The sequence below is a fragment of the Lactuca sativa genome, chromosome 5, assembly GCF_002870075.4.
Source record: "Lactuca sativa cultivar Salinas chromosome 5, Lsat_Salinas_v11, whole genome shotgun sequence".
NCBI lineage: Eukaryota > Viridiplantae > Streptophyta > Magnoliopsida > Asterales > Asteraceae > Lactuca > Lactuca sativa.
The window spans coordinates 4667412-4739500 of NC_056627.2; the positions used below are offsets into that span (position 1 = coordinate 4667412).

The 72089-nt window shown below is 40.3% G+C and overlaps 1 protein-coding gene across 1 annotated transcript; it reads left to right on the forward strand.

The window, feature by feature from the left end:
• Positions 1 to 25769: 25769 nt before the first annotated feature.
• LOC128126361 (uncharacterized) lies at positions 25770 to 35031 on the forward strand. Its single transcript, XM_052764108.1, has 6 exons — positions 25770 to 25910; positions 26245 to 26389; positions 27188 to 27404; positions 29498 to 29930; positions 33941 to 34312; positions 34396 to 35031. The coding sequence occupies exons 1-6, from the start codon at positions 25770 to 25772 to the stop codon at positions 35029 to 35031; spliced, it is 1944 nt and encodes a 647-aa protein (XP_052620068.1).
• The last annotated feature ends 37058 nt before the right edge of the window (positions 35032 to 72089 follow it).

The window sequence follows — 72089 nt, forward strand, 5'->3', positions numbered from 1 at the left end:
GCCGGGTCGGGTCAAGTACATACCAAATATAGTTATGGACTTAGACATTAATCCAACAGAAAGGAGTGATCCGGTTTAGAAAGAGGGGCAATCTGGGACCCCGGTATATTGCTCTTTTTAGGGTGACCGCCAGGGTGGGCAGGGTAGCGTACCGTTTGGAGCTACGTGCGGAGTTAACTCAGATTCATGGTACCTTTCATGTTTCCTAGCTGAGGAAGTGTATTGCCGACGAGTCGGCAGTGGTACCATTAGAGGATATTCAGGTGGATGCGATCTTGAACTATGTTGAGAGACCGGTGGTGATTATGGATCGGAAGATCAAGGTTCTGAGGAGCAAGGAAGTGCCCCTGGTGCAGGTCCAGTGGCAACTTCGGAAAGGGTCTGAGCTGACTTGGGAGCCGGAGCGAGAGATGCCTGAGCAGTATCCAGAGCTGTTTTAAGAGTAAGACTTCGAGGACGAAGTCTAATTCTAGTGGAGGAAAATTGTAACATCCGGATTCCCAAGTACATTATTTATTCTTTATTTTGGAGGTTTTGGAGGGACTCGGTGAGTTGATGCTTAGACTCTCCGAGTAGAGTCGTGAATTCCATCCGGTTTAATGACCAGACTCGGCGAGTCGAGTAGTGGACTTGACGAGTCCACGCTGTTTAATGAAGCCCTAATTCCTGGGGATTGAGACCTGTTTAAAGGGGCTTATAGCCACCAATTGCGGCTACCAGACCCCTGAGTGAAACCCTAAGCGATCTAGAGCGTTTGTGAGGAAGAAGAGGCCATTTTTTATCCTTGTGTGGGTATTTTTGCAAGAAGAAGGTGACCAAGGCAAGAGGGAACTGAAGAGGGTGCTATTCTGTGGATTTCAGAGCCTAAGGACTTCATATTGAGGTATATATATTCGATCCTTCTTCTGTTTTGGGTGTTAATCCTTAAGAGTTAGGGTTTCTAGCCCATTTAGAGTGTGAATGATGGTGCAATTGGTCCCTTCTTGTGTTGAGGCTTCGGATCTGGATCCAAAGAGGTCCAGAGACCTTAACTCCTTGATCATTATGGGGTAACATTGGGTAATATGAGCTTAGGTGACATATTGAGGACATTTCTTCAAATAGAGCCATTAGGTCTTTGCATGGGCATCAAGATCCATATTTTACGTGTTTATATCGCTTAAGGAGGCCAGATCTATGGGTTAGAGGAACGGATCTGACCTCAGGAGGTCATTTGAGCTTGAGCATGGCATGAACTCGCCGAGTCCCAAGAACAGACTCGACGAGTAGGGCTAGGGTTTTCCCATAGTTCACTCAGTGAGTAACTTGCCAAGTTGGGGGAATGACTTAGTGAGTCAGAGGGAAATAGAGGATTGGAGTTCAAGGCGGAACTTGTCGAGTTCATTATGGGACTCGGCGAGTTGAGTCAGGGTGGCCCTGCGATTCATGCCAGGTGTAACCCAACAAGCAGGGGAAAGACTCGACGGGTCATGTGAGTCTAAAGGGATAGTGGACAAGCGTAGACTCGCTGAAACGCCCAAGTGCACTCGGCGAGTCGGGTCAAAGTTTGACCGTTGACTTTGAGGGTTTGGTCAACATTGGGGTCTTTGTGTCAAGAGAGGGGTAAAATGGTCTTTTACCCTTCTAAGGGTGCCAAGAGAGGGTTGAGTCTAGTCTCGAGAGTTATATTTATGAGAGTATTTACTTTATGTGATTAGGCGGAGGCTAGACCATATTTCTACCAAGTCAGAGATTTACTGAGACATCTGAGGTGAGTCTTCTCACTATACTTTACATAGAGTGGTAACAGAGTTATGTGCTAGTGTACTGTTGAGTTATGTGCTAGTGTATTTATATGCTATTTATGTGTTATTGTGATATGTGATATGCATGATTCAGTGTTTCTAGAGATAGGACCAGTGGGTCCCTAGAGTTAGGGCTAGAGGGCCCACAGAGAGTTGGGACCAGAGGGTCCCACTGAGACACACTGACCCGAGGGTCAGCAGAGTTATAGCCTTGAGTGGCTAATATGTGTTAGAGTGACATTTTGGGGAACTCACTAAGCTTTTATGCTTACAGTGTTATGTGTTATGTGTTTCAGGTACCAATGATGATCGCGGGAAGGCGCCGACATGATTCGTACACACATGGAGTTTTATGTATGTCGATTTTGGGAAATGTTTTATGGAACAGAGATATGATACAATGAGATTTTATTAATAATTGTGAATGAAAAATGTGTTTGAAAATGTGAAAAATTGTTTTAATTTTTACGGCGTTACAATTACGACCCCTCGGGTCTCTAACACTAGCCATGGCGATGTCCAACTGATCAGACCATCGATCCAGACCATGAGTCCGATTCCTCTTCCCTAGTTGCCTATCTGAACCAATCTTCTGTTTCTAGGTTACCCGGACCATCCCATCATCCGTTTGAACAACCAACGTTGTACCCGAACCCAACAACCAATATATCTGTGACACTCCTAATGAGGTCAAGTAACTCGTCACGTAAGGCTCGCAAAACCTTTGCGGCAATCTAATCATGGGATCTATCCACCTACAAACATAGTGCATAACCCACCTCTGATCCCTTATAACAAGAACTAGCAGTAGGATCCTCCTTAATGAAGGATTCTAGGGTTCCACAAGCTTTGGGCTCCAGATGAGCCCACAACTGCCCCGCTACAATCTTGGCCTGAAAAGCATTGAGACGACCATCCAAGAGCTCCAAAATTCCATCCTTAACCTAAACAAAGATCACAGGAGTCCATTCTAAAATACCATGGGTAATCTCCAGTGAGATAAACTCCTACATGTGCTCATTGATTGGCTCAGCACCTGTACTTGAGCCCAAAGCCGAACCCGAACCTCTTTCCCAAGTGCTCATCACCCAACTTAAAAACAACATGAAAATGATCAGAACATACCAAAGAATCCTCATCATTCAGGCTTCGTAGATTCTTCGAAACTTTCCTCGATTCGAGTATGGATCATGTGCTTTCAGTAGTACGGGCCCAATACTACATTGCAAAACTATCCATACTTTCCTCAAGAATCATCCCAATTCCTCTAAGTCACCTTCTCAAACTGATACTCCACACGATCACCAAACAGCGCAACCAAACCCGATGAAGCACCTTCCTAGGCTTTCCTAGGTTCCCGACCTCACCCTGCTATTTGCTGTTGAAGAACTCCGCATAATGTCAGTTACCCACCTCATGAATACAATCACATGCAACAAATCTTAGATAATCCTTCGAGTCACAGAATCAACCCTACAATAGTTAGACTCAAACGAGAGCTACACAATAGGGTTAAATCCATCACTCTAAGATTATTCAACCTTTGTCACATGTGGCTTAACATATTCACTTAGTAGCTAACTCCCATCACCTAAGAGTTCCATACAGCACAAAGCAAGCAATATTCGTGTAGTAACATTCCAATCTGTAGAATAACCAAGAACATACAATCTCATACTACAACTCACGCTAGGAACTTCCACTCTTGCTGTCGATTGCCTTACATATATTTGATTTTCTTTTATTTATTTATTTATTTTTCATATAAACACTATAAATACCTACATATATATCACAATTTATTCACGCAAACTTATATTTACCTTCTCTTTTTAAAAAAAGTCCCTAACAAAAAATGGAAAATCCATTAGACAATTGTAAGTTGTATCTAACCGTTAGTCAGACTGTTGTTAAATCGTGGGAAACAATTATAGAAACGCTGCAAGAAGAAGAAGAAGAAGAAGAAGAAGAAGAAATCGAATCTAGACCACCTAAAACGCGATGCTTCTTAGAAATCGTTGGGATGCAAACACCCGACTAATGCATCATTACTTCAACGAATATTCTGTTTATGGAGAATACTTGTTTCGACATCGATTTTGAATAGCGAAACATTTATTTCTCCGTATAGTTGTTGAAGTTACTAACATCTCTGAATATATCACCCAATGACGGGATGCAAGGGGTGCAGATGGGTTTTCAGAAATACAAAAATGCGTAGTTGCAGTTCGACAATTAGCTTATGGTTCTGTTTCTGATGCGTGGGACGAATATTTTCAAATGTCTGAGCAGGTAGCTAGGGACAATTGGATGAGTTTTACAGATGCGTTGTAACTATTTACGACCCAAGGTGTTTGCGTAAACCAACTTTCACTGACATTCAATCTTCATATGCTCATCATGCTAGTGTTGATGAACTTCTTGGGATGCTTGGGAGTCTGGATTGTCTTCATTGGGCATGGAGTAGTTGTCCTAATGCATGGCAAGGACAGTTTACACGGGGTGATAAAGGCCACCCCATAGTCATACTTGAAGTGGTTGCATCACAGGATCTTTGGATTTGACATGCTTTCTTTGGTGCTCCCGGTTCAAACAATGACATTAATGTTTTAGACATGTCGTCCATATTCAAGGGTTTGTGATGGTCTACGTCTAATTTTCCATTTCAAGTGGATGGAACAACATACGATTATAGGTATTATCTTGCGGATGGTATATACCCATAATTTATTGTGATTGTGAAAAGCCTAACATATCTAGATGATCCGAAATCCATAAAGTACAAAACATTCCAAGAGAAGGCTAGGAAGGATGTTGAACGGGCATTTGGAGTCCTAAAGAAGCGTTCGCGCATACTACAACATCTGACACGTCCTCGATCAACGGAGAAGCTCGGTCGTATTATGTATGCTTGTATCTTTTTACATGATATGATTTTAGAAAACGAGCATAAAATAATTTGTCAGTATCAACCAAATGTCGATGCATCCTCTAGTGCAACAATACCACCCGGTTCCATCCTATGGCGTGCAAGAAGACGGACGATACATGACAATCAAAAACATCATGAGCTGCACAACGATTTGGCGGATCATGTATATCAGGTTAATGAAATTGATTTAAATGAGCTAATTGACAATGACATCGGTGAATATTCAGACTGGAAGTTTGTATTAAGTTAATTAATATAATTTTCGTTTTGTATGATTGTTAAATCAAATGTAATGTTTTTAATTTATGAAATGTTATTTTAGTTTAATTAATATTTAATTTTATGTTTCATGTAATTATTTATATTTTTGAATTAAAAAGAAAAAGTTCATAGGCAACATACCTTACCTCGTAGGTAAAAATTATAAAATCATATGTGGCGCTTAGAGGACAGCCATTTACCATTGGTAAAATATGCATCACACTCCTTAGCCTAAAATACCATTTCAACAATCCGTGGGATGATATCTATACGCTCGTGCACACGAGAGATGTCTTATCTTCCTTGAAATGATTGTACTCCGCCATACCACGACTACGGAGGTCCATAAAAAGATATTCACATGTGGTGAAGATGCCAAATCATCTTTACGAAGAATCCATAAAATATATACATGATGAGAACACGGTACAAAAGTTATCCAATTTAAATTAATAATAATAATAATAATAATAATAATAATAATAATAACTTTTAAAAACGTTTTTATAATCACATTTATAAAAAAAAAGGTAAAGAAAAATCGGTAGAATCTAATTTTTTTGGGTGTTGATAAAATACGCAATTATTACTAAATTAACTTTTTTTTTTTGAACCGGCAAATCTAATCTATTCCTAAACTAACAACACCTATTCTACCTATGTCCACGACCAGGGCCGGTCTAGACGGTGGGCGACCCGGGCGACCGCCTAAGGCCCATGCCTCTAAGGGGCCCAAAATTGCTAGGCTATATAGTATATATGTATATGTTTTTTGGGGACCAAGTTAGTCCAACCTAAAATTAGCCCAACAAATTAGACAAACCGGCTTGCCATAATCACGTGTGTCGTCTGAACTCTGAAGTGAGATTGAAGAAAATGCAAATTAGGGCGTTGAACTGATAATCAAATCGACATCCTCGATAACTGAATCGTCATCTACATCATGCGGGAATCGATGAATTATTTAAGGATAATATTGTTCACGATTCATCTCATACCGTTCCATTATCGATTCAAGACTTGTCATCATCATTCTTATTTAGCCGTTTCTTTCTTGCTCATCAGAAGGCAAATACCATTCCTAAAGACCTAAACAAATCAGAAGACTAATCTCGCCTTCCCAATGATTTCCGAACTGAATTGCATTCTCATATTCCTATTAGGTATTCTCTATTTCTCACATTAGACCTTCTCTGTTTCTCACATTAGACGTTCACTGCTTCTTGCTTCTAGAATCTTGCAATCTCTCCATCCCATGTGCTTCTTATTAAACTAGACCAGTTAAGAGATATCATAATTCGGGTACGATATGAGATTCTGAATTGTATATCTAATTTGTGTTCCTGGTTTTTGAATGGATTGCTAACATCTGAGTCAATTCAAATCTTGACATACACCTAACTTTTATTACTGGTTGTTGTATATCAGATTCTTGTTTTTGGCTTTCGTTTTTCAAAGCTTTCAATTTATATTTCTAATTTTTGCTTATATATCAAATTTCTGAAGTCATTTTCATCTTGAAATAGTGAAACTCATTGCTCTATGTTTCTGATTCTTCAGTCAATTAGGTAATGTGTTTGTATTTTATTATTATTATTATTATTATTATTATTATTATTATTATTATTATTATTATTATTATTATTTGTAATTGTATAATCGTAAGTTTTACTATTCCGAATTTTCTGATGTCTATTGCTAACTTGATTCTTCAAGTTTGAGCTTCAAAGTATCATTATGACTTGATCGGAATTTTTGGTTATCATATATTTTTCTTTTTATTTTACTTATTCCATTTATAACTTTTTTTACTGATTTTTTGCAGCTTTCCTTGATATTAGGCTACCAAAAATTTTAGGGAGAAACCAATTGTATTCATACAATATTTTGTAAAAGCATTGCTTATTTGTTGACGGTTTCGCAAATCTAATGTATAGAGAAATGTATGTTACATAAATTTGATCTTGACATCGATGTATCTAAAAAATCCAGAATAAGTATTTTACTTTGAAATAGTTGTACTTGTTAAATGTTGTGGGTATATTTGTGTTTTTTATAAAATGATTTTTGTAATGGCATGTATGCTTTTGACTTTTTGTGATATTTATAATGTGAGGGCCTTTTGTTTATTTTCGCCCTGGGCCAAAACTATGCTTGGACCGGCCCTGTGCACGACGGGACTTAAACCCTCGACCTCAAAGAAGGAGGGCACCACCTGATACCGCGGGGCTACAAGCCCTTTGGTAAATTAACTTATTTTATTAAATAACCATTTCTTTGTCCTTTTTTAATGCTCCTCGTCATCCTTTTGGAAGAGGAGAAGATAATGCAAAGAAAGTCGATTAATGTATGACTCACGATACTTGAGTCCTCGTCACCAGTGATGGAATTTTGCATTGTGTTTTAATAGTATTTTTTTTTCTTTCGCTTTATGATTTTATCTTCGCGTGTTCAAGATTGTTTAAAATTGTTTTTGTTTATTTGTAAAAATATTAGTATTTATTTGGTGTTAAAATAAAATTCGATTAAATAAATAAATTAGTTTATTCAGTATCAAAAAGTAATATGATGATAGCTTATTTTTGTTTTTGAGATTTATGTTTATAAATATAAATTGACTAAAAATGGTGATAACCTACAATAAACTAATATACATCGTAAAGAAACAATCCCAAAACATCCTTATGTTAGACAGACATGTCTAATCTTTTTATTTTATGTATATATGATTTTTAGAAAAATGTTATGTCATAATTTTTATAATTCAAATATTTTGTCCTTTTAATTTTTGGATTTGTTTGTGAAGTCTACTTTAATAAAATAAAATTATAGATTGTGACGATTTTAAAGAGCAAAAAATCTTAGCCATGTACAATGTTATAAATTTTTGATAAAGAAAAAGATTTTTAAATAACTTTTCTAACATGAATCACTTCAAAATTTTCGAACATGCATAAAATTTTCGAAGTTATTAAGATGAAAAATCATTTTTAAAATATGTATATCTATTTTGTATTTTCAAACATATTCGTTTCATTTGGCAAAATACAATGTTTTAGATAACACAATCTTTGGAACCTAAAAAAACAATAATGGATCTCGCACACCAAATATTTAGATGTATTATGTATATGGGAGGAACATGCCAATTAAGGAACATGGTGTTGATGATTTTGTATCATCAATGTGTATTTAAGTGTAATGGATTGACTTGTTGACCAAAAATCAATCTTGATGAATATTAAAAAAAGTAAGGAAGGTGTGGAGTGTACACTTGTTTGAGTTTATTCAAGATTCAAAGTAGACTGTCATTTAGGGGCGAAGCCCCTAAACAAACGGGGGTCCGGGGCAGCGCCCCTGGGAGCGGGGTCCAAGGGGCGGCAGGCCCTGGCGGGGTCCAAGGGGCAGAGCCCCTGGCTGGGATCCAACTGAATTTTCTATAAATGAACCCGGTTTTTTGACTTCGTTTTAACTCTTTTTAATGATCCGGTTTTAGTGATAGTTTGTGACTATTATAAACCGTTTTGACAGCTGGAATAGTTTTTGGAAAAAGAAAACTGCCTTGACAGTTTTCAGACAAATGATATACATAATCATTCTTTGGTCATTATTTTCTTGGTACAAGAACAATCACGAAATCATAACTTCATATTCTCTATTCTAGAAACTGTTCTGAGTCTTATCCAATTAAAGATTGGGAGTACCACCCAAATACTTTAATCTGAAAGTGTTTAACACGATTCTCAGGATTTCCAAGTCTTTCCATACCCCAATTTTCTAACAAAGATTAAAGTATTTTTGTGATCATGGCAAGTGGCGATTCTGTGAAGGATATGACAAGCAAGTTTGACAAATTGAACAAGTTTGAAGGGCAAGATTTTCGTAGATGGCAGAAGAAGCTGCACTTTCTCCTTACCACTCTGAAAGTGGTATATGTTCTGAGTACACCCATGCCAGTCTTGCCAGAATCTTTTGAAGATGAACCTTTGGAGGCAACCAGAAGGAGATCAAAGTGGGAAAATGATGATTACATATGTCGTGGTCATATTCTCAATGGTATGTCTGACTCTCTTTTTGATATCTATCAAAATTCCGAATCTGCAAAAGAACTGTGGGATTCTCTTGAATCCAAATACATGGCTGAAGATGCTTCTAGCAAAAAGTTTCTTGTCAGTAACTTTATGGGTTACAAGATGATTGACTCCAGGCCTGTTAAGGAATAATACCATGAAATGTTAAGGATCCTGGGACAGTTTGCTCAACACAATCTGAAAATGGATGAAGCCATTGTTGTAGCTGTGATTATTGACAACCTGCCCCCTTCCTGGAAGGATTTTAAACACAATCTGAAACATAACAAAGAGGAACTAACTTTGACTCAACTTGGAAGCCATTTACGGATTGAAGAGTCCTTAAGGACTCAAGAACTTGATAACAATCCCAAAGGCAAGAACCAAGTTGGTTCCTCTTCTATGAACATGGTGGATGGAGAAGGATCAAAGAATCAAAAGAAGTCTAATGGAAAAAGGAACTTTAAAGGAAAGGATGACAAGTCTTCCAACAAGAAGGCTAAAGTAGTGTGTTGGAATTGTAACAAACCGGGTCACTTCAAGAAAGATTGTCGTTTGCGTAAAATGAACAAGGATGGTTCAGGGCCAAGTGGATCCAAGGATCCTAAAAAGCAACAAGGTCAGAATTTTGTTTTCATGCAGAAGTCTAACTATATTCAGAATTATATTTCTGTGATTTCTGAAGCATTTTATGTGCTGGATGATAATGTTGCATGGTGGGTTCATTCGGGAGCAACAAGTCATGTTTGCAAAGAGCAATATTGGTTCAAGGACTATTAACCAATTAATGATGGATCTGTTGTGAAGATGGGAAATGTTGCAACTGAACCAATCAAGGGCATAGGATCTGTTTTACTTACTTTTACTTCTGGGAAATGTTTGTGTTTGAACAATGTTTTATATGTTCCAGGGATTCGTAAGAATCTCGTGTCTGAAATTGTATTAAATAATTGTGGTTACAAACAAGTATTAGAAAGTGATAAGTATATCTTGTCAAGACAAGGTTCTTTTATGGGATTTGGATATGTATGTAATGGAATGATTAGGCTAAATATTAATTATCCTTTTATTGATAATTCTATTTGCATGGCTTCTACTAGTACTAGCAATAATTTTAATAAATATGAATTATGGCATGCTAGACTAGGACAAATTCATTACAAAAGATTAAAAGATGTGTCTAAAATGTGTTTAATTCCTGCTTTTGATATGCAAAATAATGAAAGATGTAAAACATGCATGCTAACTAAAATCACTAGACAAGCTTTCAAAGATGTTGTTAGGGAAAGCAAGGTGTTGGATCTTATACATAGTGATTTATGTGATTTCCATGCAACACCTTCCCTTGGAAACAAGAAGTATGTTATTACTTTTATTGATGATGCATCTAGATATTGTTATATCTATTTGCTACATTCTAAGGATGAAGCACTTGATGAATTTAAAATTTATAAACAACAAGTTGAGCTTCATAAAAATGAATTAATAAAAGTATTGCATACTGATAGAGGTGGTGAGTATTATGATCCATTTTATTTTGAATCAACTGGAATAATACATCAAACCACAACTCCATATACACCACAACAAAATGGTGTAGCTAAAAGGAAGAATAGGACTTTGAAAGAAATGGTTAATTCCATGTTGTCATATTCTGGATTAAGTGAAGGGTTTTGGGGTGACGCAATGTTAACTACATGTTACATCTTAAATAGAACTCCAAATAAAAGGAGTAAGAATACTCCTTATGAACTTTGGTGTAAAAAGGTACCAAATTTGAGTTATCTCAAAGTTTGGGGTTGTAGAGCAGTTGTAAGGCTCACTGAACCCAAAAGGAAAACATTGGGTGAGAGAGGTATATATTGTATCTTTATTAGATATGTTGAGCATTCCAAAGCATATAGATTCTATGTTTTAGAATCTAATGACTCTGTGTCTGTAAACACAGTGATAGAGTCAATAGATGCTATCTTTGATGAAGAAAGATTTACATCTATACCTAGACCAAGGGACATGGTTCATAAATCTTCTAGGAAGAGTACTACTCAAGTTGAAGATGTTTCTGTTGGTGTAAGTTTTGAACCTAGGAAAAGCACCAGAGCTAGAAAAGCTAAGTCTTTTGGATCTGATTTTCAACTATATTTAGTTGAAGGAACAAGGAATGAAACTATTTCTCAACATCAATATTGTTTTAATATTGAAGATGATCCAAAGACTTTCAGTGAAGCTATGGCTTCTAGGGATATTCATTTCTAGAAAGAGGCAATTCATGATGAGATTCATTCTATCATGCATAACAATACTTGGGTATTGGCTGATTGACCTCCTGGTTGCAAGGCATTAGGATGTAAATGGATCCTCAAAAGAAAAATGAAGGTGGATGGCACTATTGATAAGTATAAAGCCATATTGGTTATCCAAGGCTTTAGACAAAAGGAAGGCATTGATTTCATTGATACTTATGCTCCTATTTCCAGAATTTATACTATTAGATTATTATTAGCTCTTGCAGCTATACATAATCTTGTGATTCACCAAAACCATTAGAAAAGACAACATCATCAAACTTTTGATGCCATACCCCAATTTTCTAACACATGGCAAATAAAAAACGATTATCAGGATTTCCAAGTCTTTCCATACCCCAATTTTCTAACACATGGCAAATAAAAATGACTGTTATAAAATATGTAACATCTGAATGAAATGAATATGATATAGATTTGCCAGTACAAATGAATTATGTTTGATTTTGTTCAAGTGGTGATTAGCAAAGATAATGTTACATATACAAACCTCCTAGTATGTATAGTGTCACCGATATAGTTGACAGCATCAGCGTGAGACACCTTGTTGGTGTTGTTCATTATTTATTTTCAACGATAAGACAATTTTATTTTGTTGTTATTGATGTTGAAAATAATTTACGTATTGCAAATAGATTGCCTAGTGGGATTGTAGCTGGTGGTAATTGTTATGTGTGGGTGTAGGGGGGGGGGGGGAGGCGGGAATATAGTAACACCATAGATGTTGAAATAGGTCTAGTGCGAAAAGTAATCAATTAGATAATATACTAACTCCAGAGATCGGACACATGAATCACATGTATAAAAAGTGAGTTCTTCTTTATGATGATGTAGGGCGTAGTCATTATGTTTCATCAATGTACCAAACAATAGGGATTCTGTCATTATGTTCCTCCAATGCACCAATCAGTTGGGCAATAGTCGGTGTGTTTCCTCCAATTTATCAAACATAACCATTTACTGTAAATCCCAGTGTTGTGTGTGAAATAGTCTTACATGGGGAAGCTTGCTAGTTCTTATCTTAAGAGTATGGGACAAAAAGAGAAGTGATATGGCCTTATTTAACTATATATTTTAGGCCATTATCTTAATCTATTTGATTAAAATGTTATATTTTTAGATACATGATACTTAATATGCTTGAAAACGTTCATTTAGAGTTAAAATGGGAGCTGGGATGCAAAATGAGGAGAACGGAGCTGAAAAAGACACAAAAAAGGATGTTGTTGGAAGCTTGACCCCTCGTCAAAGTTTTAGCCATATCTCATGGCTCGTAACTCCGATTGATGAGATTCAAAATGATTTGAAAAGCAGACAAAATTTCAAACGACTTTCGTGTGTTGAGAAAATGTTGATTCCCAACGACAACGATGTTGTGAATTGAATCTTTTTTATTCTTGTTGTTGACTAAGATTAATACCTCTAACCAATAAGTGTTGAAGTTAAGTTCCCTTCCTTAAGCATTTTTTTAAGGATTTTTAGTTTTTAGTGAAAAAGTTAGAAAAAGAAAAAAAAATAGAAATAAAAAAGCTGCAAATGTTTGAGAGAATAAGAGTCTACAAAGTTATGAAGATCAAGAAATATGAAGAAAAATTCAAAATTGAAGACTTAAGAATAAGACAATGTGTCAAGTTATTATTTATTGTAATTTTTCTTTCTAGGTTATTTTTCCATATGTATATTTGGGGGCTTAACCAAAAATTACCTTAAGGTTAAGAAAGATTTTTGAGGAAATATTCGGACGGATGCATAAAATAAATGTTGTTCAAAAGAAGCGACGAAGTGTTTATGAAGATTGTGAGCATTTAGGATTGGGGAAGTTCTTAGGAAAATGTAAACACAAATACATGCATTGCGGTGTTGATGTAATGGAGAGGCTCAAAATGAATAGTTTTGTTTGATGTTGGTAGCTAGGGTTTTTGTAGCACCTGGTTTTTGGTATGTGTTATGTTATTAAATCTTCATTATTTTTGCACTTTTGGCCTTGGACTCGGCGAGTCGAAGGACTGACTCGTCGAGTATAAGCGGGATGAGGCGTGAGTTTTAAGTCGCGGACTCGGCGAGTTGAGTCCTGGACTCGGCGAGTAGCCGTTGTTTGGGCAAAAACCCTAATCCAGGGGTTTGCACCCTATTTAAACGACCTTATGCAGCCTCCTTTCCCCCTTTATGCTCCCAAACACTCCTCATAGCAACCCTATCCGTTTTTGTGAAGATCTAAGGCTTTTTGAGTGATTCTTGTGGGTTTTGGTCTCAAGGAAGAAGGAAGAGCATAGAAGGATCAAGAGGGGACTGAAGGATTCGAGTTTGGTTCATCATTTGCAGTCCTTGGAAGGTATAAAGTCTGAACCTTGCTCATTCGTTTGTTAGATCCCTCTTTGGGGTGATTTAGGGCTTTTATAAGCCATTTTCGGTGGCCAACCATGTTTGCAAACATGGTTGGGGGTTTGGGCTTCTGTATGATGTCATTTTATGAGCCACAAGTCAAATCTAGGTTGCTTTTTGAACCAAGGAAGGCCCCATGCAACAAAAGAACCATTCTAGAGCCTTTTTAGATCTAATCTCCCATACATGCACGTAAAGTTTGTAACTTTACGTGCTAATCGAGTTTAGGGGCCTGGATCTATCATTTGGCTAAGTGTTGTACATCAGAAATCGAAGTTCCTTGTAAGGAATGTGATAGACTCGGCGAGTCCATTCCAGGACTCGGCGAGTCCAAGGGTTTTGGTCTCATATCAGTGAGGGTCGTAAGGACCAGTTGAGTGTGGAAGGGTTTTTAGGAGTCCCGGGGAGTGACCCAACGTTCTGGACTAAGCAAAGGGTTCTGGGAATTCATGGTACTCGGCAAGTGCATGAACGGACTCGGCGAGTCCAAGACAATCTTCATGGAACTCGGTGAGTTGTTCATCAACTCAGCGAGTCGAGGACAGAACGTGTTCATAGGATGAAGAGTGACTCGACGAGTTGTTCATACAACTCGACGAGTCAGGTCAGGACATGAGTATCAGTTGATGATGAACTCGACGAGTTGTTCATACAACTCGGCGAGTCAGATGTGGATTCAGTCGGTGTTCATTTAGAAGGAAAACTCATCGAGTCATCGCCTAACTCGACGAGTAGAGTCGGGTATGAGGTCTGATGGAAGGATAGGGACTCGGCGAGTCAGGTCATTTGGAAGTTGACTTTGACGTTGACATTGACTTGGTCAAGGGGTAAAATGGTCATTTTTACCCTAAGGGTAGATGTCAGTTTCTGACTAAGTGTTTTATGGGAATTTTTAGCCGGGGGACTTCCGGAGCAGCCGCGGCAGCAGTCTGAGGATTTCCGTGCAGTTCAGCAGATACGAGGTGAGTTGCCTTCCAGTAGGGGTGAGTCTAAGGCCACAATGCCGACCCACCATTGAGGAGTATTTTTGAAGATAATTGTCTTTGTGATAGTTTATCTTGGTCTTGTTTGCGTTTGGTTATGTGTTATATTTGTAAGATATGTTGCATGGTAGGGATAGTTCCCTGATAGTGGTCCGTAGGACCAAGGGGTAGGTCAGTACCCGGATATGTCTGAATGTGTGCTTATATCTGCTATTGTATGCTAGTGGTAGGGGGTGGAATAGTCCCCATTTACCAGTTGAAAGATACCGATGACGATTACCGGTTGAAAGATACCGATGATGATTACCGGTTGAAAGATACCGATGACGATTACCGGTTAAAAGATACCGATGGGATTTTATGGTATGTGGTATGATGGGGGGAACTCACTAAGCTTTGTGCTTACGGTTTCATTTTTGGTTTCAGGTACCTCTTCATCTAAGGGGAAGGAGCCGGCGGCGTAGCATGGCATCACACATACTCACATATGATTTCTACACGGTGTTTTTCTGGGATTGTACTCTGATGTGATATTTGTTCATGGTTGTGGGTTTTTAACATGATACTTGGTTTTGAGATGACATGTTTATACAATATTTCCTAATGAATGTTTATGAATTAATTAATCAAAAATGAAAATTTTGGGCTTGAATTTTGGGATGTTATAGTTTTGATGTGATAATAATAAAATCAATTTTGCCTGAGGCAAGCAAAAGATAAGTGTGGGGTATTTTTACTATGACCCTATTTAACTATATATTTTAGGTCATTATCTTAATACATTTGATTAAAATGTTAGATTTTTAGATATATAATACTTAATATGGTTGAAAATGCTCAATTACAGTTAAAATGGGAGTTGGGATGTAAAAAGAGGAGAACGGAGCCTGAAAAGACACAAAAAAGGATGTTGCTGGCAGCTTGACCCCTCGTCATTGTTTTGGCCATATCTCATGACTCAAAACTCCGATTGAAGAGATTCAAAATCATTTGAAAACTAGACAAAATTTTGGGTGACTTTTGTGTTTTGAGAAAATGTTGATTCCCAACGACCATAATGTGGTGATCACCACCACGACGTGGTGAATGAAATCTTCGCGATGCTAACTTGGAGAATACGAGATAAACACGAGGACCACGACGTGGTGGCCAAAAATTGGCAGGTATATATGTTGCGGAAATTAGGTCGATTCCATAAGGTAGAGGTCTTAGGGCTACCATGACTGATGAAGAAAAACCCTTCCAATAACCCTTTAGTGCCGATTTTGACGTTAGAAAGCTAATTGGAGCACTGATTTGAAGATTCAAGTGCTATGTATCAATATTTCACTTCAGGTTTGGTTGATGATCGTGTCTCGCAATCATTTGGTAATGTTTTTTGTTTTATTTTACTGAATATGGTGTAAAAACCTTTACTCTCACTAGATATTGATGAACCATCGTTGATATGCTTTGATTTTGTTAGTAGGATTAATTGAATTTGCTTTTTTACTTGTGTTCGATAGAGTGCTTTACCTATCATGTTAAATTTATGATTTTTATTATTTATTGCTGAGTATTATTAGTGTTGGGATTATAGTATTGCGTCTTTGGGCCTTCTTGATTTAGTTTATTTTGTAAACGAGTTGGGCATGTCCACTCGTATTTATTTCTAGGGTTTGAGTATTTAAGATGCATGCATGCATTGTATTTTTGTTAACTCTGATTTTATTCTGTAAACCCTAATGATGCCTCTACAGTTTTAATTCTTCATCGAGTTCTTCTGAGGCGTGACACTTAATCATTCAGCAATATTTGAATCATCATTGTGTTCTTGCTTTTACTTGTTTTGAATCTAAACGATCTTTAAGGTTTTTAATCCTATCAATTGGTATCAGATCCTCAGACTATGTAATCTATACGTATCTCTTATGTTTATTGAGTTTTTAGGGTGTCCGTTAATATATGATCTGGTTTAGTTATCCCCATAGTCTTCTTGACGACATAAAGTGATCTTGATATTGCCCTATATATTGTCTTTGTTTACATGTTTGATTCTTTACAGGTATCAAAGAAAATATCATCATGCAACACGATGACTCTCACATCAACTGCATATATATTTCAAGCATCATTGGATCAACAACAAGGATCTTGATTCTCTTTCCTCATGAATATGAAGTATGGGCGCTTCATTTTGAAGATTATGTTCTCGGTTCAGAGGATAATGGGTATTTAATATGGGAATCCATTACTCTAGGTCCATTTGCTCACATAGAAACCAAAAGAGTTATCAAAACTCAAGAAGAATACAATCAGCTGCTCCTTGATGCAAAGGAGGTTCCTCAGGACGAGAAAGAGAAACTAAGCAACGTCAATGTAACGCCCTGATTCTCAAAATATTGATTTATGGTTAATTTTCATGATTTCAAGGTCTACTCGACGAGTTGGGTGCCCTGACTCGCCGAGTAGCAGCGAGTTGGTCCTTGTGTTTAAGTGACCTACTCGCCGAGTCCAAGAAAGGACTCAACAAGTAGGAGTTGGAGGATGAAACCCTAATTTACAGGGTTTTGCACCCTATTTAAGGGATCATTAGCCTCCTTTGGCCTCCTTGCAGTCCTTTGAGAGCTCAGCAAACCCTAATACGTGTGTGAGTTCTCCATTTGTGTGTTTTAAGCTTTGGAAGAGGATTCTTGGTGGGAAGAGCTTGAAAAACAAGTGACTAGAAGCAAGGAACATGTTAGAATCAGAAATCTACCTCAGTTAGCATCAATTGAAGGTATCAAGTCGTTATCTTGACCTCATTTCCTTTTAGATCTCATTTGGGTGAAGATTAGGGTTTTTTTTAGCATATTATGAAGCTACTCTTGGGTATGAGCTCAGATATGAATTTGTAACTTCAAATATGAACTCTCTTTGGTCTCTAAGTCCACAAAGCTCTCTGCTTTGGCAAGTATGAACCCATCCTTAAGTGTAAAACTCCATTTCAAGCTAGGATTTCTCATTTAGAGTCTTTAGAGCCTTGTACGCATGTAAAGTTTGCAAATTTACGTGATGAACATGCCTTGGGGAATTGGATCTACAATATGGGACCTTATCATGGCTTAAAAAGCATTTGGATGGATGAAGGACTGAAGGGACTCGACGAGTTGTGTGGTTAACTCGGCGAGTCCGATGAAGATTGTCGTGAATTCAGCGAGTCAGTAGGGTGACTCAACGAGTCAGTTAAGGTTTTCCCGACTTTTGGTACGCATGAACTCGACGATTTGTAGGGAAACTCGAAGAGTTGGCCAAGGAGTTTACGGCTGCAATGTCACACCCCCGGACCAGATGACGGAAACGTCCGGAGGCAGGTGACTTCATTGTGCAGTATCATAACAATTGAATATAAATGAAACATAGCAAATCTAAACATCATTCATCAATATAACAAACTTACATTGTTTTACATCATGTTTATGTCTTTGAATTACACAAAAGAAACAATGGTTAGTAAGTTCCAAAATACATCAAAATAATTTAGCATCCGCGGCTAACAAACCTGCTCACTGATTTCTTGAAATTACAAGTCGTTTGAAAAGTGTCAACATAAAATATGTTGGTGGGTTCATAAGGATTTTGTATAAAAATCTATGTTAGTTGGAAATACTAGAAAATCCAATATTTTGTTATCAAAATAGTTGTAAGTCTCATTTTAAATCAAGTATAGTTGCTTGGGTGTGTTCATTTATCGGTTTAGACTTTGTATATATTTGTTTTCCCCAGAAAATCCTATATTTTCTGAATGTCTAAATAGTAGTATTAAAACCCTAATACTTGTGTGATAAAAGTTTCGTTTAATGTATCTAAACAGTCGTTATTATAGTCAAAAGGTGTAACATATGTTTATTTCTAAACAATTCACTGTTATATTCTAAGTGACTCGTTATAACTATACTACTATAACAGAGGTCTGTCTTGGCGTTTCTCAGGCGCCCACGTTTGTTAAAAAACATTTGTCACCCTATACTGGTTGGTCTAGCTGTAGCGAACATCGAAAGTGTGGGGGTGTCAACCCCGTATAGATCTATACACAAATTCCCGCTCTCACTCCAGAAGATTTTGGTTATAACTCTTTACAAGACTTTAGGAGTACACTAATATTTAGGTGCCATGGAGATTCGTCTGACTAGAATACTAACAGGTTTTTGAGCAAATCGTGAAAATCTATTATGTATTAAATAAATAACAATTGTTATACTAGTTGACTAGATCTATCATTTTCGTTTATTGAGGATAATCCACTTGGAATCATATTTATCGAAAAAAATGACCCAATATTATCGGTATTGGCAAAAATGGCCCTTCTTTTTATAAAGTATAAAATAAGACCCATATTTGCCAAAAGGTGTCGTAAGTAGCCAAAGCTTGGTGAAATGTGTGAAAATGGCCCATTTCTTCTAAAATGTTCTTTTTAGACTTACATTTGAGAAAATATTCAAAAAGGCCCTTGTTTATCAAAAAATATCATTTTTGGTCCTTTAAAAATTTAGGTGTCCAATGATTTCCCCAAATTTATCCCATAATCCAAAATAATCCTTGTAAATTTATATGGCCAAAAATGGTCCCCCAAAAATATCATTATTTCCATTTTCTAACCATTTCCAAATATTTTGTCCAACAATTTGTTTTAAGCACATTTTTATAAAATCCTTAGAGTTTTGTTTTAGAAACTTCTAACTCAAATATTGTGACATGCGTTTTCTTGTTTCTACACATCATTTGTAGATTATGGTTTTAACACTTAAATCTTACTCAAATTTCGAACTCTAGAACTATTTCCTATGGAGTTTTCAAAGATATAACACATATATTGTAACATCCAGAATTTCGGGTATGATAGTTCGTGTTCCAATTTTGAGGATTTAGGAGGGACTCGACGAGTCGTAGGTCTGACTCTCTGAGTCACGTCGAATTGATCACATGGATTTACTGAGCGGACTCGATGAGTCCAAGTATGGACTCGTCGAGTAGGTACTGGGTAGAGAAAACCCTAAGTTCCGGGGTTGGAGCCTATTTGTAACACCCGGATTCCTAGGTATATTAATTGTTCGTTTTATTTTTGGAGGTTGAGAGGGGACTCGGCGAGTTGGTGTTTAGACTCGCCAAGTACGGTCGCGGATTCGTATCCGGGTTCACAGATGGACTTGATGAGTTCATGAGTGGACTCGGCGAGTCCACGTTGTTTAATGAAACCCTAATTTCCTGGGTTTAGGACCTATTTAAAGGTCCTTAGGGCCGTCATTTGCGGCTACCAAACCCCAGAGAGAAACCTTAAGAGATCTAGAGCGTTTGTGAGGAAGGAGAGGCCATTCTTGATCATTATGTTGGTGTAATTGCAAGAAGGAGGTGACCAAGGCAAGAGAAAGCTAAAGGAGGTGCGATTCTGGTGATTTCAGAGTTCAGAGACTTCATCTTGAGGTATTTATTCGGACCTTCTTTAGATTTGGTGTTGATTCTTAGAGTTAGGGTTTTCTAACCCCTTTAGAGGATGGACATGTGGAGCAATTGGTCCCTTCTCGAGTTTATGCTTTGGATCTGGACTTAAAGAAGTTCAGAGACCTTAACCCTTGGAGCTTTATGAGTTATTTTGGGAGCCATGAACTTAGGATGTTATTTTTGGGGCAAAATCACCAAGTTAGACCATCTAGATGTTATATGAGTGTCAAGGTCTGAACTTTACGTGATTATCATGCTTGGGAAGGTCAGATCTATGGATTTAAGGAACAGATTTGTCCTCAGGAGGTCTATAGAGTTTGTGCAAGGCATGCACTCGCCGAGTCCAAAGATCAGACTTGGCGAGTAGGATTTGGGTTCCCCGTAAATCACTCAGTGAGTAGACTTGCCGAGTTGGGGGAAATAACTCAGGGAGTCAGAGGGGGATTAGGGGACTGGAGTTTAAGGCGGAACTCGCCGAGTTGCTCTTGAGACTCGGCGAGTTGAGTCAGGGTGGCCCCACGATTCATGCCAGGTGTGACTCATCTAGCAAGGGGAGGAACTCGACGTGTTAAGCGGGACTAAAGAGTTAGTGGACACGTGTAGACTCTCTGAGTCGCCCAAGTGTACTCGCCGAGTCGGGTCAAAGTTTTACCATTGACTTTTGTTGACTTTTAGGTTTGTTCAATAATGTGGCCTTTGAGCTAAAAGAGGGGTAAAATGGTCTTTTTCCTGCTGAGGGTGCCTAGAGAGGGTTGAGTCTATTCCCGAGAGTTATATTTATGAGAATATATACTTTATGTGATTAGGCGGAGGCTAGATCATATTTCTACTGAGTCAGAGATTTACCGAGACATATGAGGTGAGTCTTCTCACTATAGTTTACGTAGTATGGTAACAGAGTTATGTGACAGAGTATTCTAGAGTTATATGCCAGTGTATTTGCATGTTATTATGTGTTGTGATTTTTGTGATATGAGATATGCATGATTCAGAGTTTGCAGAGTTAGGACCAGTGGGTCCACAAAGTTATGGGACCAAGAGGGTCCCACGGAGATATTCGACCAGAGGGTCAACAAAGTTACATCCTTGAGTGGCTGATATGTGTTTATGTGGTATTTTGGGGAAACTCACTAAGCAAATATGCTTACAGTGTTATGTGTGGTGTTTCAGTACCAGCGATGATCGCGGGAAGGCGTCGGCATGACTCGTACACACGCACACTGGAGTTTATATATTTTGATCCTCGGGTTTTGTATTAAGATAATGATGATACAATGTTTTAAAATGTGGATGTCAATGAAATTATATGGTTTTTAAAACACGAAAAAATTGTTAAATTTTTACGGTGTTACAAGTTGGTATCAGAGCCTTAGTTTGAGGGATTTGGATGCATCTTCGGGCGTATCTGAACTCAATCTGAGGATTTGAGGAAAATTTTGATAATAAAGTAAAATTTTTGAAAAGATTAAAAAGAGTTTTGAGACAAACCGAGCAGAGCCGTGTGTACGATCAGCCAACGCCCGAACGGTGATTTGCCAAAATACCCTTACAATAAGTGCTATCAGATATGCTATGTTATGCTATATGACGAATTATGATATGCATGCTAGAGTAGACTAGGTTATTAGGACTGGAGTGGCCTGATATATGATGCCTTAGTCTAGGGGCTTTTGCTGCTAGAAATGTTTGAGAGTGTTTAGATAGCAGCAAGGTGCTTATGAGATATCTGCTTTGTGGGTAGCACATGATTAAGAAAGTAGAGTGCTTGTAAATTTGGGACTCTGGGAGGAGGACTTGGAATGAATGTTGAGTCGGTGTGGTCGGTAGTATTGGGCACGTACTACCGAAGGCACCGGTTTAGTGCGTAACCCAAGTAAGAATCCTTAGGGTACCAGGAACCAAGTAGGATTGGGGGTATCAAGTGTGTGCACTCTCGAGCGAGTCTTTGATATCTTGTGTTGTATTTCAGAGAGGTATCATGGTGGGAACGCGCCACAGACCAGGGACTAGTGGAGGGGGTGCGAGCGACGAGGAGCTCCACTAGATGATTCATGATGAGGTGGCTGCTGCCATCCGCGCTGAGATTCCAGAGATGTTCGGGTCTATCAAGACCACCCTGATAGAGACATTTCACGAGAGATACGCTGCTCTTTCTAATGCTGTTGTTGCTACGGCCACTACAGCTGTAGCTACGGCTAGACCGTAGGGTGGTGATGCATTGCTGTTCCAGGAGTTCAGCAACACAAAACCACCGGAGTTTGATGGGACATGAGACTCGATTGCAGCGATGAGGTGGATTTCAGGCATTGAGGGGTGTTTCTTTACTTGCTCATCTCCTGATCATTTGAGAGTCTGGTTTGCGCTGAACTAGCTTCGCTTGGGAGTGAAGGACTGGTGGAAGTCTGTGACGGCACACTATACGCCTGTTGAGCTTGCTGTAGTGACCTGGGAGAGGTTCACTGCTATGTTTCGAGACGAATACGTTCCCCAGGTGGAGAGGGAGCGTTTCGCCCATGAGTTTTTGACCCTCAAGCAGGGTACTGAGTCTGTCACAGTGATTACGAGGATGTTCCATGAGCAGGCGATGTTCGGCCTAGAGCACGTGTCCTCCGAGCAGGCACGTATGAGCTAATATCTGAGCATTTTGAGGAGGGATATACGGGAGTTCGTGGCGAACTCAACGTACCGAACATTTGTTGAGCTTCAAGAAAATGCCCGGAAGTGGGAGATAGAGCTGGAGACTCAGGCTAGGGAGGAGGCTGAGTCTCAGGGGAGGGATCGGCGACCGGCGCAGTCTCAGCCGACAGCCAAGTGGGCCAAGCTTGCTGATTCGAGATCTGGGAGTCAGAAGGGCCGCACTTGTGGTAAGTGCAGCAAGAGCCACGATGGAGTGTGCAGAGCGGGATCTTGCTACAAATGTGGCAAGGAGGGGCATATGGCCAAGGATTGCCCCAAGGGGTTTGAAGTATGTTGCCACTGCAACCAGACCGGACACCACAAGGCAGAGTGTCCATAGTTGCGAGGGACAGCCCAGGGAGCACCTCAGGGATCTGCCCCTGCTGCTATCAGAGCTGCTGAGAGCCGGCCAGTAAAGGCTGAGGTACCGAAGGCACGAGGGAGAGCCTTTTAGGTGACTGCAGAGGAGGTCCACGCTGCGCCCGACGTCGTAGCTGGTATGTATCCTTTCTTGTATTTATTTTGATGTTGGGATATAGTGTTTATTTTATGTTATACGTAGGTACTTTTCTTCTGAATTCTGTACCTGCCTTGGTGTTATTTGACTCGGGTGCGAGTTGGTCTTTTGTATCTTTGGCTTTTAGTCAAAACATCAGTATTAGTCGAGAGGCATTGAGTCGACCTCTGAGAGTTTCCATAGCTGACGAGAGGACGGTGTATGCTGCCGAAGTGATCTGAGGATATGTACTCGAAATTTTCAGCGTTGAGTTTCGATTGATTTGGTTCCTATTGCGATGGGGGATGTCTGTGTCATCGTGGGCATGGACTGGTTGAGCAAAGTGGGAGTGGTTATCGACTGCGAGAGACAACTGGTGACCATACGAGACCCCAGTGGGGGAGTTCTTACGGTGTATGGCGAGGGTACACGTTTTGGGTCGGCATTTTGTTTGGCCGCCAGAGCGAGACAGAGTCTACAGCAGGGATGTAGGAGATTTCTAGCATATGTGATGGATGCGAGGGTTGATTCAGAGAGACCGAGGTCAGTTGATGAGGTCCCGATAGTGCATGAGTTTCCGGATGTATTTCCAGAGGAGTTGTCGGGTGTGCCTCCGGAGAGGCAGGTAGAGTTCAATATCGATTTGGTTCCGGTGGCTGCGCCTATCACCAAGGCGCCTTATCGCCTTGCGCCTCAAGAGATGCAGGAGTTATCCTCACAGCTCCAGGAGCTGTTGGGGAAGGGGTTTATTCGGCCGAGCAGTTCGCCATGTGGAGCGCCTATCCTTTTTGTCAAGAAGAAGGATGGTTCACACCGGATGTGCATTGATTACCGGGAGTTGAACATGCTAACGGTCAAGAACCGTTACCCGTTGCCGAGGATGACGATTTGTTCGATCAGTTGCAGGGAGCATCTTGGTTCTCCAAGATCGATTTGAGTTTTGGATATCATTAGGTGAGGGTCCGAGATGAGGACATCCCGAAGACAGCATTCATGACTCGTTATGGGCATTACTAGTTCGTGGTGATGCCTTTCAGACTCACCAACGCACCGGCGGTGTTCATGGATCTCATGAACAGAGTGTGTAGACCGATGTTGGATCACTCGGTGATCGTGTTCATCGACGACATATTGGTGTATTCGAGATCCAGAGAGCAGCATGAGGAGCATTTGATGGAAATCCTCGTGTTGAGTCTAGTGGATTGCGTCATGGGCTCGGTCCATAGCCTAGATTAAACGCCGGTATTGGGCCTGTCCAGCCGTGCATTATTTTATATTAGGGTTTAGTATATAAGTTGCATGCATGCAGACTTAGAAAAGAGCACTTTTATTGTTTTCGTTTTCATAGCTGGTAAACCCTAGCTCGCCTCTACAGCGGAAGTTCTTCATCGAGCTCTGCTGAGGCGTGACTCAGTTTTGAATCATAAGCTAATATTTGATTCTGTTCTGTGTTCGTTCTTAATTTGTTCTTAAACTGTTTGAATTCTTTTATCGTTCTTGTGAAAAATCTAAACGATCTAATAGTTTTGAACTCATCAATTGGTATCAGAGCAGGAGACTGTGTAATCTATACACACCTTTTCTGTCAAAGAAGTTCATAGGGTTTTTATTCCGCATTGATTGATATTTATTGAGCCATCATTCCTTATTGGCATATCTCATTAATTGTTAATCTAAACCTAATCGAAAAATTACAAGTCTGATCTTTTATAGGTTTTCGATCAAAAGTATTCACAATGTCTATGGACGATTCTCAAACCAATCCGATAAATATCTCAAACAGCATAGGGTCTACAACAAGAATACCGATCTTGTATACGCAAGACTATGAAGTCTGGACGCATCACTTTGAAGATTATGTGATTGGATCAGAGGATAATGGGTATCTAATTTGTGAAGCAATCACTTCAGGCCCATTTGCTCATACTAGCACGTCAAAGATTGTTAAAACGCAGAAAGAATACAATCAGCTTGTTAATGATGTCAAAGACATTCCTTAGGATGAAAAAGAGAAGTTTCAGTGCAACATCAAAGCTCTAAGGATGATAAGGTTTGTGCTGCAATCAGATACATTTCGTTTGGTAAGTTCGTGTGCTACGGCCAAGGAGATCTGATAGATTGAAGGAATTATATTCCACAGATGAAGATCTGGAACACTCTATTCAAACCCTCCTGTTATCAGAGTTTGGTGAGTTTAAGCAAAAGCCTGAAGAAAAGCTTATCCAAACTTTTGATCGTTTCAATCATCTTTTGAGCAAGATGATAAAACATGGGATTGAAAGAAAGGTGATTGAACAAAAGGTCACTTTCATGAATGGTCTCAGACGTCAATGGATGGTCGTTGTGTCAATTGTCAAAGCTCATGAACAGTTCAAGTCATACTCTTTGGCAATACTTGTGGGTATTTTAAAATCCCATGAGAATGCCTTATCAAAGGAAAAATGTAGTTTCGGGTCTTGGTTCTCTAGCTCTTGTCTCCAAAGGAAAAAGTTCGATTAAAGAAGAAGAGGAATTAGATCTTGCTGATTTTGATCTAACCGGCGAAGAATATGCAAATGATGGTGTTAAACCCCAGAAAATTCATCAAGAAGAAATTCCTAGCCAACAAAAACCGAAATTGGCAGGGAAGTTATAGCGCCGAGCGGATTAAGGAGGAACCGAAGGCGGGATCAAAATCCGAAGAGTCAAAGAAGGAAGCTAAAATTGGAGGCGACTCAAGATTTTACTGTCATTACTGTGGAGGCAAAAATCATTTTGCCAAAGACTGCATGCTGAGAAAGAAAGAAGAGAAGACAGGCGAAGATGATGAGGAAGCGAGCCTCCTGAGAAGATTGGAGGAGATAAAGAAAAGAAAGTTTGTTGGTAATAACTCTACTATGAATGCTTTAATTGCCCAGGGTTCAATCAACAGTGATGAGTTTGGAGGTATGGAAGTCTGGTCTACGTATTCGGAGGATGATGAAGTTAGGAAGCCAACTCATGGAAAAGCAATGATGGCAAAAGCAGAGCACTCAATGGGAAGATGCTTTGCAGTGACCAAAGGTGTGTCACAAATAAGAGGATACACAACTGATGGGGGAGTTGAAGAAGAAAGAGAGCGAGAGGACAGATGTTTCGCTGCCAAGCCTGTCAGTGCTCAGATCAATGAATGTGATGAGTTGATCAAAAAGGTACAAGATATTCTTACTTCTCTAAAAATACCTGCTAATAATTATGAAAAGGAATTAAATAATTTGAAGTCAAAATTCTCTAGCATAAGTAGCAGTCTCACCCAAACCCGTGTCACGAATTCTAACCTAACTGATCAAATCAACAGCATTTCATCAAAGAGTGAGGAACGAAGAATGTGGATCGAGCAAAAGGAAAAGGAATTAATTAGATCTAAAGATGATTATATTTATTTGCATAGAGACAATCTTAAACTTCTCAAGCAGAGAAATGTTTTTTGTTTAATTGCTAAGAGGCTTTATTTTAACATTACTTAGTTGCATCTTGATTGTGAAATAGGGAAGAAAATTCATCGTATGATTTTACCTTTCCTTGAATTAAAGGAGGATGAAATCGATGCAGAAGCATACAACTGTGAAAGTGTTGTGTCCTCTGACGAAGTGTCTCCAGCATATAAGATAGGTCTGTACAAAATTGAATCTTACAAAAAGTCCAAGGACCACAAGGACATGCTCAAAAATCTACTAGATAAAAATGATAGATGGAAACTGAGAGCCGAAACTATACAAAAATTTGACTCATTGAATGCCAACTTAAGTTCAGAAAACAAAATTGATGTTGAAAATACATCTGAACTTAATGAGGATGATGATATGAGTGAAATTTCTATAGAAGATTTTGTAGACTGTTCTGAATTAGCCAAAAATGAACCCAAGTCCAATAAGAACCTTATTTTTGAAAACTCCGTTGAGTTTGCTCATTCCTCTACCGACAAGTCCAAAGTTTTCAAAGCTAAAGCTATTGTGTACCAAAAGGTTCAGACTACCCCAAATCAACAACGCAGACGAGACGAAGAGTCTTTCTCAAAAAACCTCATGGAGAGTGAAAGGTAGATATATACCTGATCCACTAAATGAGCCTACAAAGTACGATGTTCCGAGCACAAGTGGAACTAAACCATCTGTGGATGAACCGATGCAAACCACGAGTGATACTTCTTCAACAAAGAGTGAATGTTGTGCTCATGCTTCTAAAAGAAAGGCCAACATTCATAGAAATCCAAAACAGGTCGCTGATCGAAAGCATCAACGAAAAGTAAGATACAAGAAGAATCTCTCCGAAAGAAAGCAATTCTGGAACTCTCAGAATCCTGATTTTGTAAGGATTGAAAGGAAGTCTAAATTGGAAGAAAACTAAAGGAACCAGAAGCACAGTTACGATAGGAACCGACAAAAGAGTTTCGGTCCTACATCCTTGAACAACTGAAAGGAGAGTTTCGGTCCCTCTTCCAACTACAACCGAAAGGAGAGTTTCGGTCCCTCTTCCAACTACAACCGAAAGAGAAGTCTCAGTCCCTCATCCAACTCCAACCGAAAGAGAAGTTTCGGTCCCTCATCCAACTCCAACCGAAAGAAAAGTTTCAGTCCTCTAGCTTACAAGACTAATCACAAAAACCAAGAACCTAAAGTCTCTCCTAATTCCAAATCCCTAAATTCCAGTCCCTCTGTCAAAAGCACTAGTACTCCTAAGTCAACAAAAATTAAAGTTTTCACCATCAAAAGAAAAGATGAAACCACTTTAATTAAACGCACATATATGGTTGATATTTCTCTTACTATACCATGTCCTGTAAAAGGCTCACAAGGACCCAAGAAACTTTGGGTTCCTAAATCTGCTTAACTTTTTGTAGGTTATACGTGACGAGCAGTTTGACGAAGAATGGTACATTGACAGTGGTTGCTCGCATCACATGACAGGAAGGAAGGAGGAACTAAGGGAGTTTCGCTCTCTCAAAGATGGCGGCATTGTAAAGTATGGCAATAACTCGTTTGGAACTATTAAAGGCTACAGAATGATCACTAATGGCGAATTCTCCATAAGGAAGGTAGCATACGTTGAAGGGCTCCAACACAATCTCATTGGTGTATCACAACTGGTGGTTGGTACCGGGTTGAAAGTATCTTTCGACGATGAAGGCTCAGAAATTGTCGAGAAGAAGTCAAGCAACGTTCTATTAAGATCCAAGCGAAAAGGAGAAATGCATCCACTGAACCTCAATCCGATAAGAGGTAAACCAGCCATCTGCTTACTCTCAAAGGCTCACTCTGAAGAAAGTTGGTTATCGCACAGAAGACTCTCACACCTGAACTTCAAGGACATCAACAAATTAGTTTTAGATGATCATGTTCGAGCGCTGCTAGTTCTGAAATTTGATAAAGAAAATCTCTGTTCAACATGTGAAATGGGAAAGCAGAGTCGGCAGAGCCATCCTTCAATAATCAACACTAAGGTAATAGAACCATTGGATTTACTGCATATTGATCTATGTGGTCCATCGTCCATCGAAAGTATTGGAGGAAACAAATATATTTTGGTTATAGTAGACGATTTCTAAAGGTTCACATGGACCTTCTTTCTCAAGCAAAATTCTGAAGCTGTAACAAAGCTCAAGCTCTTCATTAAACATATAGAAACACAACTCAGAAAGATTGTCCGTAATATAAGGAGCGACAATGGCCTGGAATTCAAAAACAAAGATTTTGAAAGTTTTCTTGCTGAAAAGGGGACAACTCACAATTTCTCAGCCCCCTATACTCCACAACAAAACGACATTGTTGAAAGTAGAAATCGATCCTTGTGTGAAGCTGCTCGCACCATGTTATGCTTCGCATCCTTGCCATTATACTTCTGGGCTGATGCAATTGCGGTTGCATGTTATACTCAGAATCGATCTTACCTGAATAAACGGTTCTCCATTACTCCTTTCGAGATCCTGAACAATCGAAAACCAAATGTGAAATTCTTTCATGTGTTCGATTCTAGATGTTTCCTTTTCAACTCCAAGGAGAATCAAAACAAGTTCGATGCCAAGGCGGACGAAGGAATTTTCTTAGGCTACTCCTTGAACTCCAAGGCATATAGAGTTCTCAATAAATGCTCGAAGAAAGTTGAAGAAACATACTATGTCACTTTTGACGATAGTTATGTTAAGAAGTTAAGAGCAACCAAAGATGCATCACAAGACATATTTCCACAGAATGGTAAGGTTACCATCTCTATCTCAAATCTCTTTGACCAATTCATGCTCTTGTTTGATGAGCCTCAGAAAGCAATTGACTCAGAATCAATTGCAAAAGACAACAAAGTTGACAATATAAAACAAGTTATAGATGATGCTGCTAGAAAAATGGCTGATGATCAATCCAAAGGAACCGAAAGAGCAGACCGAAGCGGACCTTCTAGTGACCATCCTACTGTCGAGGGGGAGGGTTCTTCTCCTCATTATGATCAAGGTTCTTCTTTCCAGGGGGAGGACTCATCAACAAATACATCCACCTCCACTGATATTCCAACAAATGAACGAGGTACAAATGCTGGTCCTAAACAGGAATCATTCTTCGATAGGGAGAAAACAGTTAGTGAAGATGACAATTTGTCTGAACTCGAAGAAGAAATCAATGCTGAATTGGATCCCATCTATGATCCAAAGTTTCCTCCATTTGTGAAATGGACCAAAGATCATCCCTAGACTTAAACTATTAGGGAATCTTCTGAAAAGGTGTTGACACGATCACAAATCAAAACTAAACAGGCTGCTCTATTTTCAAAAGTCGAGTTTTGTATGTTCAATTCATTTGTGTCCAAAATCGAGCCAAATACTGTTAATTCGGCTGTTGATCATTCAGACTGGGTTCAAGCCATGCAGGATGAGCTAAATGAGTTTGAACGAAACAAGGTATGGCTTCTTAGTCGAACACCAAAGTATGCTTCGGTTGTCGGTCTCAAATGAGTGTTCAGAAACAAGATGGACAAAGAAGGAAATGTTATTCGTAATAAAGCTAGGTTGGTGGTCAAATGATATTGTCAGGAAGAGGGAATTGATTATGAAGAAACCTTCGCTCCAGTGGCTAGATTGGAATTTGTTCGTATCTTTCTAGCTTACGCTGCTCACAAGAACTTTGAAGTTTATCAGATGGACGTCAAATATGCCTTCCTCAACGGTGAACTTGAAGAAACCGTATATGTTGAGCAACCGCCAGGATTTGTGAACGAGAAGTATCCTGATCACTGCTATATCCTCGACAAAGTTGTTTATGGCCTGAAACAAGCTCCCAGAGCATGGTATGAAACTCTTACTCGTTTCTTAAAAATGTCTAAATTTAAACAAGGTTTGGTTGTCCAACCTTCTTTCGTAAGCGAGAAGGTAACCACCTTATGATAGTCCAAATTTATGTTGATGACATCATCTTTTGCTCCACGAATCCTAGCTTAACAGCTGAATTCTGAAAGTTGATGGAAACTAAATTTGAGATGAGCTCAATGGGTCCAATTAATTTCTTTCTTGGATTGAACATTAGACAGGGACCCGAAGGCATTTTTGTTAATCAGGAAGCATATACCAAGACTTTGCTCACCAAGTTTGGAATGACGGGAGACTCCAAGGTAAAAGTGCCGATGGCTTTTGGAACGAAACTCACACCATCATTAGAGAAACCAGCAGCTGATACAACGCTTTATCAACAGATGATCGGGTCTTTGATATATCTCACAGCCAGTAGACCTGATATCATGTTCTCTGTCTGTTATTATGCTCGATTTCAGGCCAACCCACAAGAACCTCATCTTCAAGCAGTGAAGAACATCTTTCGCTATCTAAAGCGAACTTCCTCTCTAGGTCTATGGTATCTAGCCAACTCCGGATTCTTCGTGCAAGCATTTTTAGATGCCGATCTAGGTGGCTGTGGATTGGATCGAAAAAGCAACAAAGGAGGATGTCAATTTTTGGATGGAAAAATAGTCAGTTGGCAATCAAAGAAACAAACTTGTGTTTCGTTATCCACTGCAGAAGCCGAATACATTGCTGCAGCATCTTGTACATCTCAAGTCGTATGGATACAAATTCAACTTCGGGATTATGGCTTAAACATGAAGAAAATCCCCCTATACTGTGACTCTGAAAGCGCAATCATAATTTGTCACAACCCAGTGCAACACTCGAAGACTAAGCAGATCGCACTGAGGTACCATTTCATCAAGGATCACGTCGAAGATGGCAACGTCGAAATTCACTTCATAAGAACGACTGATCAACTGGCAGACATATTCACAAAGGCTTTACCTGAAGCAAGCTTTAATAAGATCTTACAAGGCCTAGGAATGATGCAAGCTGAGTCTGTACCGAAATCGCCTTCGCTCTCATAAAGGTAACAAGCGAAATAGAGCAAACCTATATGAACTGAAATGAACCGAGCGTTCGGTCTATTTCGGGTTCGGTCCTTTTCGGGTTCGGTCTATTTCGGGTGAAGTAGGTCCATGAACCGAAATGAACCGAGCGTTCGGTCTATTTCGGGTTCGGTCCTTCTGAACTTGCTATTTTTTAAAAGGCGTTTCAAGTGTATTCGTTTGTATATATTTCTTTTCTACTAATAAAATCCCAAAAATATTTTTTTCTTTTCAATTATTCAATTCTCACAAATTCCAAAAATATTTTCTTTGTTTTTTTCCCTATTTCTAACGTTTTTATGTTTGTCTAAGTGTGATTCTCGATGACACATCTACGACAGGTAATTTGTTTTCGTTAGTTAGGTGTCCCTAGAAGCATGTTGTTGTATGTAGATTCAAGCCTCAACTGATTCTGAGTGAAGCCTTAATAACATGATCAACACCAATCATGTTTTCCCAATCCAGGCTGTCAAGTTCACTCTAATCATGAGCTACCTTACTCTACTCAAACTGAGTTTAGAGTTGTCTGCTTGGACCCTCTTTTCTTTAATAAGCAGAGGTACATTCGTTTCTTACACCATCTCCATCCTCTTTCTCCATTATATTTCGCTTCATCAATATAACCCCTAAGACTCTCAATTTTAACCACTGAGGTTTATGGTTATACAAAATCTGCGTTCATGATCTTAGTTTCATGCCACTATATACTAAGTGAAACCCAAAATTCAACACCACTAATGAATTGACGGTGAATTCAACAATTCAAGATATTACTTGTTACCCAATGAAATCTCTTTTTCTTTTTGAGTAATCTTTATGAGATTGCCTTTCACTAAGGTGTCTCTGACCCTAAAAGATTCAGTTTATTTTTTTTGAGATTTCTTAACCTCTCTTGTCACTATAAATTATTTCTCACCTACTTGTTCAACAAATCATAATGATCTCACAAGTACTTCATTCTATTTTTATCTTATGTTAAGTATCGAAATTATGAATTAAAGCGAATGCCACCCACTTTATCCTTTAAAAGATGCCTTTTAAAACTTCTGAACAAGTTATTGATCGTTATTTCATGGGAAACCAAGCAAGCACTTTAATGTCTCTCTTGACTTTGAAGGAAGTGATTTTTGCCAAGAATTAATTGTTTCATGTCTAACTACGACATCATAGATAATCCCAAAATACTAGTTTTATTTCTTTATCTTTTACACCCTTTGCACGAAATTTTTTAATTTTCCAAAACTCTAAGTTTTACACAGATTAGCAAGGCACAAACACTCAAGTGTCATCAGGTGAAACGATTGGGATGAAAAGGTCACTGACTTAGCATAAATTCAAATGGTTTGGCGATTTGAAAAATGTGACTTTTATCAAAAGGCGTGAAAAAGGGGAAAGGTTTTTATCTTTCCCGCGTCATCTTCGGCACGCCAACTGTTCCCACATCAATTCAGGCGTGATTTTAGAGATAATCCATGATTTCATCCGGATTCTTCTCTCTCTTCCTTGTACGTATAAAAGGAATTGGAACGGTACTCTCTCAACCTTTATCACTTCCAAAAAGCTCTCAAAGAAACCCGCCTATTTTCTGCAACTGTTCATCAACATTCTCAAGCTCCTACAATGGCAGAATCTTCATCTGTTCATGATACCTCAGTTCGTCAACCCCTACTTACAATAAAACCCCAACAAAACCTAATCATCGATCTCACTCCCTTCGTTTATGAGTCGTATATGCTATATGTGGTTGAGTGTCTCAAATACTCACCACTTGTCGATGCACTGACAAAGGTTAAAATTGTGCCTATGTCGTTCTTGTCCCATGTCTACTCTACAGCGTTCTACGACAAGGCCAATGAACGTATCCACTTCGAGCTTCACGATGAGAAGATCTCTATCTCCAAGAGCCGATTCTGTGCCCTAATCGATCTCTCACAGGATCCGTCTCTGGTAAACCCTGACTCCATTACAACTGGCCAACTGTTTACCATGTTTTATCAGATGGGGTATACTGAAACCCTAACAACCGTTACCAAGTTCAAGAAGTCCTGCCTTCCTCCTCAATGGAATGGCCTATTCACACTTTTATTCAAGGGTTTGTCTTAGCGAAGTGCTGGTTCTGACGGTGCTAGCAAGGCTTTCATGACGGTGCTGTATGGGTTGTACAATGGACTCAACCATGACTATGGGTCTATTATTTGGCAGCAGCTGGTTCAAAGTATACTCTCTTTGTCAAAGCACTCGGAAATTTCATGTGGGCGTTTCTGGACCATTATCACCAAGTGGGCAATGGATCGCAATGGTGTCCCAATTATGGCGGATTCCTTGCTTTCTTCCATCGCCACCTTTCATACGACGAAGATCATCGTCACTGATCCTACCAAATTCTCGTACATTGGCTTTATTCCTAAGACCATGCTTGGTTCCATCTCAGCATCAAGCAATCTTCTTCAGCAGTACAGGAAACGCAAGTCCGTTGGTCCACGTGAGCTTACTCCTACAATGCTTCGTTCCATTGAAGAAGCTGACAAACCAGCCAAAAAGGGCAAGAAACCTGAATCGCAGAAGGAGGGACCGGTAACAAAACCATCCAAGGGCAGACTCCCAAGAAGAGGAAAACTGATAAAGCTGCTCCTTCTCAACCACAACCCAAAAAGCAGAAGAAGCCTGCTAGGAGACTTATCCTTCAATCCTCAAGCGAGTGGGATTCAGAATACGTTCCTCCTAAGCAGAAGAACGCTCCATCTTCAGACTCTGAGAACAAAAGTTCTGATGAAGAGGCTTTGGGCCGAGGGGATACTCCACCTCGCTCCCCAACTCCAGAAATTCAGGTTCGTTCTTTGCCTCCTTCACCTCCACCTGTTACAATTCCTACTTCTATCCCTCCTATCTCTCAAACAACCACCTCTCAACCCTTGACTTCAATACCTATTCCCACTCCCATTTTCACAGATACAACCTCTACCACCACTACAAAACCTACCTTCATTATTCCCAAACCACCTGTAACCGAACCTACTTTTACAACCGAACCTCATCTTACAACCGAAGCTCCCACTTCTTCAAAACCCTTATCTCCAACACCTTCTACAGAAACAACCCTGATTTTGGGCGGTGAGGACTTGGAGTTTGACTCCATATACTTCAGTCCTTATCAAGTACAGAGTGAGGATGATGACGATGAGCCTATCACCAAACGTCATCTCAAAGCGGTAAACGACAAGCTGGATCAACTACTTTCCTCCTCTTCCTTAGGAGCTTATTCAGATGCTGCATTAAACGCCTTGTTCTCTTAAGTTGTTGCTGAACATTCAGCCTCCTTAACTGCTGCAGCCAAGGCTATAGAAGCCTCCACTTCTCAATGTCAACAGGCCTCTCATGCTGTTGATGCCTCTACAAAGGAGTGCAAGGATACGACTGCAAAAGTCGATAAACTAGTTTCCCAGGCTCATATATTTTTAGATTCTTTGCAGGCTGCTGCTACCAGGAATGCTGCTACAGTTACTTCTTCTGTAGAAACTCTTCAACAGACTCTTCAGTCTGAGTGCTCCAAGGTTGAAGCAGCACACCTTGCTATTGAACAGGAAAATGATGCGTTCCATGCTAATGTCAATGAACGCTTATATCAACTACAAGCGGACTTAGCTATGGAAAATGGGATTATGGATGAGCTTGCTAGACGCACAAATCAACTTAATATGCAAACACACAAGCTGCGAACTGCTCATGTTGAGATTGATGACCTCAAGTCAGAGAGGGAGGTTATAAGGAGTTTTGCTGCAGACGTTCACTCCATCCTTCTTCATCTTATTGAAGGTCATGATCCACTTGTCACTATCACCATCAGAAGGCTTTTGGCAGACAAGCTCAGACCGACACTAGACGTCCTCAACCATATTGAGGGTGTTCCGGTGACTGGTGTCCAACCGCAACAAGGGGGAGAGAAAGAGTTCAAGCAAGAGAAGCAAGAGATGAATCAACCTCCTCCATCTAGCTCCAAGCCAGCTGCTAAACTGAAGTGTAATGAAGCTTCGGTCAGTAACAAGGATAAGAAAAAGAAGAAAATTGGTGAAGATGATACAGACAACGAAGATGATGTCTACGTTGATATTCCCAGGAAGCCTGTCCCAAAGGTTGATTCTTTTGAAAAACAAACTGAAGAAATTTCTTTGAAGGAGTGAGCTGATCTAGAATAGAAGCGAAAGGAGATGGAGCTCCTTGAAAAGAAAAAGGCCATGTTCCCTGAATGGACTAAAGATTCGCTTCAGAGGTGTGCGATTGACGAGCCAGCTGTTCTATGGCTTGAGTTGATAATGTCATCCAGCCTTGACAACTCCAAGGATGCGCAGTTCGATATGCCAATCACTCGAAAGGCATTCATCTTCCACTGTTTCAACTCAACTGCTGCCATTCCATCTCCAGACCCGAAGGTAGATAGGGATCTGTTAGAGTTTTACTTGGAGTTTGCTCAACCTCAGTACCAGACATGGAGTTCAAAGAAGATAACCACTGTCAAGGTGATGAAGCCCTATTCAGCAAGGAAATTCATCAATGTCAAGTTCAGGGTGACTAGAGGAACCGAAGGCTCTGTTCACCACTTTTCCATTGCTGATCTACCGAACCTCAACCCCCATGACTGGATACTCCTCAAAAAATTCTTCTGTCAAATCCTCAGGAGTATCAACCAATTATTGATCATGTCAAGCGTATGCTTGTTTGCTACATTCATGAGGTAGCAAAGACGGACCAGGAAATTGCATCTGCCATACACAAGCGACCAACGATCAAACCAATGGGCAGAGCTGGAAATGTTAATTCCATGATCAAGGGGAAGGTTGATTCCAAGTATCACACCGTAATGTTTCTCAGGGGCGAAGGTCAAAATTGTATGTTCTCTCTTGTTGACAAACACCTTTTATCGACAACTTGTCTCGAGCATATCTTGGAAATTATACAAAGGTGCGACTAGAACAGTGCTGCTGATAAAAAGTTGTTCGTCGACATGCTGAGGTGGTACATTCTATTATGACAGACTCTACTTGCCATTATTCCTAAACTATTTAAAGTTATAAAGACGGTGAGATCTGCTCAGAAGAAATAATCTCTCGCCTCATTTGACGCAAAGGGGGAGATTGTTGAGTCTAGTGGATTGCATCATGGGCTCGGTCCATAGCCTAGATTAAACGCCGGTATTGGGCCTGTCCAGCCGTGCATTATTTTATATTAGGGTTTAGTATATAAGCTGCATGCATGCAGACATAGAAAAGAGCGCTTTTATTGTTTTCGTTTTCATAGCTTGTAAACCCTAGCTCGCCTCTACAGCGGAAGTTCTTCATCAAGCTCTACTGAGGCGTGACTCAGTTTTGAATCATAAGCTAATATTTGATTCTGTTCTGTGTTTGTTCTTAATTTGTTCTTAAACTGTTTGAATTCTTTTATCGTTCTTGTGAAAGATCTAAACGATCTAAGAGTTTTGAACTCATCACCTCAGAGTTCTGAGATCGAAGAGGCTTTATGAAAAATTCTCCAAGTGTGATTTTTGGTTGCGGGAGGTCCAGTTCCTAGGGCAGCTCGTTAACCAGAAAGGGATATTGATTGACCCGGCCAAGATTGAGGCAGTGATGAGTTGGGAGGTGCCGAGGTCACCTACTGAGATCAGGAGTTTCCTAGGGTTGGCTGGTTATTATCGGAGATTTATCAGGGATTTCTCGAAGATCGCCGTGCCACTCACCAAGTTGACCCAGAAGGGTGTTGCTTTTTCATGGGTTCCAGAGCAGTAGGCCTCCTTTGAGACACTTCGGCAGAGATTATGCGAAGCTCCGGTGTTAGCCCTTCCAGAGGGGATGGAGGACTTCACAGTGTATTGTGACGCGTCGATATCTGGGCTGGGAGCGATGCTTATGCAGAGGGGTCATGTGATAGCATACGCATCGAGGCAGCTGAAGCCTCATGGATTGAGGTATCCCACCCACAATCTGTAGTTGGAGGCGGTGGTGTTCACCCTCAAGATTTGGCGTCACTATCTGTATGGGGTTCGGTGTACCATATACACGGTCCACAAGAGCCTGAAGTATCTAATGGATCAGCCCAACCTGAATATGCGCCAGAGGGGATGGTTGGATGTGGTGAAGGATTACGATTATGAGATCCTGTGCCACCCGGACAAGGCTAATGTTGTAGCCGATGCACTGAGCCGTAGCGTGGAGGGCGTCCCGATGTGAGATATTTGTTTGAGATTGACAGTGATGACTCCGGTGTTGGACACTATTCGTGGGGCCCAGGATGAGGCCGTGGGGCCAGAAAGCCAAAAGAGAGAGCAAGTTGTCGGGCTGGTATCAGAATTCGTTACCGATAGCCGGGGGCTTATGATATTTCAGGGTCATATATGGGTACCATTTGTGGGCGGGACGCGTACCATTTTGATGGAAGAGGCTCATCGATCGAAGTTCTCGATCCATCCTGGGGCCACCAAGATGTATTTGGACCTAAAGAGAGAGTATTGGTGGCCCAGTATGAAGAGGGATGTCGCATGTTTTGTAGAGAGATGCTTGACCTGTCGCAGGGTTAAGGCCGAGCACCAGCGTCTACATCGTAAGCTGCAGCCGTTAGAGATTCCTGAGTGGAAATGGGAACAGATTACCATGGATTTCATCACCAAATTGCCAAGGACTGCGAGAGGTGTCGATGAAATTTGGGTGATTGTGGACAGGTTGACGAAGAGTGCTCATTTCCTTACTATTAGTGAGAGCTCTTCCGCGGAGAGGCTGACAGAGATGTACATGAGAGAGGTGGTATCGCGGCATGGAGTGCTGATCTCGATTGTCTCAGATCGAGATGTACGTTTCACTTCAAGATTCTGGAAGAAGTTTCATGGGGAATTGGGTACGAGACTGCATTTCAGTACCGCGTACAACCCACAGACTGATGGGCAGAGTGAGCGGACGATTTAGACGCTCGAGGGCATGCTCCGAGCATGTGTGTTGAATTTCGGCGGGAGTTAGGACAGATACTTGCCCTTGGCAGAGTTTTCCTACAACAACAACCATCATTCGAGCATTGGTATGCCACCCTTTGAGATATTGTATGGGAGGAGGTGTCGGACCCCCATTTGCTGGGGAGAGGTAGGGCAGCGTGTGATGGATAGTACTGAGATCATGCTTCAGATGACAGAGCAGATTTAGCAGGTCAGACAGAGGTTGTTGACCGCTCAGAGTCGTCAGAAGAGTTATGTGGACAGACGCCGGTCTGAGCTTGAGTTTCAGGTCGGCGACTTCGTGCTCCTGAGGGTCTCTCCTTGGAAAGAAGTGATTTGATTCAGGAAGAGGTGCAAGTTGGGGCCCCGATATATTGGTCCTTTCAGGGTGATCGCGAGGGTAGGCAGGGTAGCCTACCATTTGGAGTTACCTGAGGAGTTGGGTCAGATCCATGACACTTTCCACGTGTCGCAGCTAAGAAAGTGTATAGCCGATGAGTCGGTAGTGGTGCCATTAGAAGATATTCAGGTGGATGCGAGCCTAAACTATATTGGGAGACCGGTGGCGATTAGTGATTGGAAGATCAAGGTTTTGAGGAACAAAGAGGTGCCTCTGGTGCAGGTCCAGTGGCAACATCGGAAAGGGTCAGAGCTGACTTGGGAGCCGGAGCGTGAGATGCGGGAGCAGCATCCAGAGTTATTTGCAGAGTGAGACTTCGAGGGCAAAGTCTAATTCTAGTGGGGGAGAATTGTAACACCCGGATTCCCAGGTATATTAATTGTTCCTTTTATTTTTGGAGGTTGAGAGGGGACTCGGCGAGTTGGTGTTTAGACTCGCCGAGTATGGTCGTGGATTTGTATCCGGGTTCACAGTTGGACTCGACGAGTTCATGAGTGGACTCGGTGAGTCCATGCTGTTTAATGAAACCCTAATTTCCTATGTTTGGGAACTATTTAAAGGCCCTTAGGGCCGTCTTTTGCGGCTACCAAACCCCAGAGAGAAACCCTAAGAGATCTAGCGTTTGTGAGGAAGGAGAGGCCATTCTTGATCTTTTTGTTGGTGTAATTGCAAGGAGGTGAACAAGGCAAGAGGAAGTTGAAGGAGGTGCGATTCTAGAGATTTCAGAGTTCAAAGACTTCATCTTGAGGTATTTATTCAGACCTTCTTCAGATTTGGTGTTGATTCTTAGAGTTAGGGTTTTCTAACCCCTTTAGAGGATGGATATGTGGAGCAATTGGTCCTTTCTCGAGTTTATGCTCTGGATCTGGACTCAAAGAAGTTCAACGACCTTAACCCTTGGAGCGTTATGAGTTATTTTGAGAGCCTTGAACTTAGGATGTTATTTTTGGGGCTAAATCACCAGGTTAGACCATCTAGATGTTATATGAGTGTCAAGGTCTGAACTTTACGTGATTATCATGCTTGGGAAGGTCAGATCTATGGATTAAAGGAACATATCTGTCTTTAGGAGGTCTATGGAGTTTGTGCATGGCATGCACTCGCCGAGTCCAAAGATCAGACTCGGCGAGTAGGGTTAGGGTTTCCTGTAAATCACTTAGTGAGTAGACTTGCCGAGTTGGGGAAATAACTCAGTGTGTCAGAGGGGATTAGGCGACTGGAGTTCAAGGCGGAACGCGCCGAGTTGTTCTTGAGACTCGACGAGTTGAGTCGCGGTGGCCCCGCGATTCATGCCAGGTGTGACTCATCGAGCAAGGGGAGGAAGTCGATGTGCTAAGCGGGACTAAAGAGTTAGTGGACACGTGTAGACTCACCGAGTCGCCCAAGTGCACTCGATGAGTCGGGTCAAAGTTTGACCATTGACATTTGTTGACTTTGAGGTTTTGGTCAACAATGTGGCCTTTGAGCTAAAAGAAGGGTAAAATGGTATTTTGCCCGCTGAGTGTGCCTAGAGAGGGTTGAGTCTAGTCCCGAGAGTTATATTTATGAGAATATTTACTTTATGTGATTAGGCGGAGGCTAGATCATATTTCTACAGAGTCAGAGATTTACCGTGACATCTGAGGTGAGTCTTCTCGCCATACTTTACCTAGTGTGGTAACATAGTTATGTGACAAATTATTCTAGAGTTATATGCCAGTGTATTTGCATGTTCTTATGTGTTGTGATTTTTGTGATATGAGATATGCATGATTCAGAGTTTGCAGAGTTAGGACCAGTGGGTCCACAGAGTTATGGGACCAAGAGGGTCCCACGGAGATATTCGACCAGAGGGTCAACAGAGTTACAGCCTTGAGTGGCTGATATGTGTTTATGTGGTATTTTGGGGAAACTCACTAAGCAAATATGCTTACAGTGTTATGTGTGGTGTTTCAGGTACCAGCGATGATCGCGGGAAGGCGCCGACATGACTCGTACACACGCACATTGGAGTTTATATATTTTGATCTTGGGGTTTTGTATTAAGATAATGATGATACAATGTTTTAAAATGTGGATGTTAATGAAATTATATGGTTTTTAAAACACGAAAAAATTGTTAAATTTTTACGGTGTTACACTATTTAAAGGATCTTATGACCATGGATGCGCCTCATATCTCTTGTGACAAACCCTAAATCGCCATTGGAGCCAAGGGAGAGTCGTTGTGATGAAATCAAGTAATTTTGGTGTGATTTTGCTAAGGAAGAGAAGGGATTCAGCTAGAAGGACCAAAGGAGGTTGTTATTCTGATACATCCAAGCAAGGATCTCCATTTTGAGGTAGTATTTTGCCCTTTCCTTCTGTTTTGTGTAGAATCCTTGAATCTAGGGTTTTCTTTAGCCTTTCTTGGATAGTATATGATGCATATGAGCTCCCAATGTGGAAAAAGTATTAGATTCGGACCATAAGAGGTCCAGAGAGTCCCAATCTTCCAGCTTTTTGTAGTTCCGTTGGAGTTATGCATCTAGGATGCCATTTTTAGAGCTATTTCACCATCTAGAGCCATATATGTGTTGCATGAGTATAAAGACGGGACCTTTATGTGATTATTGGGTGTTAGAAGGTTAGATCTATAAGTTAGAGAAACAGATCTAGCCTCAGAAGGTCATTTGAGTGTTGCCATGGAGGGAACTCGCCGAGTCCATAAGAGGACTCGACAAGTCGAGTCGGGTTGCCCTGCGATTCGTGACCAGTGCTAACCCGTCGAGTGAAAGGTTAAATCGACGAGTTGAGTGAGGCCTTAGGAGGATTCAGAGGAAATGCATGGACTCGTCGAGTCACCTAGGTACACTCGACGAGTCTGGTCAAAGTTTGGCCGTTGACCAGAGATGACTTCAGTTGACCTTAGGGTTTTGGTCCAACTGATTCAAGGGAGGTCAGGGAGGGGTAGAATGGTCTTCTACCTATTCTATAAAGATGAGGACAAGAGGAAGTATTAATTAGAAATGTTTGCCTTATGTGTTAGGTGTAGGCTCGATCGAGGTTATCAAGCCAGAAGGTTTACTAGACATTATGTGAGGTGAGTCTTCTCAGTATACTTTACCTAGAGTGGTAATTACGTGTGACCGAAAGGTCTTATGTGCTATGATGAGTATTTTATGTATGATGTTATATGATATGTATGTGCTATGTTATGTTATGAGTATTATGATATGGACCGGAAGGTCAACAGTGTATGGGCCGGAAGGTCAAGATGATGCGGACCGGAAAGTCTACCAAGATTATGGGACGAAAGTCCCCTGAGACACATCGATGATTACCGTGTTGTGTGATATGCATTTCAGGTACTAGCGAAGATCGTGAGAAGGCGCAGGCATGGTCTTTACACATTGATGAAGATCCATGTGTTTGAGATTCTAGGATAAGATTTCTAAGATAACATTTGATTGAATGAGTTTTGAAATTCTTTTATGAAATTTATTATGTTTGGAATGAAAAATTGTTTTTGAGATTTTACGTCATTACAAGTTGGTATCAGAGCCTTGGTTTGAGGGATTCGGATGCACCTTCAGGTGTAACTGAAATAAAACTGAGGATTTGAGGATGTTTTCATAAAAGAAACAGTTTTTCCAAAAGAATAAAAGATTTTGAGAAAAGCTAGAGGAACAGTGTGTTCGATCAGTCAGCGCCCGAGCGGTGGTTTCCCAAAATACCCTTACATTATGTGTTATGAGATACTATGTGATATGCTATGTATGCTAGAGTAGGCTGGGTATTCATATTAGGACTAGAGTGGCCTGATTTGTGATGCCTTAGCCTAGAAGATTGCTGCTGCTATGAGATGCCTCGAGAGTGAGTAGGTAGCAGTGAGGAGATTATGAGGGGTCTACCGAAGGGTAGCCTGTGCTTAGCGAGAAGTAGGGTACTTGTGATCTAGGATCCTAGGAGGAGGACTTGGGGTGAATGCGGATGCGGTATGGACGATAGTATAGGGCCCGTACAACTAGAAACACCGGATCAGTGAGTAGTCCAAGTAAGAATCATTAGGGTACTAAGGAACAAGTAGGGTTGGGTGATTGAGTGCGAGTATACTAGATCGAGTCTCTGGTATCTTTATGTGTGTTTCAGATACCTCATGGTGGGTACACGTCACACACCAGAGAGCAGCGGAGTTAGCGATGATGAGGTTCGCAGGATGATTCGTGATGAGGTGGCCGCAACCATGCAATAGATCATACTAGAGATGTTTAGGTCTATTGAGACCATGTTGATTGAGACGTTCGATGAGCGATACGCTGCTGTTTTGGAGGCTACTGCTGCTGCAGCCACCGCAGCTATCGCAACTGCTAGGCCGCAAGGGGGTGACTTGTTGCTTTACCGGGAGCTCAGCAACACAAAGCCACCAGGGTTTGATGGGATAGGATCCGATAGTCGCGAGAGGCGATAACATGGTTCGAGTACCATGATTAGTAACAGATCGAGGGGTGAAATCGTAGTTCGAGTACCATGATTGGTAGTAGATTGAGAGGAGATGTCATGGTTCGAGTACCATGATTGGTTGCAGATCGAGAGGTGATATCATGGTTCGAGTACCATGATTGGTTGCAGATCGAGAGGTGATATCATGGTTCGAGTACCATGATTGGTGGCAGATTGAGAGGTGGTGTCATGGTTCGGGTACCATGATTCGTAGCAGATAATGTTTGTACCGCTTTTCGGTTATTCCGTCATAATTGATATGGCCGAGATAGGATGCGATAGAGTATGGGGCCCAAGGGCCAGACTGAATAAGTTTTTATGAGGCATATCTTGAGAGGGAAATTGGTTTAGTTCCGAGGAATCTGTGATGAGATGACAGTGGGAGTCGTAAGACTCAAGGCTGAGTAAGGATGGTGTTTTATGGGGGATTGTGGTCCGAGTTGAGCAATCAGCCGATAGTGGAAATGTCGCTTCTATGACCTAAGTGGTGTTATTTCTGTTCCCGGTGGGGAAACATAAGAAGTATTGAGGTTTCAGTTTCTGAGCTGGGGGTGAAACCTGTCTGGTAGCATCGATAGCGATCTTCCAATAGGGTGGCTAGACAGTATATCTACCATAAAGCAGTAGTATAGCATGAACCGTTTGTCAGTAGGGAGTGAGACAGTCAAAAGCAAAGAGGTACCCCACTTGAGTATAGTAGAACATGTGTTAGCCGCAACGTCGGGCGATCACGAGGAGTATATCGGGGCGGTATCCCTTGTGGTCTATGATGGATATCGGGTATGGGAGTGCAGTCCCTACTCTTATGGTAATTTATGTAATGGAACGATGGTATGGGAGTCAAGGGTTAGGAGTACGATGATTCATTATTTCCGAACTAAGAGTTAGGAGTTTTACTGGATAGTCGAGATGTCTGGTAATGGATTGGTATGAGATTCAGAATGATTAGAGGCAGTTACGATGAGAAGTTTTTGAGGATTTCATCAGAAATCCGAGATATTGGAGTTGCTTAATCTCCATCGGGGATATTATCGCACGTTGTGTAGCACCGTCCAAGGGTAAGTGTGATGTTTCTGATGGAAACGGTCTGTGAGATAGATTGTTAGTGCGCCAATTGGTGATGGTTCGAACCCTGAGTGGGGGAGAACCGGTTACTTTATTGATGGGATTTGAAATTTGTTCAAAAGCGTTTAGAGATTTGGATATGGAGATCTACGGCTCAGGTTCATGAGATCATGGGTATTGGTGGTCGAGGCGAGACGTAGAGCGAGATAATGCATGTAGTGCATGTTAAGAACGGATGAGTGTCCCAACGACAAGTAGTCGTTGGTCGGAGACCTTGAGGTGGTTAGGAAATTCCTTGAGATTACTATGGTGAACTTGAGATGGTTGGCTCATAAGATTATTCCGGCAAAGAAGAGAATTATGGTTCATTGTATGGGCTGATGCGGTTCGAGAAGGGCAAGAACTGATTAAGCAACAACTTCGAGGTCGTTATGAGTATTCTTGCATGAGTTTTGAGAAATATAAAAGGAAGTTTCGGATTGTCATCAATATGTTTTGAGTCATTGGCGATTCCTTCATGTTTCAATTGAGAGTGAGGATACTCCGTAGTGGTGTGTGATGAAAGGAAAATTTGTTGTGAGATTTTTAAGGGAATGTGTGGGTGTATCTATGAATGATGAAGGAGATCAGGGGTTGAGGCAGTACATCATGAGGTTCTGTGGTAATTTGTCGAGGTATCCGAGTATGATGACCTGAAGTTCGGATTAGTTTTGAGTCTTGGGTTAAGACTGCAAGTGGCGTATTGAGTATCTGTGGTACCAGTGGGAGCCTTTGGGTATTGGCATCATGAGGGATTATTTAAGAATGAGGATTTCAGTGGGGAGAGGTGTCTTGGTTATGGCAGTTGTTGATAGGAATAATGATGCATAATTTGGTTGAGTGTGGGCACCTATCTATGTTAGCCCACGGAGCATGAGTTAGTGGACGCAGGGTGGCATTAACGTGAGAATGAGATGGTAGGGATAAGTCAGAGGTTGTTGTGATGCTATGGGGAGCCATAGTACTCACTAGTCAGAGGTTGTCATGATGCTACGGGGAGCCGTAGTACTTACTAGTCATAGGTTGTTGTGATGATACAGGAAGCCGTAGTACTCACTAGTTAGAGGTTGTTGTGATGCTACGGGAAGTCGTAGTACTCACTAGTTAGAGTTTGTTGTGATGCTATGGGGAGCCATAGTACTCACTCATCAGGGTTTGTCGTGATGCTACGGGGAGCCGTAGTACTCACTAGTTAGAGGTTGTTGTGATGCTACGAGAATCCATAGTACTCACTAGTCAGAGGCTGTTGTGATGCTACGGGGAGCCGTAGTACTCACTAGTCAAAGGTTGTTGTGATGCTACGGGGAGCCATAGTACTCACTAGTCAGAGGTTGTCGTGATGATACGGGGAGCCGTAGTACTCACTAGTCAGAGGTTGTTGTGGCAACACAAAAATTTCCATTTTGTAAAACCATCCACAGCAATCGAAGTCAAATCCGTTCTGCTAACTTTCAAACTTTTGGGATAAGTGTGAGTATTTCAGGATTTACATCTAAAGAGATATCAGGAGAGAGGATGCACTAGGGTATTGTGCAACTCTGAATTTCCAAAACTCGTTGATATTAGAGTTCAATGCCTAAATAAAATATTTTCTGCCAAAAACCCTAGCGGTATATATATGGTTCTTAACCATATTTATTCATTTGTTACATTTTCAACTAGAGAAAAGCCGATTTCTCTCTCAAGGATCTTCACCCGATCACCCCGAATTGTAAGTACTTCAACCTAGAGTGTATTAAAGTGTAATATATGCCTAGATAACATGAAAAATAAGCCAAAAACACGAAGGAAAAGGTCTTCACGGCCCAAGATCCTCTTGGACCGTGAACACTAAATTTGAGGCCAAAAGTGTGCCTTATGCCCCTATAGACCTTGGAACCGAACATAGAACAACCCTTGACATTTCTAGGCCTTAAAATCATTAAGAAACAGGGGCTAGAAGCGAGTTCACGGCCAAGGATGTTCTTAGGCCGTGAACTCCATTTTATGGTGCCAAAATGCCCTAAATGCCTTCCTTAAGCCAAGAGACTAGCCTAACACTTTACCTTGATGTGTTTAGGACCCAAAACAATCAAAATACCATCACCCATAGGCGATCACAGCCGCAAACTCAAGCCAAAATGGTCCAAGGGCCGAAAACTCAAGTTAGGGGTGTTTTGATTCCACAAACACTTCCTAAGGCTTAGACTTGAATTTAGGATGCTTCCTTATGACCTTTAGGACCCTCATAACCATAAATGGCCATGATTTTATGGTTGCAAACTCATTAGGGTCGTTAACACCTCAACAACTCCAAAGAAGGTGGTCTTGTGCATCCTAAGGTAGAGCTAAGGTCCCTAAATCATTCCCTAGCCATCAAACTTGCACTTACACGTGAGTAGCCATGATTTTATGGCCTTAAACTCCTTTGGGCCGTAAAACCATGGTAGTAAACTCATGTGAGTGCCATTCTACCTTCCTTTGTTGAATCACATGTGTTTCCAACACTTGGTCAAGGTCTTTACTAGTCCCGGAAGGTGTTTCCTTTCATATAGTTGTTTATAAACACTATATTCATGTCAATATGTGTCCTTATATATCATTTAGGAATTATTTTGTCTCGGGACTTCATTCGTGGAACTTCTCATCCTTACACGCATACCCGTTTGAATCACCCACATCAGGTGAGTTCATACCCCGTAATGAATCTTTTAACTATTTTAACTGTTTTAAGGGGGGGGGGGGGGGGAATACAGGTTGAACACAATGATAATTATGTAAATGTTTGTTGTTAAACATCCTTCAAAATTTTACTTATGTATTAATAAGTTGTCAACACATTTCAAACTCGTTTTAAAGTTGTGTTACTTTATAGTTATATAAAACTCCGTTATTAAAGTAAAAGCATAACTTAGTAGAGAAATGAGTCATTTCAGTAACTGTCCAAGTAGAGTATTAGTAAACTATTATAGGTATAGTTTAGGAGAATGATATTCATTACTTCTAGTACAATGAAGCACACAAAGAAAAGATACCACAACAGAACAAACAGTGAAGAGAATCAAACAATACCATAACAGAACAAACAGTGAAGAGAATCAAACAATACCAGAACAGAACATAAGAAACAAGTTTGGTTGCTATAACATGAGAACACACAAATAGGATCTAATTATACTAATGAATCACTAACGTATTAGTGATAGTTATATTGGGTATACATGATCATATAACTTTAATGTGAATTACACGGCTCGCATGGATTTTTTGGGGTCGCGTTTGGTTCCCTTAATCTCTTTATATTGAGAGCGTTTAGTAGGGGTTCTAGCTTTCACATTATGAAGGTAATAAAACAAATATGTTTTTAGCTTATTAGTACATTCGCAGGTCATTATAAACGACATATGTGTACATACTTTTCCCATTACTTTCATAAAAGTGTCGGTACCACTTGAAAGTTGATCTATTTTCTAGTGAAGATAGTTATAAACTAGGGAGAATATACTTCTACATTTGACAAAGGAACCGTCAGGTTTAACTCAGAACAAAAGATGCCTTGGTAGAAGGCTACGATTAAAGGTTAGGATCATAATGCTAGCTTTATGATTCCTTAATGTATACACTATAGGATACATATATGCTAATAGATTTCGAAAGCTAATAGGATGTGTGCTCTTCGCTTGACTTCCTATTCTCGTTGGATTGTGGGCTTGAACTGATGTCACCCAATCTATTATCTACCCGAATCTATATATATATATATCTATGCTTAGTATACATTAAGTCATCATAAGGGTACCAGGTATGGATCAGGTTATAGGACACAGAGTTAACGCATAGTTTTTCTAGTACAAAACTCACTTATCAAAGTCAGTACATTTGGTATACAAAACTAGAGATTTCCCAGAAAAGGGCTTAATCCATTTTATTAAGCCAATACAGTTTTAGAGACTCTAGGTAAGTTAACTCTATAACACCTTAGTTTATACAACATGTTTATATATAAAACTAATAACCAATAGATAGCTAAATGTGTGTTTTTCGCCCGATGTCTTGTTCTCGTTGGATTGTGGGCTTAGCGCAGATTCACCAAGTTAACTTTCTACCCGATATCAGATTATATATAGTAGTATAAACAAAGCTATTATAAAAGTAATCATCGTAGTCATTATTTTTACTATAAGAAATATAGGTTTTCTTAAAAGAACTCTCCATTAGATATAAAGGAACCATTACAAATAATTCCATGAGTAACAAGTGAATACACCAAGGTTATATATGACAAGGATCTAACAACCAATGGAATGTGTGCTATCCGCCTTACTTACTGTTCCCCGTTGGGTTGTGAGTTTAGGGAAGATGCGCACAATCGATTGTTTATTTACTCTAAGTATATATAACTTGTACCCACTTAGTACACATAGAAAGGATTGTAGTGTCATTTTACTTAACTTCCATTCAAGTAGGAAATATAGGATTTTCTAGAGGAACAAGCGAACATTTCAAAACAGAACTTACAGCTTACATCACTTGTGCATATACATTTTAAACCACGTTTTACAACTTACTCACATCACTAAAATCTTATGAACTCACCACCTTAATTTCTGATCAACTCTTTCAAATAACTTTTATTCTCAGGAGACTATTAGACAGGTGCTCGTGCTGGGAATTTAGAAGATGGAGCATTACAGCTTCAAGTCTTGTTTTGTTATTTGCTAATGACTTCTATGTTTTGTGAACACACACATTGTAAACACTTTCTTTCTAAATGAAATGGTTTTCATTACTTGCTTACCATATACATATCTTGTGATACTTGACATGACGTCTTCCACCCCGAACGTTTTTGCCATTCCGGTTTTGGGGTGTGTCAGTTGTTGTGATGCTACGGGGAGCCGTAGTACTCACTAGTCAGAGGTTGTCGTGATGCTACGGGGAGCCATAGTTCTCTTGAGTCAACGAGAGGTGGTTATGAGGAAGTACTCTTTGATCAAAGCACGACGCAGAAGAGTTTTGGGCGAGGGTAGCCCTAATAGTTGAGTTTTTGGGAGCCTGGCGGTCGAACCTGGAAAGAGACTGGGATCCCCATATTTGTCGAGAATCGTTAACTTCTGACTTCAGTGGTGGTTGTCACATCATGAGGGAATTGGAAAAACAGTGGTATTCGCGTGGATTGCAGGTTGAGTCATGAGATAATTGTTTCATTGGGACAAGTGGTTCTAAATTTGGGTCAGACCAGACTCTCGAGTTTGAGTTTGGCTTTGGTAGTACGTTCGGTAGGCGAGAGGAGACTCTAGATTTTGAGGTGGGTTATGATGGGTTTTAGCCATATGAACATTCCTTTGTGCACATACAAACCCTAATGCTTGGATCTAGGTTTCTCTAATTGAACATACATTGAATCCAAGACTTCTAATGGCTAATGGAGTATAATAACATAAGAAATCAGAATTAGAAGATTACCTTGAATCACTTGCTTGATCTTCTTGTCCTTAGAGCTTTAGAGTCACAATTGTCACTCCTCTAATGGCTTACAAACACCAACTAGCAAGAGGATGATTGGAGAGAGAGGGGAGGGATCTAGAAATCGGCCAAGGTTCTTCCAAAGGCAAGAGTGCCGATTTCCTTTAGCCCTTGGGTCTATTTATACTTGTAAGGCTCCTAGGGTTTCACCCTTAAAACCCTAATTGGATAAGCCTTGGATGATTTCAAGGCCTATCCATAGTCCTAAAACCGTCCCCCCTTATCCTTAAGGGATTTATAGCCCAAAGTATAACTATCAATCAATTAACAGTTTGTGCCCCTTTATTCAATTAATCTCTTTAAGTCACCAAATTAATTCCCAACTAATTTATGACTTATATTAATCAAATAATAATATTATTATTCCTTATATTATTCTCATAATATATAAATATTATTTCTTCTCTCATTATAAATCATCCTGTCAAGTTGCTATGGTGAAGGCAACCCAAAAGGACGATGCACAACCAGGTCAAATACTTGCCTAATAAAGTTGCAGCCTTATACACTATTCCAACAGTCTCCCACTTGGATAAGTCTAGTAACTATATATACAAGTATAATCCGATTAGCAATCGTAGTTCTTAATGACGCTGTCAAACTCTGATCTAATCAATCTTGTCCTTTAGATAAGGGATCGTATAGTCCTCTGTTTAGATATCATGCTGACAATTCTATGGAACCAATTTGTCTAGCATTTGGTTGCTCGATTTTAGATTAATTTGACATAGAACTTAATCAAACACATCAATTCAGTTCTGACCGGGCCCGACACATAAGTCAAATCAAATCATCGAGCGGCCGATATATCGCTTTTACCCTCTTATGATAAAAGTAACAGATAAACTTCGACTTATATGCATTTACTTATTCATTAGTCAACTATACACAACAATGCGTTTTATAACATCAAGTTACTGATGCGGTTTCGCATTATCAATGAACAATCAATTAACAAATAACAAACCATATATCTAGGTTTTAAGACAATATGATATTATCCTCTTGCGATCACCCTTTTTATCACATTCCATAAGGTGATTCCAGCAAGCGCAGGTTTGTTCCAATGCTCAAAACTAGTTCATAAGCACTCATGAACGTTGTAGCAAGCTTTTGCTATGTCTAATACCATTTAGACAATGTACACACCAATTCATGACAATCTTCATTCGTACCTACTTCCAACATATGAACGATTGTGGACAATTTGAATAATTTGATTATTCTTAATAAACTCAATTATTTTGGAAGTCAAAACATGGAAAGTGAAACAATAGTTAAACAATTAACATAAGACAGTAACATTACTCATAAATAATACTCTTTTATTTAATCATCAAATGTTAATTACATTTATCTATTACAAGTTTCTTATACTATCTAATCTATACTAATATCATCCTTCAGCCCAATACTCCTAGCATGCTGCAAGTGCTTAACCCTACTCAGTCCCTTCGTAAGCGGATCTGCTGGGTTATCTTCTGATGATATCCTCTTCACCACGAGTTGTCCTTCTTCTACACGATGTCTAATAAAATGATATTTTCTGTCGATATGTCGAGATCTACCATGATCTCTCGGTTCCTTGGTCAAGGCAACCGCTCCTTCATTATCACAAAAAATCTCCATGGGCTCCTTTATGGCAGGTACAACTCCAAGATCACCGATGAAGTTCTTCAACCATATTGCCTCCTTCGACTCTTCGCTCGCTGCAATGTACTCTGATTCACACGTTGAATCAGCTACGGTTTCCTGCTTAGAACTTTTACAGGTTACTGCTCCTCCATTCAGGGTAAAGACCCAGCCCGACTGCGAACGGTAGTTGTCCCTATTGGTCTGAAAGCTGGCGTCACTATACCCTCGCACCTTCAAGTCATCACTCCCTCCGAGGACTAAGAACCATTCCTTCGTCCTCCGAAGGTACTTAAGGATATTCTTGACCGCAATCCAATGGGCTCTGCCAGGGTTCCCTTGATGTCTACTAACCATGCTCAAAGCAAAGGCTACATCAGGGCGAGTACAAGTCATAGCATACATGATTGAGCCAACTGTGGAAGCGTATGGTACTTGGCTCATTTCTGCTATTTCAGCTTCGGTACTCGAATTTTGAGTCTTACTCAACTTGGCATTACTTTGTATCGGTAATTCTCCCTTCTTCGAGTTTTCCATACTAAAACGTTTTAGTACTTTATCTAAGTAAGTGTTCTGACTAAGTCCTATTAGTCTCTTACTTCGTTCTCTCACTATCCTTATTCCCAGAATATAGGAAGCCTCTTCGAGGTCCTTCATAGCGAAGCACTTTCCGAGCCAGGACTTAACCTCCTGCAGAGTCGGGACATCGTTTCCTATGAGTAGTATGTCATCGACATACAGAACGAGGAAGCTTAGTATACTCCCACTAGCTTTGACATATACACATGATTCATCTTCGCTTCATACAAATCCAAACTCTTTGACTTTCTCATCGAAGCAAAGATTCCATCTGTCAGACGCTTGCTTAAGTCCATAAATGGACTTCTCAAGCTTAGACACTCTATTTGGATGCTTCGGATCAACAAAACCCTCTGGCTGAGCCATGTAAACATCCTCAGCCAACTTCCCGTTAAGGAAAGCGGTTTTGACATCCATTTGCCAAATCTCATAATCATGAAATGCGGCAATTGCTAGCATCAATCTAATAGATTTTATCTTCGCAACTGGTGAGAAAGCACTTCCCGAGCCAGGACTTAACCTCCTGTAGAGTCGGGACGTCGTTTCCTATGAGTAGTATGTCATCGACTTACAGAACGAGGAAGCTTACTATACTCCCACTAACTTTGACATATACACATGATTCGTCTTCGCTTTGTACAAATCCAAACTCTTTAACTTTCTCATCGAAGAAAAGATTCCATCTGTGAGATGCTTGCTTAAGTCCATAAATGGACTTCTCAAGCTTACACACTCTATTTGGATGCTTCGGATCAACAAAACCCTCTGGCTGAGCCATGTAAACATCCTCAGCCAACTTCCCATTAAGGAAAGCGGTTTTGACATCCATTTGCCAAATCTCATAATCATGAAATGCTGCAATTGCTAGCATCACTCTAATAGATTTTATCTTCGCAACTGGTGAGAAGGTCTCATCATAGTCAACTCCGGGAGTTTGAGTAAAGCCCTTCGCAACCAATCGCGCCTTATATGTGTGTACGTTTCCATCCACGTCGGTCTTCTTCTTGAAGATCCATTTGCACCCAACGGTCTTACGTCCGGGCACATTATCAACCAAATTCCAAACTTGGTTGTGATACATGGACTGGATCTCGCTGTCCATTGCCTCTTTCCATTTAGCAGACTTCGGGCCTACCATGGCTTCCTTATAGCTACTAGGTTCATTTAGATTTATTAGTGTACCATCACTAATATAAGTGTCCCCTTCGGTAGTAATATGAAAACCATAAAACTGGGGTTGAACTCTAGCTCTTTTGGAACATCTAAGAGGTAAGGACTCGTCAATCGGTTCAACCGGAGTTTCCTCCTCGGGTTGAGAGCCAGCGGTTGAGGTTCCTTCATCTATCGACTCTTGAATCTCTTCAAGCTCGATTTTCCTCCTACTGTCTCCTTGGCTTATGAGTTCTCGCTCTCGGAAAACTCCTCTCCTCGCAACAAAGACAACATTGTCCTTCGGTCTATAGAAGAGATATCCAAAGGATTTCTGTGGATAGCCGATGAAAATACATTGCTCACTATGAGGTTTGAGCTTGTTGTGAGTATCTTGTCTTACGAAAGCCTCGCAACCCCAAACCTTGATATGTGCTAACGAGGGAGGTTTCCCTGTCCACATCTCATGAGGTGTTTTGGCAAACTTCTTAGTAGGGACTCGGTTAAGGATATGGGCGGCAGTCTCTAAGGCATACCCCTAGAATGAGATAGGTAGTGAAGCACGACTCATCATAGAGCGGACCATGTCTAACAAGGTTCGATTACGCCTTTCTGCCACACCATTCAACTGCGATGCCCTAGGTGGTGTCAATTGTGAAACTATTCCACACTCCTTGAGATAGTCATGGAATTCAAGACTTAGGTACTCTCCTCCTCGATCGGATCGAAGCATCTTGATTTTCCTGCCCAATTGATTCTCCACTTCATTCTTGAACTCTTTGAAGTTTTCAAACGTTTCTGACTTTTGCTTGATTAAGTAGATATACCCATATCTACTATAGTCATCGGTAAAAGTCACATAGAAGCGGTTCCCATCCTTTGTGGTTGATCTAAACGGTCCACATACATCGGTATGTATGAGGTCCAATTGAACCTCACCCCTTTCACATGTACTAGTGAAGGGTGACTTGGTCATCTTTCCAAGCAAACAAGACTCACATGTGTCATCTTCCCTAAGGTCGAATGACTCCAACACTCCATCCTTTTGGAGTTGGGCTATGCGCTTCTTGTTGACATGTCCAAGACGACAATGCCACAAGGATGCTCTATCCAAACTATTGGAAGAATCCATGCATAAAACATCATTTCCTAGGTTATCTACAATCATCACAGTGTCATAAATTCCATTACATGGTATTGCTTCAAAATATAAGACACCATTTAGATAAGCACAAATAGAACCATTCTCATTATTAAAAGAAAATCTAAATCCTTGTCTAAACAAACCATGAAATGAGACGATGTTTCTTGCCATTTCTGGCGAATAGCAACAATTGTTCAAATCTAAACATAAACCATTCCTAAGCACTAGAGAATACACTCCAATCTTGGTCACAGGCGATGATCTTCTGTTCCCCATGATCAGATTTATTCTTCCATGCTCCACATCCCTATTTCTTTTTAGTCCCTGCAATTTAGAACAAATGTGGTAACCACACTCGGTATCAAGGACCCAAGAAATAGCATGAGATGAATCATTAGATTTAATTGTGTATATACCTGCGAAAGAAAGTTGCTTCTTTTTTTTGTCTAACTCACTTCCTTTTTTGTTTGTCAGTTTCACGGCTTGATCTTTCCTTCCCTGATGGCTTGCAGGTAGTCTGGGCTGCTTCTCTTCCATTGCCCTATTTTGTGGCAGTGGTGGCACTCTGCCTCCTTTGGGTTAGGGTTAGGCTTAGCAGGATAAACTTTGGTCTTACTAGAAGAGGAACCATCTCGGGACTTTCCCTTGCGGTGGCTCTTAGACGGAGCCTTCCTCTTCTTACCTCTTCCTTGCCCAATGGCCAAAACAGGAGCAACGGGCAGATTGGGAGTGGGTGCAACAGACTTGTCCTTGAGGTTGCTTTCAGCAACCCTAAAGAGACCTTGGAGCTTACTTAGGTTGACCTCTTCTTTGTTCATGTGGTAGGTCATCCTAAATTGATTGTAACATGGAGGCAAAGAATGAAGCACCATGTCGATCGCCAAGTCTTCCCCAAAGTCAACATTCAACTTACAAAGACAATCGACATACCTTTGCATCTTTTGCAGGTGCACGGTTAGAGATTCTCCATCACCCATTTTGGCGGAGATCATGTTAGTGAAAATCTCGTAACGCTCCTGCCTCGCGTTTTGGTGGTATCTTTCCAACAAATCTTGGTGCATTTCGTACGGATACATGTCCTCATAGGACTTTTGGAATTTGGCGTTCATTGTGGCTATCATGATGCAATGAACCTTCGTTGCATCACGTTCATGAGTCTCAAAAGCAGTCATTTCAGCCGGAGTAGCGATTTCTGGGTTGATCTTCTCGAGCTTCTCATCGAGGACATACTCCTTGTCCTTGTAGCGAGCAATTGTGCGAATGTATCTTATCCATTCGCTGAAGTTCGTCCCATCGAAAGTCACCTTTTGGCAAAGGCTCATCAATGTGAACGAGCTAGCAGCAGCGTTGTTCGCGTTCGACATCTACAAATAGAAAGGACAAAGATAGATTAGAATTTGAATCCCTAATAATCACCCAATAAGAAAATTTGGGCTAGGATCCAACAACAATATTTATATATTAGAAAAGGGATGCCGTAATCTAACATGCAAACAATTTGAAGGTAAGTGAATGACGATTCACTACTTCTCCACCATGAAAACATAACTTTAAGTTCTAAATGTATTGAGAATTCCTAGGTTTGGATGAGATTCATTGAAACTTTTCAATGGAATGTTTAAATCTCGATATGCCCCTATCGTTTGTGACTGGGATACCGAGGGTCACAAAGTGGGTGTGAATTACTATGCAAATTCAAATGGTGCCTTCATTGTAACAATCACCTATTCGATGTGCCGGTAAACCACACACGCTACATCGAACTATGATAAACAATGAATCACCCTTTGCCACCTTTGCTTAGAACCAATTAGTGTGCCGATAAACCCCACATGCTCCACTAACTTCTTAGCAATGGTGCAAAGTGTAATTTCATGGGATTGCATCACTTCACTTTTCCTAAAGTAACTAGGATTGGGAATTTTTGAAAAACATGTAGTTACTTTGTATTTCATATTATACTTTTAATGAGGAGATGAGGTTGCCCTATCCTACCCGTTCAGCTAACAACCCTCCACTGATCAAGCAAGCGGTGGGTGTGAGTGTACACCCATTAAGCGCCATTTTATAGGCAGCAACCTTATACCCACCTTATAGACCGACTTCGTGAATGAGGCCTACTAACGGTAAGGCTAGCATTTTAATTATACATATATATATATATATATATATATATATATATATATATATATATATATATATATATTAATCTTGTAATATTATATTAGTATAGGGTTGAATTTTAAACATGTAAAATTCTAGGGTTTGAAATTTAAATTGTCTAAATTAAACTTTTAATTACAAAACATATATTTCAAAACTTGAGGGCAAGTTTTAAACTTTTCAAAACATAAGGGATCAAATAACAAATAATCTAAATTAACATTTAATCACATAATTATCCATGTTTGATTTATTTAATAATTTCTTGCAAAACAATTTACCAATTTAATTAAAATAATTAATCAATTATCATATAAGGATATTAATATTTAATTAATTGATAAATATCTTCAATTAGGTCAAGAATATACTCAAATATATCATAAAATCGGATTTATATTGACCTAACATGATTAAGGTAAGTATCCAAAAGATAAACAACAAGAAATCCCGAAATTAGCTCTTTCTGAGGCTCGGACTCGCCGAGTACCACAATGGACTCGCCGAGTCGAGCCTACTCGCCGAGTCCACTATGGGACTCGTCGAGTTCATCAGGCAGAAACACAAAATTCGAATTTTGCAAGCATCAAACAAGCAACCAATGCATCAATTCAATAGAAACCAATCTAGGCTCTGATACCACTGATGGGTTTTAGCCATATGAACATTCCTATATGCACATACAAACCCTAATGCTTGGATCTAGGTTTCTCTAATTGAACATACATTGAATCCAAGACTTCTAATGGCTAATGGAGTATAATAACATAAGAAATCAGAATTAGAAGATTACCTTGAATCACTTGCTTGATCTTCTTGTCCTTAGAGCTTTAGAGTCACAATTGTCACTCCTCTAATGGCTTACAAACACCAACTAGCAAGAGGATGATTGGAGAGAGATGGGAGTGATCTAGAAATCGGCCAGGGTTCTTCCAAAGGAAAGAGTGCCGATTTCCTTGACCCCTTGGGTCTATATACACTTGTAAGGCTCCTAGGGTTTCACCCTTAAAACCCTAATTGGATAAGCCTTGGATGATTTCAAGGCCTATCCATAGTCCTCAAACTGTCCCCCCTTTTCCTTAAGGGATTTATAGCCCAAAGTATAACTATCAATCAATTGACAGTTTATGACCCTTTATTCAATTAATCTCTTTAAGTCACCAAATTAATTCCCAATTAATTTATGACTTATATTAATCAAATAATAATATTATTATTCCTTATATTATTCTCATAATATATTAATATTATTTCTTCTCTCATTATAAATCATCCTATCAAGTTGCTATGGTGAAGGCAACCCAAAAGGACCATGCACAACCGGGTCAAATACTTTCATAATATAGTTGCAGCCTTAGACACTATTCCAACAGGTTATTGGTTGAGGGGTATTGTTGTCACCCGATATCATAGACCCGAGTGTGGTTAGTTCGTTAGTACGGGAGGTACCATAAGGTGCATGAGGCAAATGATTATCAATTCGGATGAGGTCGAGGGTGAGACGATTTTAGTTGGGAGTATAGTATTCGTTGGGGTAAAGAGAACTTTGTGACTTGTGTGTCACTGGGCCGAGATAGTTGATGTGAGAAGGAAGTCAGTGAGACTTGGAATATGTTATGACTAACCTTTGGAAGTTAATGGCTGGTTGAGAGATGACCTAGTACCCAATGTGGAGTAGGGATCTCTGAGGCCAGATCGGGTGTTGGTTTCTATTTATGTGGTTTGAGAAGCGATTTCGAGGGCGAAATCAAATTAAGTGGGGGAAATATGTAACATCCGGAATTTCGGGTATGATAGTTTGTGTTTCAATTTTGAGGATTTAGGAGGGACTCGACGAGTCATAGGTCTGACTCGCCGAGTCACGTCGAATTGATCACGTGGATTTAATAAGCAGACTTGACGAGTCCAAGTATGGACTCGCCGAGTAGGTATTGGGCAGAGAAAACCCTAAGTTCCGGGGTTGGAGCCTTTTTAAAGGAACTTATGACCTTGGATGCGCCTCATATCTCCTGTGATGAAATCAAGTAATTTTGGTGTGATTTTGCAAAGGAAGATAAGGGATTTAGCTAGAAGGATCAAAAGAGGTTGTTTTCAGATACATCCAAGTAAGAATGTCCATTCTGAGGTAGTATTTCGCCCCTTCCTTCTGTTTTGTGTAGAATCCTTGAATGTAGGGTTTTCTTTACCCTTTCTTGGAAAGTAAATGATGCATATGAGGTCCCAATGTGGAAAAAGTTTTAGATCTAGACCATAAGAGGTCCAAAGAGTCCCATTCTTCCAGTTTTTATTTATTTATTTATTTTTATTTTTATTTATTTTTATTTTTTTTATTTTTGCAGTTCCGTTGGAGTTATGAATCTAGGATGCCATTTTTAGAGCTATTTCACCATATAGAGCGATATATGTGTTGCATGAGTATAAAGATGGGACCTTTTATGGGCTCAAAAGGTCATTTGAGTGTTGCCATGGAGGGAACTCGCTGAGTCCCTAAGAGGACTCGACGAGTTGAGTCGGGTTGCCCCACGATTCGTGACCAGTGGTAACCTGTCAAGTGAAAGGTTAAATCGACGAGTGACCTGGGTGCACTCGACGAGTTTGGTCAAGGTTTGGCCGTTGACCAAAGATGACTTCAGTTGACCTTAGGGTTTTGGTCTAAATGATTCAAGGGAGGTCAGGGAGGGGTAGAATGGTCTTTTACCCATTCTATAGAGATGAGGACAAGAGGAATTATTAATTAGAAATGTTTTCCTTATGTGTTAGGCAGAGGCTCGATCGAGGTTATCAAGCCAGAAGGTTTACTAGACATCATGTGAGGTGAGTCTTCTCACTATACTTTACCTAGAGTAGTAATTACGTGTGACCGAATGGTCTTATGTGCTATGATGAGTATGTGATGTATGATGTTATATTATATGTATGTGCTATGTTATGTTATGAGTATTATGATATGGAATGGAAGGTCAACAGTGTATGCGCCGGAAGGTCAATATGATGCGGACTGGAAGGTCAGAGAAGTGGTGACCGGAAGGTCTACCAGGATTATGGGATGGAAGTCCCTTGAGACACATCGACCGGAAGGTCTTGTAGAGTTATAGCCTTGATTGGCATATGTACGTATGTGGTATTTTGGGGATCTCACTAAGCATTTATGCTTACTGTGTTGTGTGATATACGTTTTAGGTACTAGCGAAGATCGCGGGAAGGCGCCGACATGGTCTGTACACACTGATGAAGATCCATGTGTTTGAGATTCTGGGATAAGATTTTTGAGACAACATTTGATTGCATGAGTTTTGAAATTGTTTTATGAAATTTATTATGTTTGTAATGAGAAATTGTTTTTGTGATTTTACGTCGTTACATATATAACTTCGCAAACATGTCTAACAAGCAAGTATAACTAGATTTAAACAAAACTTTGACTTGTATTCTCCCCCCAAAACCACGAAAACATCAAAAAGAGGGGTATGAATCTCACCTTGGGTAGGAGATAGTGTAGTTGAAAAGATGAGATGAGGAGTTAGAGCCTAGAACACTTGAAGTGTTGGATGGACTTCTTGAGGGATTTCTAGCATAAGGTTATGAACACATAATTTATGTGTGAGAAGAAGATTCACATTAAATAGATGTATGAACCATTTCAAGGCATGAACTACTTACAAAAAGCTAAGGAGACTTGTGAAGAAAATGGTTTCTCGGACTAATTCTTGAGCTTTCTTGGGAGAGTGCATGAAGTTTACAAAATGAAAATATGAATTATGGAATGAGGAAATGGGTTTCACGGTTCCTAATATGGGATAAGGAGTTGATAAGATGTTTACTTTGATTACTGTTGGGTAATGCATGAATTATTAGGATATCTCTTGGAATTAGCCACTTACAACTCATAATCCATAAACATCATTGAAACGGGGAGGGGTTCACGGTCCAAATGGACCGTAAACAAGGTTTACGCTCAAAAGCAATCCCCCTAAGGTGTTTACTGTCAAAAAGGAATCCATTCTAGTGGTTTACGACCTAAAGGGATCCTAGAAAGGAGTTCACAGTCCATGCTTGAAGGCTTAGGGTAGTTTACGGCCATAAAGCTTCCTTGGAAGTTGTTCACGACCAAAACTACTCCACCAAATGTTGTTCATGGTCAAGGACTTCCTAGGGAAGTGTTTATGGTCTAGATGTGTAAAATCCTTAATATGTTTGTTAATATTATCATATTTGACGTAAGTTCAATATTGCTTTAATTTACATGGCTCAAAGGAGACTTAGAGTTGCATAATCCTCAAAACATTACATTACCATGATACAATAATAGCGTAGATACAAACATTACTTGTATGGGACTCTTTTGGCTTGGTTTCTAGACTTGGAAATTTTTATTTGTGACATCATCCCCATGTTAGAGGGAATTTCATCCTGAAATTCTTTAGAAGTCATTCCTACTAACTAGCGAAAGATGAGGGTATTTCTACATTATTTGATTCTCGCGTTCCCATGTGAATTCTGGTCCACGCTTGGCGTTCATCTAACCTTCACAATGGGGATGCGGCTTTGTTTCATGCGTTTGACCTCTCTATCCATAATCTCGACAGGCTGCTCGACGAATAGAAGTTTCTCGTTCATTTCGATCTCATCTACTGTGTTCGGAGGGTAGTTCTTTAGGTTTGACACATGGAATACAAGGTGTACATTACTGAGTTCAGAGGGTAGTTGGAGTTTGTAGGCTACCGAACCGATCTGTGCAAGGATCTCGAATGGTCTGATGTATCGAGGATTTAGTTTACCTCTCTTTCAAAATCATATCATCCCTTTCTAAGCGGAGACTTTTAACAGCACTCGGTTACCCACCTCGAGTTCCAAGGGCTTTTGCCTTTTATCTGCATAGCTCTTTTGCCGGTCCCTCGATGCTTGGAGTCGTGCTCAGATTTGGACTATCTTATCCGTGGTTTCTCGAATGATCCCGGATCCAGTGAGTGTGTTGTTGGGTGTTTGCCCTTTTTCTAGCTAGGTGTCTCTTACCTCAGAGCAGCAAAGGGGCGATCTACACTTCCGGCTATACAGGGTCCCAAAGGGAGTGACTCCTATACTCGTGTGGTAGTTGTTTTTGTATGAGAATTCGATTACGGGCAGGTGAGTATTCCAAGCTTTTCCAAATTCTATTACACATGCACAAAGCATGTCTTGTAGAGTTTGAATGGTTCGCTCACTTTGGCCATCAGTCTGAGGGTGGTAGGTAGTGCTCATATCTAGTTGGGTTCCCAAAGCTTTCTAGAGCGACTGCCTAAAATGAGAGGTGAATCTGCTATCCCTATCAGAGATAATAGATATGGGCACCCCATGGAGTCTCAGTACTTCTTTCAGGTATATTCGTGTTAGTCTTTCCATCTTGTACGTCTCCTTTATTTGCAGGAAATGGGCAGATCTTGGTAACCGGTCAACGATCACCCAGATTGCATCCAGACCGTCTGCTGTCTTGGGTAATTTGGTTATAAAATCTATGGTTATCCTCTCCCATTTCCACTCGGGTATTTCGGGTTGTTGAAGTAGTCCCGAGGGCTTTTGATATTCCACTTTAACTTTGGCACAAGTGAGACACTTGCCCACGTAAGTGGCAATCTCCGCTTTCATATTCGGCCACCAATAATGTTGTTTGATATCCAGGTACATCTTATCAGAACTCGGATGAATAGAGTACCTTGTTTTGTGAGCCTCATTCATTATCACGTCTCAAAACCCACCTAATCTAGGAGTCCAGATCCGGTCCATAAGGTAATAGGCTCCATCTTCTTTGATCATCAGATTCTTTTCCATTCTGCGCAATGGTTCATTGGTGACGTTCTCCGGTTTGAAGGCTTCCTGTTGAGCCTCCTTGATTTGTGAGGATAGATGGTAATGAATTGTCATTGTGAGTGTCTTTACTTAGCGGCTCGAGTATTCCTTTCGGCTTAATGCATTGGTTACCACATTAGCCTTGAATGGGTGGTACTTGATCTCGCATTCATAGTCGTTTAGTAGCTTGACCAATCTCCACTGTCTCATGTTCAATTCTTTTTGATTCAAAATGTGATGAAGGCTCTTGTGGTCTATGAAAATGGTGCACTTTGTACTATATAGGTAGTGCCTCTGAATTTTCAGGGCGAAGACCACCGCTCCCAGCTTGAGATTGTGGGTGGTATAGTTTACTTCATGGGTCTTTAGGTTCCTAGATGTGTAAGATATCACCTTTCTGCGTTGCATACGTAAACAACCTAAGCCTTGATTAGAAGCATCGCAGTATACTACGAAATCTTTCGTTCCCTCCGGTAAGGACAACACTGGGGCACTGCAGAGGGCTTGTTTTAGGGTTTGGAAGGCAGTTTCTTGTTTGTCATTCCATTGGAAAGGTACACCCTTCTGGGTGAGAGTGGTGAGATGTTTGGCGATTTTGGAAAAATTCTGGATGAACCTTGAAGAATAACCAACAAGGCCTAAAAATTGTCAGATTTCAGTTGCAGTTCTTGGGGTTTCTCAGCCCTCAATAGCTTTGATCTTGGTAGGTTCCACATGTATTCCCTCTTTACTGACTACATGTCCTAAGAATTCCACTCTACGAATCCAAAACTCGCATTTGGAGAACCTTGCGTAAAGCTTCTCTGCTCTCATAGTTCCCAAAATTTGTCATAAATGCTGGTTGTGCCCTTCCTTAGTTTGATAGTTGACGAGTATATCCTCGATGAAAAAAATCACAAAGTTGTCGAGAAAAGGCTGTCAGACTCGGTTCATTAGGTCCATAAAGGTTTCGGGTGCATTTGTGAGACCAAAAGTATGACTACGAATTCGAAATGCCCATAATGGGTTCGGAAAGCAGTCTTTGGGATATCCTCCTCTTGGACTCATAGTTGATGGTATCCGGATCTCAGATCTATCTTGGAAAAGTAGTTGGCTCTTTGGAGCTGGTTGAATAGACCATCGATTCGAGGGAGTGGGTATCGATTCTTGACAGTGAGCTTGTTTAACTCCCGGTAGTCAATGCACATCCTGCACGATCCGTCTTTCTTCTTGACGAATAGGACCGGAGCTCCCTAAGGTGAAAAGCTCGGCCTGATGAATCCTTTGTCGAGAAGTTCACTTAGTTGGCTAGACAACTCTTGCATTTCAGCATGAGCTAATCTATAAGGTGATTTGGTGATTGGAGTGGCCCCAGGTACAAGATCGATTCGAAATTCGACCTGACGCTCAGGGGGTATTCCTACAAAATCCTTGGGAAATACGTCGGGAAAGTCACGCACTTCCGGAATATCGTCAATGTTCTTCCCCCCTTTGTTTTATCCACAGCATGAGGAAGAAATGCGTGATTCTTTTTACACAAGCACTTTTGTGCTTAGGTGCAAGAAATGAGTTGGATGTTTGTGTCGGGTTTATTGCCATACATTATTAGGGTTTCGTTGTTAGGAAGGTGAAGGCGAACGACCTTCTCGGGACACATAATTTCAGCATGGTGGGGGCTCAACCAATCCATGCCAACAACCGCATCAAAGCTCCTAATATTAACATACATCAAATTGATTGGAAATGAGTGATTATTTAATGCTAATGTGCACCCTACATAGATAACGTTGGTTGATTTTGTTTTACCATTGGTCATTTTGACCGTGAAATTTTCGTTCAATTTGTGGGGATTTTAATTGAGTAGGTGTTTGAATTTGTGACTTACGAATCTCTGCTCAGCACCACTGTCAAATAAAATACACGCATAAGAGTTGTTGAGGAGGAACGTACCAGTCACCACGGTTGGATCTTGCACTGCCTCTCCCTATCCCATAGCCAGGATTCTCCCTACATTCTAATTGTTGTCCTTAGGGAAGTTGCGTCTGAAGTGGCCAGTTTCTCCGCATCCGTAACATGCACGGCTGGCTTCGACGTTGTTGCCAGTGGGTTGTTTATTTTGTTGTGTGGGCATCCTGCAATATTGGACAGTATGTCCTTTTCAATTACAGTTGGTGCAGTGGAAATCCTTACATGCCCCGAAATGGTGGTAATTACACTTGTCACACTTGGGATTGGACCCCGCATATGACTTGACTGGCGATGTTATGGTTGAAGCTGGGGCGGGTGGAGTTGGTGCGGCTGGAGTGGTAACATAATGGACCGCTATTGTTTGTGGTTTCTGGGATGACCCTGATTTCTGTCCTCTTTTTCAGTTGTTCTCTCAGTTCTTCTTATTCCCTCCCTCTTGCTTGTTTTCTCCCTCGCTCACTTTGGTACTCTTCTTGTCGCTGTGATCATACAACTTCTTGGCTAGGCGATTTGCACTATCGTAGGTCTTAGGAGTCAAGTCAATCACATTACCTTGAACGGGAGGCATCAACCCCCAGATGAATCGTTCGACCTTATTTCCCTCAGACGTAATCATACCAAGACACAAGAGAGCCAGTTCGCTAAATCTCGAGATGTACATGTCAATGTCCAAGTTTTGCACCGTAAGGTTCCACAGTTCTTGTTCGAGCTTTTGTACCTCCCCTTGGGGGCAGTACTCACCGATTAGCATCTCCTTTAGTTCTTCGCATGACTTGGCGTTCACAACGGGAAGTGTCATGGCCTCAATGTGACCGTTCCACCATGACAAGGCCTGGTCGATGAATGTGCAGACCGCAAATTTCACCTTACTCCCTTTTGGACATTAACAAATCTCAAATACCAACTCAATCTTCTCGATCCATCTTTTCAAAGCAATGACTCCACCAGTCCCGTTGAAAGTACGGGGTCTTGCGTTGGAAAAGTCCTTGTAGGAGCAGACCTTTGTTGGCCCTTGATTCATCCCTTGGTGGGAGGTTCCTGTCCCTTGACCATTCCCACCACCATTGTTTCCAGTTTGTATCTGGGCTAGGTCTGCCGTCACCGCAGCTGAAACTGCCGCTTGGAATGCAGCAGAATTCATATCCGGCGTAGGCGTCGGCGATGGTGTTGTGTTGTTATTCTTACAGATTGGTTTCCTCGGTATCTTTCTGTCATGAAACAGAAGGATGATGAGTATACAATGGTTTCAGACATCAGTGATAGTTTAGAGATCACGGTGGTTTGCTTATGCAACCCAACCTAATGTTAGAGAACATAGTAGACACGTCTGACATAAAACATAGAACTGTTGCATTAACGATAATATCTTAGCACACACATGAAAATTTGCCTTCGAAAGGCATTTGATACATAGAGAAAACAAAGTCTGCTAGCACATAGATTCGACGAGGAGGGTGGTTACTTAGTTTTTAGAGTTAATTCTACACTCATAAGAAAAAAAGAGTTTTGTGCTTAACGGAAGAAAGTAAAACGGGTTCTACTTGCGGTGAGGGGCATTCTATGGTACAGCTAACGACGAGGATGCACCCTGAAGTTCAGCTAGTCGACGCTCAGCGATACGCACCCTCTCCTCCAGAGTAGCATGCCACACCTGATATTCTCCCACCTCTGCTCGTGCAACGGTAAGGTCTTCAATCAAGCGCTCCATTAGGACATAGCCCCGTTCAAGGTCCTGGATGCGAGCATTTGCTTGCTCCAAGGCAGCTCACATCTGCACCATCTGATCGGCGGTCACTTGAGCCTGATCGCTGATGTCTCCAATTCGTTGGACCACTACCGGAAGAGCGCGGTCAGCAGGTCCTCCCTGATGCAAGTCGTATAATCTTTGCTCCATCCCATAAGGAGGTGGTTGTTTTTGATCCCTTCTCCATCTCTTGATGTCATGAGCCCATGGAGGCATAGGTCCATAAAGGCCCAGACAATGTGGAGGTACCCTATTAACCTAGGGAGGGTCGATGACTTCGGACTCGGCGTCAGACACATCATCCTCTTCTTCTTCTTCATTGATATCATCTTCCTCGAGTTTTCCCATGGGTTCTTCCTCTGGTTCTTCGTCGATCCACCCTCCATTTCCCTGATTAGGGAAGTAGGGATTGCTTGGCAAATGAAATCTTGACATGTCGATTGTATGAGAATAGGGTATAAGAAGAGTGTAGAAAATTTTCGAAGAGACAAAATACTCCTATAGTATTTTTAATTGGTTAGGTTTGGTTCTTAAAACTTTTAGGATCACGAGTTGAGAAGTTTTAGACTCGTTGCAACACCGCTACCACTCCCAAACACATGTTGGTCATATCCCAAATAAATATAGTTGATCAGGCTATATTTATCGTAGATATGATTACATATCTGTCTACGTTTGACTGTAGTGTACAACCTTTGAGTTCTTCTGTTTTGTTCTTGTTATGATATGGTTCTAGCAAGTATGTTTACTTTTAGTCAGATTATGTTTTAGTCCCATTGTATTTATAGTTGTAAATCTTGTATGGCTAGATATACTAGTTCACTATAAACAATGCTCTGATACCAATCTGTCACACCCCTAGACCAGATGACGAAAATGTCCGGAGGCGGGTGACTTCATTGTGCAGTATCATAACAATTGAATATAAATGAAACATAGCAAATCCAAACATCATAGATCAATATAACAAAATTACATTGTTTTACATCATGTTTATGTGTTGAATTACACAAAAGAAAAAATGGTGAGTAAGTTCTAAAATACATCAAAATAATTCAACATCCGCGACTCACAAACCTACTTACCGATTTCCTGAGAATACAAGTCGTTTAAAAAGTGTCAACATAAAATATGTTGGTGAGTTCATAAGAATTTTGTATAAAATCTGTGTCAGTTAGAAAAACCAGAAAATTCAATATTTTCATATCAAAATAGTTGTAAGTCTCGTTTCAAACCAAGTATAGTTGCTTGTGTGTTCGTTTATAATTTTAGACTCCGTATTCAATTGTTTTCCCCATAAAATCCTATATTTTTTGAATGTGTAAAATAGTAGTATTAAAACCCTAATACTTGTGTGATAAAAGCTTCGTTTAAAGTATCAAAACAATCGTTATTATAGTCGAAAGGTGTAAAATATGTTTATTTCTAAACAATTCACTATTATATTCTAAGTGACTCGTTATAACCATACAAATATAACGAAGGCATGTCGTGGCGTTTCTCAGGCACCCACGTTTGTGAAAAGACATTTGTCACCCTAGACTGGCCGGTCTAGCGGTAGCGAACAACAAAGGTGCGGGGTGTCAACCCCGTATAGATCTAATCACTAATTCCTGCTCTCCCTCCAGGAGATTCTAGTTATAACTCTTTACAGGACTTTAGCCGTACACTAATATTTATATATTTAGGTACTGTGGAGATTCTTCTGACTAGAATACTAATATGTTTTTGAGCAAATCGTGAAAATCCAATATGTATTAAATAAATAACAATCGTTATACTCATTGACTAGATCTATCATTTTTGTTTATTGAGGATAATCCAATTGGAATCATATTTATCAAAATGTTCATTTTAGACGTGTCGTAAGTAGCCAAAGCTTGGTGAAATGTGTGAAAATGGTGCATTTCTTCTAAAATGTTCATTTTAGACTTATATTTGTGAAAATATTCAAAAAAAGCCCTTGTTTTTCCAAAAAATTCATTTTTGGTCCTTTAAAAATTTAGGTGTCCAATGATTTCCCCAAATTTATCCCATAATCCAAAATAATCATTGTAAATTTATATGGCCGAAAATGGTCCCCCAAAAATATCATTATTTCTATTTTCTAACCATTTCCAATTATTTTGTCCAACAATTTGTTTTAAGCACATTTTTATGAAATCCTTAGAGTTTTGTCTTAGAAACTTGTAACTCAAATATTGTGACATGCTTTTTCTTGTTTCTAGACATCATTTGTAGATTATGGTTTTAACACTTAAAATCTTACTCAAATTTCGAACTCTAGAACTATTTTGATATGGAGTTTTAATAGATATAAGAAATATATAACTTGGCATACATGTCCAACAAGCAAGCATAACTAGATTTAAACAAAACCTTGACTTGTATTCTCCCCCATAACCATGAAAATATCAAAAGGAGGGGTATGAAGCTCACATTGGGTAGGAGTTAGTGTAGTTGAAAAGATGAGATGAGGAGTTAGAGCATAGAACACTTGAAGTGTTGGATGGGCTTCTTGAGGGATTTATAACATAAGGTTATGAGCACATAGTTTTTGTGTGAGAAGAAGATTCACATTAAATAAATGTATAAAGCATTTCAAGGCATGAACTACTTACCAAAAGCTAAGGAGACTTGTGAAGAAAATAGTTTCTTGGACTAATTCTTGAGCTTTCTTAGGAGAGTGCACGAAATTTATAGAATGAAAATATGAATTGTGGAATGAGGAAATGGGGTTCATGGTTCCTAATATGGGAAAAGGAGTTGATAAGACGTTTACTTTGATTACTGTTGGGTAATGCATGAGTTATTAGGATATCTCTTGGAATTAGCCACTTACAACTCATAATCTGTAAACATCATTGAAACGGGGAAGGGTTCATAGCCCAAATGGACCGTAAACAAGGTTTACGCTGAAAAGCAATCCCCCTAAGGTGTTTACTGTCAAAAAGGAATCCATTTTAGTGGTTTACGGCCTAAAGGGATCCTAGAAAGGAGTTCACGGTCCGTGCTTGAAGGCTTAGGGTAGTTTACGGCCATAAAGCTTCCTAGGAAGTTGTTCACGACCAAAACTACTCCACCAAATGTAGTTCATGGTCAAGGACATCCTAGGGAAGTGTTTATGGTCTTGATTTGTAAAATCCTTAATATGTTTGTTAATATGATCATATTTGACGTAAGTTCAATATTGCTTTAATTTGCAGGGCTCAAAAGAGTTTTAGAGTAGCATAATCCTCAAAACATTACATTACCATGATATAATAATAGCTAACATACAAACATTACATGTACGAGACTCGTTTGGCTTGGTTTCTAGACTTGGAAATTTTCAGTTGTGAGACGCAAACATTAGGAACTCGACGAGTAACTCATGTGACTCGGTGAGTTGACGAGTTATGCAAGGAACTTGACGAGTGGCTGGTTGTACTCAACGAGTTGAGGTCAACATGGACTGTTGACCTTGACCATTGACTTGGACTTTGACCATGGGTAGACAATCTGACTTCTGGGAGCATTTTGGGAAATTCGAAATTATGAGTATGGTTCTATGGTGAATATAGGTGGTGGAGTTTGTGTCAATGATCCGAGAGTGGAGCTTATCAGTTCAACGCATTAGTTGCAAGGTGAGTTATCCTCACTTTACTCAAGGGTCTAAGCCATCAAGGCCGGCCCTTTGTTTTGTTATTGGGATTATTACTGTTGTGATATGTTAGTTCGTTATCCTGGTAGATAGGATGGTTATATGCTAGTATGATTTGTTAGATCGGTATCCTTGTAGATCGGATTTGGTTATGCTTATTGACCTATAGTTGGTCTGACTGTCTGCATGCTAGTTGTTATGCCAGCTAGGCAGATCTGTGGGACTACCTGTAGTATTATGTGATTATCTGTATGTGCATTAGTTGTGTTATATGTCGACATATTGTGTAAGATGGGTTGAGGTGAAACTGATCCGTGCGGTAATTAACAAACCCGGGAGCGTTCTACATACGAGCCGAGGGAGACTCGTATTATGGGCTCGATGGCAATCCAGATGTGAGTTGTGGGCCCGGAAGGCAATCCAGACTCACACTGTGGGCCCAACGGTAATCTAGTTTGTAAAGCTGTGGAACCAGTACATGCTGTTAATTGTGTATGTTTATGTGAAGTATATCAGTATGTTGGCATTCCAACCAAATGGTTGAGGGCCTAGGGTATTCCATCCCGATGGATGATTGGACCCATAGTGTGTTGTTTGTTATTGTATGTGTATTATTGTGTGTACAAATATTTTGGGGGTAACTCACTAAGCTTTCGGGCTTACAGTTTCAGGTTCAGTGGATGACCGCCGAAATGTGAAGGCGTGACCGTACACTTCCTCGATTGATGAATATGATTTCTGGGAACTCTGATGTTTAAACTATTTCAAAACAAATTGTAATAATTTAATGGTTTTAAATTATTTAAAAAGTTTTTAATTGGATCGGATTTTGTGGATGTTACAGTCAAAGCAATGAGGTTCATTAGATTCGCTTTGCAGGTCGATACTTTTTATCTAGTTAGTTCGTGTGTTATTGGGAAAGCCATCTGGGATAGGCTCAAGGAACTTTACTCCACTGACATAGATCTTTAGCATTCTACACAAACACTCTTTGTTTTAGAGTTTGGTGCCTTCGCACAAAATCCTAAAGGAAATCTGAGCCATATATTCAATCGCTGCAATTATCTTCTCAGCAAGATGATTAAACATGGTATTGGATGTGAAGTGATTGAGCAAAAGGTTACTATCATGAATGGGCTTAGATCTGAGTGGATGGCAGTGGTTTCTACCGTCAAAGTGCACGAGCAGTTCAAAAATTACACTTTATCCAAGCTTGTTGGGATTCTTAAGGCACATGAAAGTGACGTGTCAATAGAAGCAAAAGTTGTTTCTAGCATGGGGTCTCTAGCTCTTGTTGCGAAGGGCAAGGTAGTTGCACAGGATGAGCCGGAGTCTAATCATTCTGAGTGTGATCTTACAAACGAGGAGTATGCTTTAATGGTTTCAAATCCCAAGTGGTTCGCAAGGTAGAAATTTCCATCAAACAAGAACCGAAACTGGCAGGGCAGCTACAGCTCAGAAAAGGTGAAAGAGCAGAATAAAAGCACTTATCAAAAGGAGGAAGATAAGAAGGAAAGGAAGCTCATGGGTGACTCTGGCTATGAATGCAACTATTGTATGTGTATTATTGTGTGTATAGGTATTTTGGGGTAACTCACTAAGCTTTCGGGCATACAGTTTCAGTTTATTGTTTCAGGTTTAGTGGATGACCACGGAAATGCGAAGGCATGACCATACACTTCCTCTATTGATGATTATGATTTCTGGGAAGTCTGATGTTTAAACTATTTTCAAAACAAATTGTAATAATTGAATGGTTTTAAATGATTTAAAAAGTTTTTAATTGGCTCGGATTTTGTGGATGTTACAGTCAAAGCAATGAGGTTCATTAGATTCGCTTTGCAGGCCGATACTTTTTGTCTAGTTAGTTCGTGTGTTATTGGGAAAGCCATCTGGGATAGGCTCAAGGAACATTACTCCACTGACATAGATCTTGAGCATTCTACACAAACACTCTTGCTTTTAGAGTTTGGTGCCTTCGCATAAAATCCTGAAGGAAATCTGAGCCATATATTCAATCGCTACAATCATCTTCTCAGCAAGATGATTAAACATGGTATTGGACGTGAAGTGATTGAGCAAAAGGT

Bases quoted from the DNA above. Each gene is read 5' to 3' on its own strand.
- LOC128126361 (XM_052764108.1), top strand. From the start codon at position 25,770: ATGCCTTATCAAAGGAAAAATGTAGTTTCGGGTCTTGGTTCTCTAGCT. The intron at 27,405-29,497 runs GTAGATATATAC...TTTTGACGATAG, and splicing joins AACCTCATGGAGAGTGAAAG to TTATGTTAAGAAGTTAAGAG. The intron at 29,931-33,940 runs GTTAGTGAAGAT...ATTATTTGGCAG, and splicing joins TCTTCGATAGGGAGAAAACA to CAGCTGGTTCAAAGTATACT.